This window comes from Chenopodium album, chromosome 24, assembly GCF_948465745.1.
Source record: "Chenopodium album chromosome 24, dcCheAlbu1.1, whole genome shotgun sequence".
NCBI lineage: Eukaryota > Viridiplantae > Streptophyta > Magnoliopsida > Caryophyllales > Amaranthaceae > Chenopodium > Chenopodium album.
In genome coordinates this window covers 4,215,870-4,287,958 of record NC_137857.1, presented here as the reverse complement: position 1 = coordinate 4,287,958, position 72,089 = coordinate 4,215,870, and the positions used below count along the sequence as shown (strand labels likewise).

General features: G+C 36.3%; 4 protein-coding genes and 1 long non-coding RNA gene across 6 annotated transcripts; 3 read left to right on the top strand and 2 right to left on the bottom strand.

Moving 5' to 3' along the window:
* Positions 1 to 17,296: 17,296 nt before the first annotated feature.
* Positions 17,297 to 23,130, top strand: LOC145611325 (uncharacterized). Of its 2 annotated transcripts, XR_014106350.1 has the most exons (4): positions 17,297 to 18,990; positions 20,000 to 20,186; positions 20,398 to 20,574; positions 22,885 to 23,130. It is a non-coding gene; the product is annotated as an uncharacterized LOC145611325 (long non-coding RNA). The 2 variants fall into 2 exon arrangements; XR_014106349.1 differs by having other exon boundaries at positions 17,297 to 20,186.
* A 2,034-nt stretch (positions 23,131 to 25,164) lies between these two features.
* LOC145610298 (histone H2B-like) lies at positions 25,165 to 25,786 on the top strand. The gene has a single exon (XM_081665620.1). It carries the CDS (start codon positions 25,244 to 25,246, stop codon positions 25,667 to 25,669), a length of 426 nt encoding a protein of 141 aa, XP_081521746.1. The 5' UTR covers positions 25,165 to 25,243; the 3' UTR covers positions 25,670 to 25,786.
* Positions 25,787 to 29,690: 3,904 nt separating this feature from the next.
* On the top strand, positions 29,691 to 36,492 carry LOC145611086 (26S proteasome regulatory subunit 10B homolog A-like). Its single transcript, XM_081666325.1, has 10 exons — positions 29,691 to 29,919; positions 32,314 to 32,433; positions 32,961 to 33,097; positions 34,750 to 34,911; positions 35,041 to 35,127; positions 35,222 to 35,308; positions 35,391 to 35,528; positions 35,646 to 35,837; positions 35,935 to 36,033; positions 36,296 to 36,492. Exons 1-10 carry the CDS (start codon positions 29,823 to 29,825, stop codon positions 36,368 to 36,370), a joined length of 1,194 nt encoding a protein of 397 aa, XP_081522451.1. The 5' UTR covers positions 29,691 to 29,822; the 3' UTR covers positions 36,371 to 36,492.
* A 1,696-nt stretch (positions 36,493 to 38,188) lies between these two features.
* LOC145611569 (uncharacterized) lies at positions 38,189 to 39,821 on the bottom strand. The gene is made up of 3 exons (XM_081666909.1): positions 39,218 to 39,821; positions 38,754 to 38,926; positions 38,189 to 38,607 (listed from the first exon to the last, which is right to left on the bottom strand). The coding sequence occupies exons 1-3, from the start codon at positions 39,734 to 39,736 to the stop codon at positions 38,460 to 38,462; spliced, it is 840 nt and encodes a 279-aa protein (XP_081523035.1). The 5' UTR covers positions 39,737 to 39,821; the 3' UTR covers positions 38,189 to 38,459.
* A 10,115-nt stretch (positions 39,822 to 49,936) lies between these two features.
* Positions 49,937 to 70,388, bottom strand: LOC145610370 (protein transport protein SEC24 C-like). The gene is made up of 25 exons (XM_081665714.1): positions 70,240 to 70,388; positions 68,307 to 69,254; positions 67,054 to 67,266; positions 66,338 to 66,412; positions 66,145 to 66,243; positions 65,451 to 65,562; positions 64,330 to 64,457; positions 62,283 to 62,402; positions 59,461 to 59,541; positions 58,772 to 58,849; positions 58,585 to 58,677; positions 58,225 to 58,279; positions 57,037 to 57,113; positions 55,438 to 55,509; positions 55,242 to 55,325; positions 54,229 to 54,348; positions 54,001 to 54,069; positions 52,681 to 52,758; positions 52,429 to 52,567; positions 51,953 to 52,123; positions 51,658 to 51,803; positions 51,325 to 51,504; positions 50,947 to 51,035; positions 50,811 to 50,842; positions 49,937 to 50,324 (listed from the first exon to the last, which is right to left on the bottom strand). Exons 2-25 carry the CDS (start codon positions 69,180 to 69,182, stop codon positions 50,218 to 50,220), a joined length of 3,294 nt encoding a protein of 1,097 aa, XP_081521840.1. The 5' UTR covers positions 69,183 to 69,254; positions 70,240 to 70,388; the 3' UTR covers positions 49,937 to 50,217.
* Between the last annotated feature and the right edge of the window lie 1,701 nt (positions 70,389 to 72,089).

Below are 72,089 nucleotides of genomic sequence, written 5' to 3'. Positions count from 1 at the left end.
AGGTATTTTATGCCTTGGGATGTCATTGTTTGTTCTGGAAGCCTTATTCGTGTCCCTAATGGAGTGCTTGATAAGTGATAACTCACAATTATTAGGAAGCTCGTACCATCGTACGTTGGTGTAGTAGGGTATCATGTGGCATGATACCCCTGCTAATCTCTTATGTCGATACCCCTACTAATCTCTTATGTAGTTATGTCGTCTTAAGAGCTTTTTATGTTTTGTATGTCAACAATCTAGTTACCTTAAAAGTCTATGGCTAATAATCGCTTGTGTTAGTTGTTTTAAGAACTCTCTATTATTATTATTATTATTATTATTATTATTATTACCACTATGTATTTTTTTTTATGGTGATTATCTTGTTCTTGGTATGCGAGTCTTTGCTAATTGCTTATTTTGTCTAAGAACTCGTATTTTGTATTCTGAAATCTTGTTCTTGCCTTATGAAGTTATGAGTTATATTATAAAAAGTAATATTGTAGAGTACCACCTTGTGTATATTTTAAGAATCGTCTTTGTAATAAGTGTTATGCTAAATTCGGGTGATCGGATTAAATTCGATAAGATCGAGTTGAATCGGGTTAATTTTTAAAATTGAGTCATGTTAAATGACGGAGTAATGTGTTCACGCAATTTAAACTCTAAATTAGATATTTTTCAAGTTAATTTTAAATCGGATCCAATTGGATGTGGTTTTTAGTTTTGTACCCTCATATTAATCCTGAATATCTGGCAAGCAAAGATTATCATCTCTGAAAAAGTTTATACAACAAGTCAATCTTTTTTACTAAGCAAGCAAACAACCGAAGGCCGTAATAAACCATTCCATCCAATTTCTCTCCCAGATCAAAGAATTCTCTAATCTCAAATCCAACCCATGAATTCACCATTCATAATTTTAACAATTCAATCCTCCAAAACAACAACAACAGCAACCCAATTGCCATCTTCAATGACAACTCGGCTCTCGAAGCAATAGAGTTCAATTCCAACAAATTCTCAAATGTTATTAGCAAGTTCAATCTTTCAACCCTTTCTGAATATCCTGATGATTATTATAGTGCTCAAATTGTTGGTTGTTGTAATGGAATTGTTGCAGTTGCTAGATGTTATAGTGTCGTTATTGATCAAGATTATAATTCTTTTTACGACTTGTATTTGTGGAACCCCTTTGTTAAAACCCATTTATGTATCCCACCTGTTGAGTTGCCCTCTGAATTTACCATTCAATCTGTTTTCGGGTTTGGTCGAAATGACAATGATTATGACTACAAGATCGTCCGACTCACTGACTTTTGTATCCGAGGTAAAAACAAGAGGGAAGTTATAGTTTATAGCTCTAAAAAGAATTGTTGGGGTTTACCTTGTGTTGATGATAATGTCAATGATAGTTTCAGAATGGAAATACCTGGTGTTGTTATCAATAACAATGTTGTTCATTGGATGTTTTATAAACACAATCAGCATTGGCTTCGTGGGTTTAATCTTTGCTCCGAGAAATGGAGTGATCTGCCCTTACCCGATGTGTCGAATATTGGTTTTATCCATGATTTGCATGCTTTGGATGGATGTTTATGTGTTATGGTTACCTGGAATGATGGTGAATCCGATGTGTGGGTTATGAAGGAGTATGGTGTTCAAAAATCATGGGTTCCGCTATTTACCATGTCTGATAAAAGTATTTTCAAGCCTTTGCTTTCGCCACCAATTGCTTATTCCAGGGATGGTCATGGACATGAATTTCTAGTGAGACAAAATCATCGAGGTGTAAGCTCTCCATGTAGATTTCTCTGGCTTAATTTGAGGGACAAAACCGTTAGACAAGTTCGAGATCTAATGCCTTGGGATGTCATTGTTTGTGCTGGAAGCCTTATTCGTGTTCCTAATGTAGTACCTGATGACTCACAATGATTATGTCTTAGACGAGGTAATATATTTCAGAATATATTGAGCAAGCTGTTAGATTGGAAGCTCTTACGTTGGTGTAGCCGTGTAGCTTGTGGCATGATACCCCTGCTATCCTGCTGATCTCTTATGCTGTCTTAAGAGCTTTCCATGTTTTGTATGTCGACAATTTAGTTACCTTAAGAGTCTACTGCTAGTCACTTGTGTTAGTTGTCTTAAGAAGTCTCCATGTTTTGTATGGTGACTACCTTGTTCTTGCTATGAGAGTCTTTGCTAATTGCTTATTTTGTCTTAAGAACTCGTCACATTTTGTATGCTGAAATCTTGTTATTGCCTTGTGAGTTATGACTCTATTGAGCTTATTTATCTAGTTCACATCACTGTCCTTATGTCTGATCTATTATCTTTTGATATGAAAATTTACATATGAAACTAGCATTTGTGAATGGTGTATACTGTATAGTATTTTCAGAGTAGCAACAAAGATAAAAGTTGAATAGCTCGTTTGATATATACACCGGAATATGGGATTTGGTTCAATTTGCATTTGTTGTCAGAGTCAACACCCTTAAGCTTATGTTAACTTGCATTGGTTGTTTTCTTGTTGCGTTTCTGATGTTCAATATGAGTATAGTTCTTGAGGCATTAGTTATTTCATTTATAGTGTGCAGTTTCCAGAACCTAGATTTTTTTTTCAAAGATAACTGATTCTATGAGGGATCGAGGGGTTTCGTATTTATTTTGTTGACTACCATTTACGTGCTGGTAAAGTTTTCAAAACCTAGTCGTTCTGTATAGTAGCTGTTTCGGGTGAAAACAATGGGACCTTGCCGAAGGTCCAGTGAAATGGTGAAGACTAGGCTCGGTCCAAATGATGTTGGGCCGAGGATTTCCTGCACAGCAAACACACGTAAACTAGCCTCGGGGGTGTTGCCGAGGAAGGCCCCTCCGATGCTAAAGTCAGTACAAAGTGTAGAGAGAAAGCTATGCAAGAGAATTAATTGCTTGAGGCTTTGTGTGTATGTGAATGAATGTACAAATGTAATATTGATGGCTTTTATACCTTGGCATATATGGGAGAAGTGGGCCTTGGCCCAATTGACTTGCCTTGTGGACTGATCTTGACTTTAGCATAATTGGAGAGTTGAACCTTGACCTTAGGCTTTTAATTGGATCATTTAATGACTAGGCCCAATTGGACTAAATTGGACCCAAACAACTTGCCCCCACACCCGATTTGGAAGGATGACGGGTCGGGTTTAATTAACCAGAAAAAGGAGGGAAGTAAATGATTTAATTAATCCAAAAATTTGAATTTAAACCGCAATTAATGAAATAACGGCGGCTGGATGGATAATTTGTGGAAGTTGGACGGATAATGGGCGGTTAATCAAGAGGAAATGTGTTTAACGGTTACTTAGTGAGGTATTTAAGAGAAATTAAAGACGCGGACTCCCAGAATTCCCATTTCTGGAAATATAAGCAAGAGAACCGCTCTCTCTCTCCTCACTTCTTCACAAACACGAACTCCGACTTGTGCAAAACCCTTGAATCCGCATCAAAACTTCCTTGAATCCCCGAGAGTTAAGCTTAGAATCTGAAATTCGTCATTCCGAACTCATAGATCGGCAAATTCCGCTTCAAAATAAGGTAATTTCCTTTGATTTTTGTTTAATTTTCTTCGAATTCGAACTCTTTCCCCTTTTTCGACTTTTTCTTCGAAACTTAACAATGGTGAGAGGAGTTAGAGGTAGGGCCCGTGCTCCAAGAAGGGCAAGGCAATTCCCCGATCCCGGGAACAGGACTGGGACCTGGAACGGACAAAGAGTGGGGTCTGACCCTGCTGAAGGAATTAGGGCGACCCCAATTTCATCGGCGCCTCCTAAAGGAACGGAGGAGCCGAGCGCTTCTGGTCAGGACGAAGAAGTTCCCGCCTATCTTTGGGATGTTCTTCCTGGATTTCAGGAGTGGGAAGACGCTGAAGTAGCCTCAGCCATGATAAAGAACTGCCCCTACCCTTGGTGGGTAAAGCATGCCGATGTGTATCGGTTTGTTGAACAAATAGAGCTGCACTATGGCATAATGGAAGCCGATGGATATTGGTGTAGAATGCCCGTTGCATCTGATAGAATCCATCGTCCACCCCCGGGGTACGTGGGGGTGTACACAAGACAGCTTCAGTATGGGCTGAGGTTTCCTCTGGACATATTCGTCCGAGACTTGCTGATCCACTACAGGGTCTCCCTGTGCCAGCTAACTCCTGTCAGCATCCGAAGGGTGATGACGTATTTGTGGGTCTGCAAGTTTTTCAGATATGTGCCGAACCTCCATTGCTTCAAAAAGCTTCATCGGCTAGCGCCAAACACTCAAAGTGGGCACGGAGATCACGGTCCTGGGTGGTACCGAATTGAGTCTCGGCCCCAGTACTTAACAATGTGGTCGAATGACTCCTCAGACAAGGAATGGAGGGGTCAATGGATCTGGGTTAGGGCGCCCACAGGTCCTAACCACCCTTACGTCTTCAGCGCTCCCAGGTATCTATCTGAGCCTGACCCTGAAATGGGAAGCCTGGGCCCTCCCGAAGATAGAGGCCCAGATCTGCACCTTAACCAGCAAAATATTTTCGGCCGAAAGCCGAACCCTGGGGGCGCTGGGGGCCGAATGAAGTATATCCCGGAGACTTGGCTCCCGGATAACCACTATATTTTCCAAGAGCACATGCTAGCAGCTGTCGGCCTCAGCCGAAAGTTCAGGGATGGTAAGTTTCTTCGGCTGGGGTCGAGGCCTTTATTATTTATTCTTAGCAAGAATTTTTGTTTTGCACTTTCCTGCTGAGCCGATCCAGCATTTTTTATTTTGCTGAACTGATCTTTGCTCCTCTTTTCTTATACTCAGAGCGAGACGAGACTAACGTTGGCATCGACTACAACCGTCTCGGCGTCACCCAAGAGAGAGTTATCATCGATCGGGCCCCCTCTATCACCGATTCGAAGCACAGGGAGGTCCATCTAGATCACTCCCATCTCCAAATCGAGGCTGTTGCCCTGTATCAGAGGTAGAAGCCTTGGTGGAAGAAGAGAGATCCTTGGCTTCAACTGCTAGCTGAGGAACTTGAAGCTGCCCGTACAGCCGAGGAGGTTGCACGGGCTATTGAAGCTTGTGAAGGAGGAGAAGGGTCCTCCAGGGCTGCTGAAGAAGAAGCAGCAGCAAGGGCAGCTGAAGAAGAAGACGAGGCTTTGTTGAAGACCTCGGTGAGTTATACTTAGCTTTTCAGCTTCAAAATTTTTCTTTCTTCTTTTTTTTTTTTTTTTTTTTTACTCACGTTCTTCCTGCCCCCCTGTCTTTTGCAGTCTGAAGAGACCAAAAGATGAAGAGAAGGGAAAGCTCCTGTTCGTCCCGAAGATCAAGTCCAGGAGGAATCCGAAGACTCAGAAACGGACGAACAGCCCCTTCGAAAAAGGAGAAGACGGATGGCCATCATCGGCCCTCACGACTTCCAGACGAGGCCGATGTCTGTCGGCATAAGCATAAGGGAGCCTGAGGAAGGCGGTGGATCGCCGAGGGCTCCTCAGCCACCACCCCAATCTCCGCCGAAGACCCCTCCACCACCTCCTGAGATGGAGGTAGATCAGAAAACTCCCGATCCCAAGGGAGGGGTCCCAGCAGAAGAGATTCAAGAAAGTGCCGGAGGGCACAATGCTGAGAGTGCTTAGAAGCCCGCTGCTGAGGGTTTCTCAGCTGATATTGCCCGGGAGGTTGAGGCTTTCGTCCTCAGCCTTGAAGAAGAAGCAGAGGTCATAATCATTGACTCTGCTGAGAAGGAAGAGAAGGCTCCTGAAAAAGAAGATGCTAAGCCCTCTAAGGTTCAAGGAGCTCCTGAGTCTTCCTTCCCTTCATTCCAGACGCTGCATTCTGGAGAGATGGGTTTCTCGGCCCCCCGAATTCCAATTCCAGATCATATTTGGGACCTCATTTGGGGCCAGAACCGAGAAGGTGCTGCAGCCTACTTCGGCAATTTCTCTGGCTTAACCGAAGTAGATAGGGAAAGGATCTGGTCGCTGAAGGCCACTGCTGGGATGGGCGAATCCATCAGATCAGTTCCAGACCCTGCAAGGTCGAATCAACTGCTGATGATGCAGGTAAATCCTTATCCTTGTTTTTATTTTTCAATTCAGCTCTTCAGTTCAGTTTGCTTCTTTTTTTTATTTTTTATTTTTTACTGAGTTGTGCCTCTGTTCCTAGTTTGTGCACAATCAGACTCTCACTGTAGAGCTGATAGACTCCCTGCAAGACAGGGTCGACGCCGCCGAACATGCAAGAAAGGTGGCAGTCGAGGAGCTGAAGCTTGCTCGGCTGAAGCAAGCAGCAGCTGAGGAGAAGCAGAAGGAGGGGGAAGAATATGAGAAAAAGGCTGCTGAAGCCCTCCAAACCTTCTGCGCTGCAATGGAGAAGGAGGTTTTTCCCCCATTGATAGAAGGGGAAAACTTCCTTCGGGATCATCTGGGAGTGGACATCTCCAAGTTCAAGGCTGCCATTGAGAGCCGAATTCGAGAAGGAGCTGTTGCACAGGCTGAGGTGCAACTCAAATTAGAAGCTTTGGAAGCCAGTAGAATGGCTGCTGAAGAAAAGCTCCAAGCTCAAAATGTCCAACTCTCAGAGGCTGCTACTGCTGCTGAAGCTGAGAAAACCAAGCTTCAAGAGGCTGAGGATCAGTTAAGGGTCAAAGATGATGAGCTGACCCAAGTGAAGACTGAAGCTTCAAAGGTTCAGCAAGTGCTGAACGAGCAGAAGGATGCCTCCTCCAAGCTCGCTGAAGAGCTGAACCTATCCAAGAATGACTTGGAGGAGGTACAGAAGAAGCTAGCAGACGCTGAAGCCCTGCTCAAGGTCCGTATCTATACTCAAGAGGAGTATGATATGGGTTTCAAGAATGGGTTCAGAGTGTGCCGAAGACTCTGTCTTCATGCTGAGCCGAAGCTGGACTGGTCCTAGTGTGCTGAATGGGTCCAGGATCCAGAAGATCCCCATATGAAGTTCCCCACTCCTGTTGAAGCTGAGATCCTTGCGGCTGAAGAAGCCGAAGAAGAAGAAGAGAGGAGGGAACTTGAAGCCGAACAGCGGGAAAGGGAGGCTCAGCAGGGTGCACAGCCTGCTTCATCTGCTGCTGGAGCTGAAGCCACCATGGGACCCAGCACTGCTGATCAGTCTGATCCTCGGGCTGAAGCATAGGAACTCGGGCAGTCGTCTTCAGAATCTTGCGGTTCATCATGCGCTCAACTTTAGACTTGCCGCTTCTGAAATTTTTTGCCTTGTTTTTTGCTTCAGCTTGCCTTGATGTACAAACTGCTTTATCTGTTTTTGCATGTACTTCGGCAGCTGTGTTTTTCCGCTTGTGGGCGGCTGCCGATATTTCATTATGTCCTTTGAACAGTCTGAACTTTGTAGCTCGTTTTCCGAGCATTTGAGCTTTATCTGATGCATTTTTCTTCAATTACTTTGTCTTATTTTGAATGCTTTACTGTTTCTGAACTTGAGAAATTTCACAAAAATTTCGCAACATTTTGCTAAGTACAAAGCTTTCAGTTCGAAGAATTCTGCTGAAGATAAACTTGCACTGATAGTGCTTCTTGCCCCCCTTAGTAATCTGAAGACTCGGGTCTTTGGATTACTGAGTTGGGTGTCTGTCTGTCTTTAAAAATGGATATCTGAAACACAAGGCCAACTGAAGGCAATGTTTCAGATAATGGCTTTCTGGGATACAGGGCTCAGCTAAGGCAATATCCCAGACTTGTCCATATATTCATGTCTTTGGAAAACAAGCCTTACTGAAGTTTGACTCCAGCTGAAAGACCATAGTTCTTTAAAAAGACAAGCTCGTCAGCAATCTGGAACCCAGTTACCCGAAGGCGAAGGTTTCAGACGAGGCTGAATAAAAAATTTCTAATAATTGCCGTTATCCTTGGTTTTCTGTCTATCTTTAAAAATGGATATCTGAAACACAAGGTCAACTGAAGGCAATGTTTCAGATAATGGTTCTCTGGGATACGAGGCTCAGCTAAGGCAATATCCCAGACTTGTCCATGGACTCATGTCTTTGGAGAACAAGTCTTACCGAAGTTTAACTTCAGCTGAAAGACCAGAGTTCTTTAAAAAGACGAGTTTGTCAGCAATCTGAAACCCAGTTACCTGAAGGCGAAGGTTTCAAACGAGGCTGAATGAAAACCCTTAAAGAGTAGATAGAATGAAGAAAACTTGAAAGAATAAAAAGTTGCAAAAATAATAGGAATGGTGGCTCTGAAGCCTTTCATTAATAACTCAGAATGTACTTACAAAGATTGCTATGCCCCGAAGGGTTTACACATGATATTTCTTAAGTACATCAGCATTCCAGTGATTTTTCAGCTCAGTTCCATCTAACTGACGAAGTCTGTATGTCCCTGGCTGAAGCTCATCATAAATTTCATAAGGTCCCTCCCATGCAGCTAAGAGTTTCCCATGGATTCGGCCTTTCTGAACTGCAGCAGCATTCCGAAGGACAAGGTCTCCAATTTTGAGAGGCCTTGCATGGACCCTTCAGTTGTAAAATTTGCTGATTCTCTGCTTGTAAGCAGCCATTCTGTCTCGGGCTGAGTCTCTCACTTCGTCAAGGAAATCAAGGAATTCCTTCATAAGTTGCTCGTTCTCAGCCGAGAAGTGGTGCACTCTTAAACTTTCAGAACCGATTTCCACTGGAAGAACGGCTTCGGCACCATACACCAGCTCAAAGGGTGAATAGCCCGTTGCCTCTTTTTAGTTGTCCGAAGTGACCAGAGGGTTCCTGGAAGTTCCTCTATCCACTTAGACTTTTGATCTTCCACCCTTTTCTTCAAAGCACTGAGGATCTGTTTATTTGCAGCTTCGGCTTGACCATTACTTTGTGGATGACAAACTGCTGAATATGCCAATTTGATGCCGAACTGGTCTGTGTACCGCCTCAGCGGTAAATTATCAAATTGCCTCCCATGATCGAAGACAAAGACCTTCGGAATACCGAAGCGAGTGACAATGTTCTGCCAGATAAATTTCCTGACAGTTTGCTCTGTGATGTTCGAAGCTGCTTCAGCCTCAATCCATTTGCTGAAATAGTCTATGCCGACTATTAACCATCTTTTTTGGTAAGGTGCATCTGGAAAGGGCCCCAAAATATCCAGCCCCCATTGGGCAAATGGAAGCGGATTTAGGATCGGCTGAAGGTCTCTAGCCGGCTGATGGATGACTGGTGCGAATTTTTGGCATTTTTCGCATTTTCGGACCAACTCCTTAGCGTCTGAGATCATGGTGGGCCAGTAATATCCGACCCTCAATGCCTTGTGGGCTAGGGTCCTTCCCCCAATGTGGTTTCCACAGATGCCGAGGTGAATTTCCCGAAGGATGTAATCTGCATCTGTTGGTCCCACGCATTTCAGCAATGGGGCTGAGAAGGACTTTTTCAGAAGCTCTCCTCTGAAGACGATGAACCTTGAGCTAGTTCTCTTCAGCTTGGAGGCCAAAATTCTGTCTTCGGGAATTTCTCCCCGAAGCTTGAAAGCTAGGATGGGGTCCATCCAGCTGGGCTCTGGGTCGGCGCAGCACACTTCAGGTGCTTCGTCGACACTTCTTTCCCGGCGCACTTCCACATATACAGATCTGTTCAGCTCGGTGAGGGTTGAACTGGCAAGTTTGGAGAGTGCGTCGGCTTGAGCATTCTGACCCCTTGGGATCAGCTGCACTTTAAAGGTTCTCAGCTTTGCAATAACTGATTTGATCTTGGCAAGATAAGTTATCATGGAAGGCTCTTTGGCCTCGTAGCTGCCACCGATCTGATATGCAACTAGCTGAGAGTCTGTTTTCAGACAGACATGCTCGGCTTCCAGAGAGATGCACAGTTCTAGGCCCGCGATTGCTGCCTCATATTCAGCTTCGTTATTCGAAGTCTTGAAAGAAAATTTGAGTGCATACTCGAAGGATTTGCCTTCGGGAGAGGTTATCACTACCCCAGCCCCCGAACCATTTATGGTGGAGGATCCATCCGTAAACACGGTCCAGATTTTCTTTTCATCGTCTAACGTCTCTTGGTACGAGCATTCGGCCAAGAAGTCCGCTAGAGCTTGAGCCTTGATGGCTTCTCTCGGCTAGTAGCTGATGCTGAACTCAGTGAGCTCGAAAGCCCACTTGGCCAGCCTACCAGATTTTTCAACTTTGCCGAGAACTTTTTCCAGCGGCTGATCAGTTAAGACCACTATCTGATGGAAATCAAAGTAGGGCCTCAACTTCCGAGCAGCTACCACTACTGCAAAGGCAACTTTTTCGAGTAGAGGGTAACGAGTCTCGGCATCCGTCAGAGTGTGACTGACGAAGTAGATCAGTTGCTGAATTTTATTTTCTTCCCTCAGCAACATTGCACTGATGGTAGCCGGGCTAACAGCTACGTACAGATACAAAGTTTCCCCCTCCACTGGACTAGCCAGAGTTGGGAGTTGAGCTAGATGCTCCCGAAGCTGCTTGAAGGCCTCTTTTTGCTCTTCTTCCCAAACGAGCTCTTTTGTTTTTGGGAGTTTCAAGGCTTTGAAGAAAGGTAGTCCCTTGTCCGAAGCTCTGGAGATGAACCTCGAGAGGGCTGCCATTCTTCCGGTGAGCCGCTGAACGTCCCTCTTTGTTTTCGGCTCAGGAAGATCAAGAGTTGCTTTGACTTTGGAGGGATTGGCGTCAATCCCCCTCTTGCTGACCATGAATCCAAGGAATTTCCCTGACTTCACGCCGAAGACACACTTCTTCGGATTCAGCTTCATTTGATGTTTTCTTAGGGTGGCGAAGGTTTCAGCTAGGTCCTTAACATGGTCTTCAGATTTTTTGCTTTTGACGATTGAATCGTCAACATAAACTTCCATGTTTCGGCCTTTTTGATCGGCGAAAACCTGATCCACCAGCCTTTGATAAGTCGCCCCCGCATTTTTCAATCCGAAGGGCATCATTTTGTAATTGTACACCCCGGCGTTCGTGACGAATGCCGTCTTTGCTCGGTCGTCGGGGTGCATGAAGATCTGATGATACCCCGAGAATGCGTCCATGAAACTAAGCAAGGCGTGGCCACTCGTCGAGTCGACTAGCTGATCGATTCTCGGCAAGGGATAGAAATCCTTCGGACAAGCCTTATTTAGGTCCGTGAAGTCAACGCACATTCTCCAGGTACCATTGGCCTTCTGAACCATCACCACATTTGCCAGCCATTCTGGATATTGACAAGGCTCGATGAAGCCTGCGTCCAGCAATTTTTTGACCTCGGCTACGATGTCTCGGTTCTTATTTGCGGAGTAATTCCGCTTCTTTTGCTTGACTGGCCGACACGTTGGGTCGACGTTAAGTTTATGGGAGATGAGGTCTGGACTTATCCCAGGCATATCGGCTACCGAGAAAGCAAACACATCTCTGTTGTCCCGAAGGAGTTGAATAAGTTCACAACGGGTGCTCGGATCGAGGTCCATCCCGATTGTTACACATTTCTCAGCATCTCCTTCGGTCAACTCGACCGTTTCAGTCTGCTGGTCCAGGTCCATTGTTGATGGACTGGACTCTTCACAATCTGGCCTGTTGTCTATATCAGCAGGCGTCCCAGACTTTTTCTTCTTTGGCTGGCTCTCTGAGTCTTTCGGCTCAGATGAAGAGCTAGCCTTTTCTTTTTCTGACCCTTTTTCTTTGGGTACAGAACCTTGGGCCGAAGCACTTAGACCTTTCGGCTTCTTTGTGCTCGGCTCTCTTTCTTTTTCTTTCTCCTCCTCATCCTCGTCGTCGTCGTCTGGGCGACTAGTGGATGGCCTGAGGTAGTTGCACCTTCGGGCTTCCTTTTGGCTGCCCTGGATCCTTTCAGGGAAGCCGGCGTCTGAAACGTAAATCATCAGCTGATGATAAGTTGAGACGACCCCTTGGATCTCGTGAATTATGGGTCTCCCCAAAATCACGTTGTACACTGAAGGAGCGTCGATGACCAAAAATTCGGTCATGACATTCCTAGCTGCTTCGTCGCAGCCGATGGTGACAGGAAGTAGAACCTTCACATCAGGATAAGTTGAAGCCCCATTGAATCCGGATACTGGGTAGGATACCGGCGTAAGGTGCTTGGGCTTCAGCTTGATTTGATCATAGGCCTTTCGGAACAAAATGTTTGCTCCGCTACCACCGTCAACTAGAACTTTGCTGACGTCGTGGTTGGCCACCGTGGCGATGATCACCAACGGGTCCTCGTGAGGGTATGTCACCCCCCGGCAGTCAGCGGCTGTGAACGTCATGTTTGACATCGGTGACTGGGGTGGCCGGATATCAGCATGATTCACCTGGTGGGTTAGAGCCCTGAGGTGACGCTTGTGCTCCCTCCGAGAGCATGTTCCTCCCGAGATAACATGGATTGGAGGGAATTTTCCTTCCGCAGTTTTGCTGTTCTTTCGGGGGAAGTCGATTTCTTGCCGAGAGTCTTTTTCGGACTTCTCAGCCTCTTTTTTCTCGCGGTGATCCGCGATATATTTTTTCAAGTATCCCTTTCGGACCATGTCCTTGATTTGGTCCTTCAGCTGGATACACTCCTCAGTGTTGTGTCCCGGCGATTCATGGAACTCACACCACTAATTCTTATTTTTTCGCTGATACCACTCGGGGAGTGGTCTCGGCTTTCTGTAACTCTGCTCCTCCTTCGTCACACTGTAGATCTTAGCGCGCGGAAGAGAGAGCGGAGTGTATGATTCATATCTGCCCGCGAAAGGAGCGGATTTTTCTTTCTTCGACTCGTTGGCCGAAGGTTGTTCCGAGGCTTTCGCCTTTCCCTTTGCCTTCTGGCCTTGGCCTTCAGACGAGGGTGCTTGTTTTTGTTTCCCTCCCCCAGATTGAGGTTGGGTTTTTGCTTTGTTCCACTCTTCAGCTCGGATGAATTTATTCGAAGCATTCAATGCTTCCTCCAAGGTCCTGGGTGAATTCATGACCATGAAGTCGGAGAACGGCCCAGTTCTGAGACCGTGCTGAAGGGTGAAAACTTCCAGCCCTTGGTCCAGCTGAGAAATGCTGGATGACTCGTTGCTGAAGCGAGTCAGATAGTCTCGGAGGCTCTCGGCCTCACCTTGCTGCAGTCCCATGAGCTCTGCAGTAGTCTTCTCTCGGCGATTTGTCGTGGAAAACTTGCTCTTGAACTTGGAGGACAGGTCATCCCACCCAGTAATTGAGCCTTCTTTAACTCCCTTGGAGATCCACGCTTGCGCGACCCCCTTGAGAGTGGTTGGAAAATACTTGCACCAAGTCGCCTCGGACCTGGGGCAGAGATGCATGTGAGCCTCATATGAGGCAATATGGTCCTTCGGATCCGAAGTTCCATCATAAGTAATGTGCGACGGGGTTTTAACCGTCGGCACATGAGATTCCAGTATCCATTGCTCGAATGGAGAACTGGAGGGCAGCATTACGGCCTTGCCCTTATTCCCAGCCGAAGGGACCGCGCTCCGCCCTCTCAGAGAGGTAGAAGTGGTTTTCGTCCCTGGCTGGGAGGTCTGGGCCTCGGCTACAGGGTAGGAAAGGCGGCTGTGCACGCTCCGTTCCCTATCGCCGAGACGGTCGTGAACGCTTCGGCGAGCAGTTTCTGGCCGAGAGGCAGAACTGCTGTTTTTATGGGTTCTGCTCGTAGTGAGCTGAATGGAAGACTCCCTGAAGAAGTGAGAGTTCATGTTTCTCTCCCTCTCGGTTCTCCAGGTATCCTCCTCCCATTCGTCAAGCTCCTTGAAAGAGGAGAGTTTCCCCCCCTCCTGGCCGAGGCACCTCCGCTGGTTTCTGGTTTGCGGAGGGGTTCGGTCGCGTGGAGGTGGCATGTTCTGGGCCTTCATGGCTTCCATGAGGACCGCTAAGGCTCTCGCTACCTCCTCCGAGTTAGGCCCTGTCAAGGTTGTCCTCGGCTGAGAGCGAGAGTAGGTGCGAATGCTCCGGGATTGGCTCCGGGCATGAGATTGGGTCCTTTGACTGGACCGGTTGTCCTCATTTGACCGAGGCGGGCTCGGCGGATGATTGGACTGGATGATAGGAGATTCGGATCTCTCCCTAGGCTCCTCATGAGAGTCGGGTCCCGCGGAGGGGCTCCTATCCCGAGGAGGAGACAGGCTAGAAGTGGGGCGTTTCGAGGGACCCCCTCCTAGTGACTTTCGGCGCTTTCTCAGAGTAGAAGCACCGTCGTTTTTGTTCTTGCGATTCTTAGCCATTGGAACTAATATTGAGGTAGAACGATTGAAATTGGCTTAAAGATTTTTTGAAAGTCTTCCCCACAGACGGCGCCAAATTGTTTTGGGTGAAAACAATGGGACCTTGCCGAAGGTCCAGTGAAATGGTGAAGACTGGGCTCGGTCCAAATGATGTTGGGCCGAGGATTTCCTGCACAGCAAACACACGTAAACTAGCCTCGGGGGTGTTGCCGAGGAAGGCCCCTCCGATGCTAAAGTCAGTACAATGTGTAGAGAGAAAGCTATGCAAGAGAATTAATTGCTTGAGGCTTTGTGTGTATGTGAATGAATGTACAAATGTAATATTGATGGCTTTTATACCTTGGCATATATGGGAGAAGTGGGCCTTGGCCCAATTGACTTGCCTTGTGGACTGATCTTGACTTTAGCATAATTGGAGAGTTGAACCTTGACCTTGGGCTTTTAATTGGATCATTTAATGACTAGGCCCAATTGGACTAAATTGGACCCAAACAGTAGCTAGTCTAGCCTGTAGCTACAACACTTGAAGACCTCTTTGATCACGAAAGTGGCAAACCAGAACTTCTGTTAGTTCTAACTTATACATCTAAACTAGATTGCTAGCAGGCAACTTAGCTTGAGTATTTGATCAAATTATGTGATGAGTCTGATGATACAACTATGGTTGTGATTGAAGCAAACTAAGCTAGATTACACTCGAGCTGCAGCCTCAAGTAGAACCAAACAGCCACAGTGCCAAAGAATGGGTATTTAAACTTTTGGTAACAGTTTTAAGATAGATCATCCCAAGTCCTTTTTGCTGAAGCTAAGGGACTAATTAGACGATTTTTTAAAGGAGATAATTGTTGCAAGTTTCATGTATGTGTGCTACTTGAACTACTTGGCTCATACATGACCTCGTTATTGATCCCACCCTCATCATGCATCTCTTCCTCAAATACATCTCTTTTTGCCTCGAAGTCGTACACTATGATATCCCAGACAATTACCTCTAGTCCCTTTTGCAAAAATTTATCTCCTATACTATTTTTTTATTTATTTGCATCAAGAGGTTCATAATTGGCATAAGGGTCATACTGATCTAGCTTTCCCCAGTGTGTCTAGGATTCGTTCTAAGGATGAATTGCATGCTTTAGATGGATGTTTATGCTTAATGATATATACCAAAGATAATGAATCGGATGTGTGGGTTATGAAGGAGTATGGTTTTAAGGAATCACGGGCTCAGTATTTTTAAGCCTTTGCATTCACCTTTACTTGATTTTTACAAGGATGGTCATAAACATATAAATTTCTAGTAAGACATATTGATTGTCCATTTGAGTTAAATAAATGTAGACATCTCTGGTTCAATTTAAGGGACAATACCGCCAAGTCAGTTCCGGATTCTATGCTTTGGGGTCTCATTCTTTGTGTTGGTAGCCTTGTTCCGGTTCCTAATGGTGTAGCCGTGTAACCTGTGGCATGATACTCCTTCATTTGTTACAACTCTAGTTGATCAGATCACTTATTTTTTCCTTATAACTCGTTGTATTGTACGCTGAAAATCTAGTTCTTGCATTGTGAAGATGTGGGTGACTCTGTTGAGCACTTGAGCTTATTTTATCCAATATACTCTCTCCGTTCCTAAAAGTTCAACTCACTTTGCATTAGTGCGGTTTCCAATGAACATCTTTGACCATGAATATCTTCAGCTATGTATAAGTGAAAATCATAAAAAGTTGATATTTGAAAACTTTATAATATGGGGATCGGAATCTAATAAGATTCCTCATGCTAATTTATTTGTATTACGTAAATCATAACATGCGGTCAAAGTTATTTTATTTTGACCACATGAATAGTGAGTCGGACTTTCAGAAACGGAGGTAGTACATTATTGCAATTATGTTTGATCGATTGTCTTTTATTTAATTGAAACTAGGTTTAGTTTAAATGTGTCCAAAGCGTGTTTTTTTTAAAAAAAAAAAAATTATATTAAACATTTTATATACTTATTTGTGTGATTTTATTTAGCTTATATCTTGAATTAATTTATCATAAAGTAAATAATGGATTTATTGTTCATTCATAATATATATAGATAAAATTATAGTGTCAAAAACTAGATTTTTTTACTTAGGGTTCTTTTGGCATTGCTGTGGTTTTCTATTTTTTGGTTTTTTGGTTTTCAAACTTATATGATATAAGTCATATAATTAAACAAAAATTAGTCAAAATTATTTAAATCATGATAATTTTGAAAACTGACAACAGAAAAGTGAAAACACCTTTTTCTTGTTTCCTTTTTTGGTTTTTTGTTTTCAAAAAAACAGAAAACTAAAAACAGAAAACGATGCCAAACAAGCCCTTAGTAATTGGTTCTTCTAAAATTTCATTCGTTTATTTTGCTTATATGACAGTTAAATTATTAAATTATATAAAAAATACAATTGGGGTTGATAGGAGTGAAAGTTAGAAAAATACTTTTATAGAAAAATAGAAAATAGCTATATAGTGAAATTAAAATTGCATGATTGATTTGAACTGATATTAAATTGAAACTAAATTAATTTGAATTGAGATTTAACCGAATTCGAAATGACCTGATTTAAAGTCTATTGAATCCATTTTTACCCAAATAAACCCAATTAAATCTAAATCCGAATCCGAGCTTACTTGAACTCAATATGACTCGACCCGAATTTGACTTGACCCGAATTTGATTTGTACCTGACCATACCTTGACCTACCCTCGAATATAATTAAGCTTGACCTGACTTGATTTGGTTTGTTATGATAAAATGACCCGTCATTACCCGACCCATCGTGTGTCAACCCAAACTCCATTTGGGTACCCGATTTGACACTTCTATCGAGTATTCTGTATTATTTCTTGCACTTCGCTAACTCTTCCACTTTAATTGTAAAATTCAATTTGTTTCTATTTCAAAAAAAAATTTCAATTTGTTTCTTTGGTTGTTCAATTAAAAATGTGGCGCCTCATCCTTACCGCTTATAAAAATCTTTAAAAAGAGAGAAGACCATCGGAACTGTTCATTATGAACAGTAGGCCAGTGTGCTGACGGTTTTACCCTCGGCTTGGGAGATTATTTGCGGCTCTGCCATTGTATAGTTTTCTCATTTCCTTTCCACCTCATATTGCATTCCCGAATTCCCTCTCCATCACTCATCCATTTCCGTTCTCTCTCTTCCTACTCTCTTTCTCTTTCCTCTTCTATTTTCCTTCCACTTGTAGTCTTCCATTGAAGCTTATTCCGAGTTTTCCATTGAAGCGTGCTCTGAGCTTTCTATCTGCGTAGGTATGATTGATTAAGTGTGAATTCGTAATGGGAATCCTGATTTTTTTTTTTTAATTTTTTTTTTTTATGAATTCGTAAAAGAGGTTCTGATTTTTGTTAAATTTGGGAAATGGGGTTTTTAATGTTGTTGAAATTGGGTTTTATTTTTGTTGTTTTCTTTGATAGTACGAGCTTTGTTGATGCTAAATAATGGTTTTAAATGTGATTTCTAGGTTGGATGTTTCTGTTGATTTGGGATATGTGGGTTTTATTTTGCTGAATTTGGGAATTAGGGTTTTGATTTTTTTTCACAATGAGAATGGGGGATTTCTGGGTGATTGGTTGAGCGTTTTCGGTGCTAGATTATAATTCTTGATGTGATTTCTGCTTTCTGGGATGGGATTTTGGTTTATGTGTAGATTTTTGGATCTGAATATTCAATCTGACCACCTTTAACATGGCCCGTTGTGTCTCTATGAGCTTTGTTGTTCTCTCCGTACCAAACCCAATGAAGAGCAGTTGTTTTTTTTTCCTTTTTTAAATGATTGTTATTTTCTGGAATTTCTGCGAACAGATATTAAGCTTAAAGCTTTTTACTTTGTTTTCTTTGATGGGGCTGCTTTAATTTTTGTTAAGTAAATGGTATTCGTCAATCTCACTACTTTCATGTTTTTTCAGGCTCAGGCAAGTAAAATTACCCATTCATGCCAAGAAAATTCATCTAACTTCTAAATATTTTCCTTGTGAAACCGTGAGAGAAATCACTCCCATTTATGCTCAATTTATCTTGTTTATTTTCTTTTATCAAAGGTGATTCTTGGGATCAGTTTGTTTTTTTAAGGGGTTTTTTTTCTTGTTAATATAAGAGATATTTCATAGTCTTGAAATGAAAGAAGCACATCTTTGGCACACTTTCCAGTTTCCACATAGAATAACATTAATGCGTCTATTTGGCATGGTGTCTAAGTAAGTGGGTACAGGCCTGAAAGCCTGGCCTTGTTTAGAAATTGGCACTTGAAAAGGCCTGGAATTCTATAACTGTGTGTTTTCCTGTTTAGTAGCTTTTTCACCCCTTGATGTTATCAATTGCTCGGCACAATTAGGTGTTTGCTCCCATCCTTTCATGATTATAAGTAATGCGTTGCATTGGATGAGACATTAGATTAGGCTCTCTTGCTCTGCTTAACCCTCCAAAATTACTAGAAAAAAAGAATAAATAAAATTGTGGCATTTTTGTAGATTAAATTGGACTCGAGTTTTGATATGTTTTCTTTCTCCAAAGCCTATTTGACATTGTAATTTTGATGCGCCAATGTTATCTCTTAATGTGTTGATTTTAGATCTGCAATAGAATTACTTTCTGAATAAACCAACCATTCATATCTGTTATAAGTGGCATTGTACTTCTTGGTGTTCTTGTTGTATGATAGTGAAGATGAAAAGTTAAGGTGTGGATATTCAAGTTTCTGGGAAAAAGAGAGCTAGCATACAAGATTTATTTTTATGTCAAAATATCTAATATAATTGGAAGACTGTGTGCCTCTTCAAAATATTTGATGGTAAGACATTCTATACTTGACTTACAACTCGCTTATTAGCATTCTGTTTTTGAAGAATTTGAACTATATTAATGTCCATGTTTGTATGCATCTTGCAAATCTCTATTACATTTTAGCTTTTATTACTTTAAAATGTCTCTGACATTGAAGCTGTATTATTTTTGGCTTGTTAGTAATCTTAGTATAGAGCATATCTTTATTTAAGAAATGCTCAATTCAACTGTACTAGCTATAGCATGAAATTTTAGGTTGATTAATACAATCTAAGATAATATTCGAAACACCCTTCATTTTCTTATAGAGTTTTTACCTATGTGAAATTTTCTAAGGAGATTGTATTTATCATTTTCTTATACAACCCCAACTCCTAAACAATACTATCTATACCATGAAATTTTAATTAGGAGACATTATTAATCATAACACAGCTACTCATGAAGGAAAAATAGTCACTGTTAGGTAACAAACAATAGTGTGAAGGCTATCTAGCTCACTAGATAATTATCATAATTTATAGCATGGTGATACATTATATAGTTTTGCCTCACTTTAGATAGTCGTTGTTGCTGTGTACTCTGATCATTCATCTTTCCCATGACCATAATTTGAGCACTATGGCCCACTTTTTTTTTATCTTCTTTTTTTTCCAAGGGAAATAGTTATAATTAGTGGAGTTTTGGTAGATTATATGAGTGATTTTTATCGATATTTTATAGTGAGTCATTTTATGCGATATTTGGAGTCTAATGATAATTACATCAATTTAGAGAGACTAAAATCGCCATTTTACCTTCTAAAGATCAAGAAACATTGAATATTAATTTATTCACAAATTTATCATAGCTTATGAAGGCTTGTGTGTATAAACACTACCCTTTTTCTTGTTCAAGAATATGTGAATTTTCTTTTTTTGGCGGTATGTGGTTGGTTAATACTTAAGATTTTATTATAATCATTCTGCATAAGATTCAAGTACTAATTTGTTCAGTTTTTTATTTGGAGTTTAAAGCTGTTATTGGTCCTGCTACTGTTGGAGTTATGAGAGCAGGAGCCTTCAAGATTGGTGACATCGCTGGGACTATTGACAACATTGTCCAGTGCAAGCTTTACAGGCCTGGATCAGTTGGATTTGTTTCTAAATCATTAAGTGGCTTAAAAAGTTCTGTCCGTGCAGTTTCAAGCTTCTCGATAATGAGGTAGGCGTTTTTTTTTTTAATTTTATAATCTGGCCTTAATTTGAAGTTCCATGATCGGTTTTCGCTGTTGTATGGTGGCATGTCTAATTGATAGTATAACGTAATTGCACGTGTAACCCACGGACTATATAAGGGTATTTGATTCTTCAACATTTTCCATGTTCATTTCGTAGCTTAGACTTCAACTAAGTGTCTTTAAACTCTTTCTTAGGTATTGCAATTGGAGGAGATGTGTTTCCTGGATCAACTTTCTCATATCATATCTTTAGGTTTAACAGAATCTCACAGTTACAACTATTTTAGAGTGTCTTGCACTGACTTAGAGGCAACAACACAAAAGGAGGAATACAAACAAAGATAGTGAAAATCAAGGCCACAAAATCTCAAGGTAATGCAGATGATATAATCATTATACAATCTTTAAAGTCAACTGAACTACCATATAATAATTGATTTTTTAATGCAAAAAAGTATAGTTTAACAAAAATGAAGACCTTCAATTTTCACCTTTGCTTCCTTTTTGAATCTGCTTGAAAAGAAATTTGGTGGCAGGTTGTTTTTTTTCCTTCTGCTTTTCTACAATTAGGGGGTTTGCTAATTAGGTTTAATGAGTAAGTAATCTTTTTCATTTTGATCTTGGTGGGATTTGATTATTGATTATTTTGCTAGCTTGGATTCATTGTGTCTTACGTGTTTTTTGGGTGGGTTGGATGTAATATTTAGCTCTTCAATTGACTAGATTATTAATTTAGATTGTATATTATTAATTAATTTATGTGTTCTAAAGCTGAATCGATGATTGCTTCTTCCTTAAATTTTTAGAAATAGGTTGTTGTTTGGGATTTGTTCAATTCAATGTGTCCAATTGATTAAATAATACAATTAGTAATTTGGGATGTATTTTACCTTACTTTTATTCAATTTCTCACTTAATGCAAACCTAAAACTTTGATTCAATGAAAAGTATGTGCACATCTCTTCATAAAAAAAAATAAAAAATAAATAAAAAATAAATAAATAAATAAATAAAAAAATTGGGGGGATTTGCAGATATTGAGAATTAGTTCAATCTATGATGTATATCTATAAGTGTTGTTTCCTGATGAATACTCTTCTTAACCTCTAACCTCATAATGCTACTTAAAATAATTTTATCCAACTCCACCAGTATCAAATGGATGATCAAGCTAATTTTATTTGATAGGATCAAAAGACAGATGTTTAGCGTTGAGCTATATTCCATAATTACCTAATTTAAAATATTGATTGGCATATATATTACACAACGTGATGCTATGATGAATGTTCATTGGTTCATTTCACCTAAAGACTGTTTGTTAGATAATAGTCCAGCCAGCAAATTGTACATAGTATGTAGATTTGTAAATAATGGCTTCAATACGGTGATTTGTGTTGTGATTTCACAATGTGTTCACAACTTGATTTCATAAGTTAAATTTTACTTGGGTGTGCTCATTGATGAGGTTGATGGTGGGGTAAATAAAAATCAAGAGAAATATATACGTAGTATTTGATTTTGGGAGAGAGACCACTTAAAGATCACTTAAGGAAAATAGGGCAATCAGCTTAGGAAAATAGAAGGTACACAACAACAATGAGATGAGGGAAGAAGAGGTAGAAAAAACTTTAAGACAAGTGATAAAAGGATATGGGAAAGCTAACATGAATTGACTTTATAATATCAACAAAACCATAAAAATTAATAATTTATACTTTTGATATCAGCAAAACTACAAAAAAAAATTAAACTAAATAGAGTAGAAAATTTTGAATCTTTTTAAGAGAGCATTATTAGAGCAATAATCTAAGGTATACTATGGTATTCGGCAAACATAGGAAATTTTTCTAAATTTCGCCAAAGGCATTGAATAAAAGAAAATTATTAGATGCTAGATTTTTTTCTTAGGATTGTTAGATACTAGAATTTATTAAATTGGGGTTCTAAGCACTAATTTCTAGCTTGAATGCTTGATGTATTAGTTTTCGGTTAGTAGGTGCACAACCCCTAATTTACTAAACTAATAACGTAGTAGTGTTCTCTAGAAAGTAATACAGCTTTTGGGTTTATTTACACTAATGCACTACAAGAACCTTTATCGGAATAAATGCATGTCATGAAAGTCCAATATTTTAAAATTTCCTTCAACTTAGATTTGGAAAGTACTAACCCCTACCTCCCTTCATTGTAGGTTTTCTTGTTAATTGTGATTGTACTAGAAATCGTTAGATTTTTTCATTTTTTTTTAATGTCTTTATATATATATATATATATATATATATATATATATATATATATATTATTTTTTTGTTTTTTTTATCAGGGCTCCATTAGGTAAGTCATTATTATCTTTTTCATTGCATGTACTTGGATTAGTGAATGAAAATGAGAGATGTTTTGACTTTCGTGTTGATTACTATGCTTATGGAGTGTTTTTTTTTCTTCTTTTTTTCTTTGCTAATATGGGGTTCAGTTTTGGACTTTTGGTTTAATTTTAGATGAATTTCTGAGTTGTAGGGAGTATCTTCAACTTTAGTTAATAAGAAGCATGGGTGATTTTAATCGCTGTTGTTGTTGATGTGTTGTGTTGCTACTTTAAATTGTTGTTGTTGAAATGTTATGTTGTTTGGTTGCTGCTTGTTGCTTGCTGCTTTCCTTATTCTTGCTTTAAATTGCCAGTGTTGTTGTTCTTGTTGTATATTGCTGTTGATGTCCTTGCTGTATATTGCTGCTGATGTTCTTGCTGTGGAGTGTTATTGATGCTAAATTGAAGACTATGGCAGCTCTCTCTAGCTTTAAAAACTTTGTATATTTTTTTTTTGGGTGATATTCAAATTTGTAATTTTGCCTAAGGGCTACAATGTACCCTCAATTTATATTAATGAAATTTCAATTTATATTGATGACATTTACATTAATGATGCACATTATGCATTGCGTAAGCTACTCAAATTGTTGCAAATATAAGTATTACAACCATCAAGGTATTGATTGGTTGGCTTATATTCATATGGATATTTAAAATTCCCATGAATTTATTTTGGACTTCTTTGGTTGGCACAAATGAAAATGAGAGTAATGACAATTTAGTTCAACTTTGACCTTCCTCAAAACATGAAAATTTACTTGCTTTAAGTTAAATCTATTTTCTCCATTATCAACCAAACAAGTTTGATAAACTCTCATGATTTTGATGGAGGCATTTAATTCCTACAAATTGAAACTTCATATGAATTTTCATTTCCATAATAAACCAAACGACAACTAAAATGAAGGAATATGGAGAAGACCCACAGAGAAAATGAGAGTGTGGGAAATTTAAAAGGTGTGAGAATACTTTTTAGGGTGTAATTGTGTAAGGAGATGAGAGTACTTTTTAGAAACTTTTTAAATGTTACGTAGTACAATTTTCTGTAACCAAATGTTATTACTTTTATTTTTTTTAGTTGCAACAGAGAGGAATTATTTGTGAAACATTAAAAAAAATCATTTGTTGCAAATAAAAAGTAACGAAGATAGTATTAATTAATCAACGTTATTCCTAACCGTTATCAGAATATCAAATTGATAAATAACACCTTTAGAATTAAATTTTCAACTTAAGTGTTTTTTTTTAATATATAAATTTTTGTATGCTTAATCATAATCGATAGTTTGAGAGAGAGAAAATGAGAGTACAACCATAATAAAATGAGATAGATATGTGAAACTAAATGGAGGAAGTATATATATATTTTTTTTGAAAGAAGTCCCAAAGGACACTAAATTTCATTAATATAAGCCATACGACATCTACAATTGACAATGAACGATAATGAAAACGAATTTAACAAAATCAAACAAGAATTAATCGGGGAAGGGCTAAGAATCCAAATACATAAATATAACAATTCGGCATATTCTCGATTCGTTGTCTCATACAACTTTTTGAGTGGATTCGTCGTCGCTTCACAATTTTGTAAGAAAGTTAATTCTTGTGCTGATTCCGTAACCCGAATCCGAGCCCTAATCAATAGTAGCCCCGCACAACCGGAGACCAAATTAAGCACAAATAAAACCTTGTATTTCGAAGGAGTACGAAAAACCTTGTCTTTCGAAGGAGATCGAAAAAACCTTGTCTTTCGAAGGAGATAAACCCTTTCTTTCGAGGGAGACATTATTGTAACCTAAAACAAAAGGCTTAAAAGAAAATAAAGATTGGGGCTTTCCACCGGTGAAATCCGATGGAAGCCCCTTGAAAATTGACAATGGAGACTAGGTTTAGGAGAGAGAAGAGAGAAAAGGAGGCTAGGGTTTATAGGAAGTATATATATATAAGTAGAAGTTAATTATAAAAGTTGCATTTTTTTGTTAAAAAAAAAAAAGAAAGAAAGAGGATGAATTTTAACACTTATAATTATCATAAACTTATTAATTAAATCGTAAAAAATACTCCATCCGTTTTTAAATACTTGCTCCATTTCTATTTTTTTACACTATTCATTTGTCCTACTTTGATTAATGTTTGTGATTTATACATAAAAAAAAATATAATCTTGTGAGTACTTGTTGAAATCGTCTTAATGAATAGATTATTAATTTTTAATTGTTAGAATTTATACTTATTAACAATTAAAGATATAATTGATCAAAGATTAGCATCGAAAATATGTGTCAAAAGCTTTTTGCGTTATAATTTTTACAAAATTGGGGGGCGCGCGCGTACCCACAACTAGTAAAAATTTAACATCCCAAATCTGTCTTACATCCATGTCATCAATCCTAAGAAAGACTAAAAAACCAATCAAACATCGCCACGTCCTTAAAACTCCTTCTAATTTTATCCGTCAGATCAAAATTCATAATCAACGCATTTCCAAACGCCACATCATCAATCCGTGCCTTCCCACCTCCTCCAATTAAATCAAAGCATTCTTCCTTATAAATAAAAATCACATCTCAATCCATTTCCTCATAACACCACAAATACCTCTCTTTCTCTCTCTAAAACTCTAACAAACAATCCAGAAACTTCGAAGCTTTCTCTCTCATCTCATCAATGGCGCCCAAAGCAGAGAAGAAGCCCGCCGAGAAAGCCGCCGCCGCCGAGAAAGCTCCGGCGGAGAAGAAGCCAAAAGCCGGGAAGAAGCTTCCAAAGGAGGCCGGAGCAGCCGCCGGAGACAAGAAGAAGAAGCGACACAAGAAGAGCGTCGAAACTTACAAGATCTACATCTTCAAGGTTCTCAAGCAAGTTCATCCTGATATCGGAATTTCCAGCAAAGCGATGAGTATCATGAACAGTTTCATCAATGATATCTTCGAGAAGCTTGCTCAGGAATCTGCTAGGCTTGCGAGGTACAATAAGAAGCCGACGATTACTTCTCGCGAGATTCAGACTGCTGTGAGACTTGTTCTTCCTGGTGAATTGGCTAAGCATGCTGTTTCTGAGGGTACTAAGGCTGTTACTAAGTTTACTAGCTCTTAATTTTAGGTTTTGATTGTGAGTTTTAGGAATTAGGGTTTGGTTGTTGAAATTTGGAATCGAATTATGGTGGTTATTATGTAACTAATTTTACAAATTAATGGAAATGCTTTTGCGAAATTTCTGTGTTATTTGATTTTATTGTTTTTGATGTTTCAATTTCTAATAATTTGGATTTGAATTGTCTGATATTGTTTCGACATTATTCTGCAATTTCTCTGTGAATCATTCTTTTTGGTGAATTATTTAAGTGATTGTTTTTATCTGAATTTAACATTGAAGTGTTAATTCAGTGTTGATAATGATTGTTAAAAAAAATTTGTACTTTGAATGTTTTTGGAACTGGTGAATTATCATTTACCAATTTCTAGGGAGACATTATAATTGTTGTTGATTTCAAGTATGAATGAAATCAGTATTATCAAGCCTTTGCATTTGACCTTAATTGCAGCTCTGTTGCAAGGATGTAATTCTAGTGATACATTATGATTGATTGTTGATTTCTCTGGTTCAATTCGAGGAACTGAATCGTTCGAAGTAGATATCTCTGGTTGAATTTGAGGAATTAAGCCGTTCGAAGTAGATTTCTCTGGTTCAATTTGAGGAATTAAACCGTTCGAAGTAGATTTCTCTGGTTCAATTTGAGGAATTAAACCGTTCGAAGTGGATTGCTCTGGTTCAATATGATGGACAAATGTTAAATTAGTTTGGATTTTTATGCTGCAGATTTCGATGTTATTGTTTGTGTTGGTAGCCTTGTTCCTGTTCCTAATGGTGTAGTCTGTGGGCATGATAATCACTCTGTCGTTTTGGCACTCAGAGGGGGACAAGCAATGAAGTGGTGAGTTTGGATGGAAAGGATCTGACCATGAGTGAATGTTTTAAGTACCTAGGGTCGATCATCCAGAAGAATGGTGACATTGATCAAGACGTGACCCACAGGATTAAGTCAGGGTGGCTTAAATGGAGAGCGGCCACGGGAGTGTTATGCGACCGCAGCATTCCCTTAAAGTTGAAGGGAAAATTCTACAGGACTGCCATAAGACCAGTGTTGCTCTATGGTACAGAATGTTGGGCTTCTAAGAAAGAGCATATTAAAAAGATGGAGGTTACGGAAATGCGCATGTTAAGGTGGATGTGTGGAAACACTTTAAGAGATAGAATCAGAAATGAGGTTATTCGCAAGAAAGTAGGTGTGGCGGGCATTGTAGATAAATTAAGGGAAAATCGTCTGCGTTGGTTTGGACATGTAAGACGGAGACCCGAGGGTGCACCGGTGCGAAGAGTGGAAGAGTGGGACCATGGAGGGATTAAACGAGGAAGAGGGAGACCAAAGATGACTTGGTTGGAAGGAGTGAGGAAGGATATGAAGTGCATGGATTTACGTGAGGATGAAGTTTTGGATCGTAAGGGATGGAGGAGAAAGATTTATGTTGATGACTACACGGAATAATCAAATTTGGTTCATGTTAGCCGACCCCACTTTTGGGATTAAGGCTTTGATTGATTGATTGATTGATCTGATGTTGTCTTAAGTTATGAATGTACTCTCCATGATTCATTGATTTGTATGTTGATTGGATTTATCGAGTTAATGGCTTGCTTACATTCTAAGAAATCGGTTTATTATCTCTGAAAATCTAGTACTTAGGCCTATTTATCTAAAATGCATCATTGTTCTTATGTCTGATCTACTATCTTTTGTTTGATAGAAAATTTACATGTGAAACTAGCATTTGGGAGTTTGTGTAGTGTAATTTTCAGAGTAGCAACTGAGATAAAAGTCGAATAGATTGTATCATGTACATACAGTGATACAGTGAAGATAAGATGTAGTTCAATTTACAGTTGCAACGTATGTTCTGATAGTTGATATGATTGGGCATCACTAATCCTCTCTGCTGATAGTTGAGCAATGATGCATTTTTCAAAATCATTGTTTTTTTTTTTGTTTTTTTTTTGTTTGTTCTTTTGGCTATAAATTCATTCGCTTTTCATGATCAATGCATACTGATCTTACTAGAAATAGTACAAGAAAAAGAAGTTATTGAAGCGGCATGTACAATTTATGAACTTGTTCGGATTGAAGATAATGATATCAAAGCATACACATTCCATTATGGAGCCTCTTAAGTCTTGGAGCGAAGGGCTTCATGTTCACCTTAGGCTTTTAGTCCCCTCAAGGTAATAGCGACTAGCGAGCAAAAACAATCCGTGTAAGTGGCAATTACAATACTAACATGATGTTTTGCCTCTTACTAAGCTAATAAGTGCTCAAGGCAATTGTGACCAGCGGGCAAAAACTTCATTGAATTGAGAAGAAAAAAAAAATCATGATGTCGAGTGTATATTCTAAGTATTTTTTAAAGCAAAAAGTTGTGTTCAAGAAACTTGTAAAGATATTTGCGTAGGAAATGTGAAAGTAGACCCGATTAAAGTTGGCCCAGCTCGAAAAGTGGCGGATTTAGGCAAAATTTTGGGCCCGACCCACAACCCAATTATATATTTTTTTAATTTGGGTTTGGGCAACGTGAAATTATAGTTTTAGTTATAAATAAGGCCCATATTGATTTTCGTTTGAAAACCAGTTATTTTTTGCACGGATCTTAGCCCGAAGTTAAGCCCAAAGTGGCCCTTTTGTTTTTTGGTTAAAGCGCGGCTCAACATGTGACCACATCTATGTGAAAAGCTTATTTTGTTTTTTCACTCTTCAATTTTAAAGGATAGCGTTTTGTCCCATGTTTATAGGATTTACAAATTTCAACTTGTTTAAATATGAGGATTTAAGTTAAAAAAAGGCCTAAAGTTTTGGGCTAGAAGGAGCATCTCTATGCAAATAACGATTTGGGGATATATTATTTTGAAAACAAAACAAAAAAAAAAAGTCTTTTTTAATACTGTATTAGATAATTTTTCAAATAATATGACCGAATCCCATCACTCCATTAGTAACATTTACCCCAACTGGAAGAAAGAGCGTGCGATTTATCCTCTTTAACCACTGTTCTTCTACCCTCTCTCTCCTCTTTAACAGATTATCTTTCACACGCATGGTCGTTCTTCCCTCTCCCTCTAAAATTACTCGGATAATTTTTCTCTCATCTCAAATAATTTTGGGGATTTTTCCTCTCTCTTCTCAATATTTTATCAGTACAATCAGTTTTACAACACAATCATTTTGATATAATATAATCACTTTTTATTTCTTATAATACATTTAGTTTGATATAATCACTAATCATTTTTTAAAATGACATTTTGTTTAATACAATCACTTTTTATTTCTTAAAATCACATTTAGCTTGATATAATCACTTTTTATTTATTATAATCACATTTGGTTTAATATATTCACTTTTCATTTAGTTTAATATGATCGTAAAACTCTTCGTTTACTCCAATTTGATGAAATTTCAACTCTAGTTCTGATCGCCATTGTTGATTTTGATGACCTTCCTCCTCTCATCTTCACATTGTTAAAGTGTAATACAGAGCACATCAAAGGAGGACAGAGGAAAAAAAAAAAAGAAAGAGAAAATAATCTGTTAAAGAGGAGAGAGAAAATCAAAAGGAACAGAAAGAAAAAGCATGTGATTTAAGCTTACAAAAAAAAAAAAAAATAATCTGATAAATCACGTGACTTTATTCGATTCACACAAATGTTAATGTAGACCGAGTTTATTATAGTCTTTATCTTTGTCAAAACTCTAAAAAATTTATATTCATACTTTTGTAAGAAGCAAAAACCAACAAATACCTAGATAAGATAATATTTTGACGGGATAAACATTAATTACACCGATCGACATATAATTTTAACACGTTTTTCCAAATTTTTACCATATTAGGAAATATTATAAAGAGTTATCTAATACCTCGAGACGTTAGTTAGCAAGATCCTTAAATAAATCGTGCATAAACCCACTCTTTTTTTTTTTTTGTTTTTTGAACAATGCATAAACCTAATTAATTTGTAACTTGTGATCTATTAACTTTGGTTTCTTTTGGTCAAAAAAAAAACTTTGGTTTCTCAATTTAAAGCTCTCAATATTTACTCTTCCATTTTGGAGGTTTTCAATTTCTTTCTCTGCAAGTCTAAAAAAATCCATCTCGTTCACTTTCTCTCTCATCGGAAATCTCCGGCAGACTCTCTCTAATGTCGACCGAAGAAGAGGTTAAACGTAAGGCCGCCATTGCCGAGTACAATAAGAAGCTCCTTCAACATCGGGAGCTTGAATCTCGCAGCAGAAAAGGTTTTACATTCTAAATCCCTAATTTTGCTCAATTCATTTCTAGTTTTTATCAATTTTAGGGTTTTCAATTTGCTCCTAGTTTTTCTGTCTTTTATCTGTGTTTGTTTTGCATTTACAACAGCGAAATTGTATGGATATATATCTACTTTGGCCTCAAAGCAGTGTAATTGGATGAATTTGTAGTCGTATTAGTTAGATTATGCGGCGAGGATGCATTATCTAGTCAAATCGAAGTGGCATTTGACAAATTTGAGTTCAATTTTCGATTTTATGTTTGAATTTGTGGAATTGTTTTTAAGTTTTGTGATTCCTGGCAATTATTTCCGTACTTAATCATAAGATTCTAGTGGATGTGACACAGATAGTTCGTTTTCGGAGAAATTTAAGTGAATTTCTGTAGTTTATTAGTTTATATAAGGCTTACTTCTGGCTAAAATTAAAAATTAGCTTATGCTAGGACTGTCCATTGCAATGTTCATTGCAAGGTATGGGACTGAAGTCCCACATCGGTCATATGGGGGGCTGATGTGGGATTTATATAGGACAATGGGCTCTCCTCCCCTTGAGCTAGCTTTTGGGGTGACTCTCCGATTGTCCTATATCAAATCTTCAATAGATGTAATATGAATTTGTGCTGCGAATCTGCAATAGGGGTGAAAGTTCGGTTTTCGGTTTGGTTTTTTGCCCAAACCAAAACCGAACCACCATATTTCGGTTTCTTAATTTTGCATTCTGCAATAAGAACCTGCCTAGCAAGAAGGCTGCTTTTTTTTTTTGTTTTTGTTTTTGCTAAGTCTAAGTCTTAGTTAAGCTGTTTACATTAATGCCTGATCAGCACTTTAACTAGCATCTAGAGAACAATCTTGGTGCTACTTGAAGCACTTTATCTCCATCCATATGAGTGAAGCTGTTTATAATGTGATTGTGTATACGGAAAAGTTTCAGAATTTTCAGCACTAGGGGATGCACATAGGGGTCATAAAAGGTTGTATGGAACCATATAAGTCCACTAGTTAGTCACATAAAGGGTTAGGATGTCCTTGAGTCAATGATGGGAGATGTGTTCGAAAACCGATTAAATTGATGGTTTAACCACCCAAGTGGCCTCCTTTGGTGTCATGGGGTCCATGGGAAACTATTTGACCTCTAACCTTTTTGAGTCTGAAAAGCCCAAAATTCTCTGAGATTAAAGGTTATAATACACGCTTTCTGAGCAATTTTGAGAAATTTTTCCGAAATTGAGGCGGAGGTCTCTTGTGGTCATAAATGTTGGTTTGGAAGAATTGGAACAATACACAACCTGTTAGTTCGGTTTAAAGTCTTGAGAATGAGTTTTGTTCTAATGGTGTGGCTATTTCAGTAATTTCACTAACTGGTTTCATTGGAAGTCAAGAATTCATTGGAAGTAAAGAATTGAGTTCAATCACCATCAAGGGACTCACGAAGGTGTTGAGAATCCTTCTGTGGCTTTATTATACCTTGCCTTGTTCTTGGTTGATACTAATTTACATTGGTGTTTTTACTCCACTTTCTTCATTGGGTACTTATTTGAAGTTGTAGTAAATCCTTGGGATGCCATGGACTAATGGTCACTTAACCTTGTTAAGTCAATTGGCAAATCAAAATCGCTTCATAAATTGTATTAAACTAGTCTTTTGGTCAAGCTACATAAATTCATGAATGGGGGCCTCAGTAAGCATTAAGTGAACAACCAATTTGTGCTCGATGCTTTGTGTTTTTTTCTTTTTCTTTTTTTTTTTGGTTCTTGTTTTTGTGGGAGTTTGTTTAGTGTAAACTGCATGCCTTTGACATTCTAATAAAATTTCCCTTCAGTGTTTTTTTTTTTTTTTTTTTTTTTTTTTTTTTTTTTTTAAATTTTTTATTTGTTGAAAACTGAAATTCAAATCAGTGATTACTCCGTATTAAAGTAATTTAGTGAGGGCATTAAAAAAAGAAAAAAAAACGTTATCTGAGGTGGCAATAGTGCTGGTTTTATAGAATAGCCCTTAAGGTTTTTTGCTGGAAAATTAAAATTTTAACCCGTGCTATTTAAAATAACTGAACAAGGGTAATGTGGAAAAACCACAAGTTTCAATTTTTTTGACAGTCATTTATAATATGTAAGATGCCTGGTGACCTGGTTTAAAACTTCAAATAGTGGCTTTGAGTCTTAGTTATCTTCATATACCAGTAATTACCATGACCCAGTGAAGAGGTTTAAAAGAGCTCAGAGGAGGTTGAGTTGTGTGTACCTTTTCATCTTATGGAAAGTTTGCTTGGTATTTATGTTAGTACTTTATTGTATCCTACTGCAGATCAATTGTGATGTCATTTTGTTATATTATGTTCCTGGAATTTTTGCTGTTGCTAACATATTAAAATCTATATTCTCAGTGAAGGAGGAGCTGCGAAGTTCGAAAAAGGAGTACACGAAAACAGAGGATGATCTAAAGTCACTTCAGAGTGTTGGACAGATCATTGGAGAAGTCCTCAGACCTCTTGACAATGAGAGATGTAATTGATCTCTTTATCTCTTTTTTTCCTGTTTTACTGCTAAATCTGATTGTGTTTAATGTTTTTTTTTTTTTTTTTTTTTTTTTTGGTTTATTGCTTTATGGCACCTAGGGTGTGTTGTATTTCTGCCAACTTGATGCGTGAGATTCTCTTCCATTATTAGCAGGATTAGAGTTGTGTTAATTCCACTGAGGTGTCCATGTGTTTTCTATGCTTAGTAGCAGTCTTTTTTATATTTTTATTTAGTTGTTATTGTTATTATTATTATTGTTATTGTTATTGTTATTGTTATTGTTATTGTTATTGTTATTATTTCCCCAAGAATCGTTAGTGAAGAAAATGCTTTTGTTCTATCCAGTGTCCTTTTGCATCATATTGCTCTATTTACCCAACTGTTGTAACTTGTAAGTGTACGTATAATGTCAAATTGTCAACAACCTTTTTTGCCATCTCACTTTTTCTTTCGACACCTAGTACTGACAGATTCAATCTTATATGTGACTGAGCAATGTGTTTATGTGTGCCAGTAATTGTGAAAGCTAGCAGTGGACCAAGGTATGTGGTTGGTTGTCGTAGCAAAGTGGACAAGGAAAAGCTAACTTCCGGAACACGAGTGGTACTTGACATGACTACCCTCACCATTATGCGTGCTCTTCCACGTGAAGTAAGTTTCGCTTCTCTTATACTGTCTGTTTTGTTCTGCTCACATCTGAGTTAGTGTTGTTTTTTTTAAATTGTGCTTAAGGCTATGCATTAGAGAACAAATTTTAATATCTTTGCCAGCTAAGTTAGGCAGGAATGTGCATTTATCACTATTGGAGTTGGTTTATTATATTTTTATGGTAAGTCAAACCATAAATCAACAATAGTGAAAGATTTCAGCTTATCAGAAGGTAAATGATTCCTTCAGGAAGGTTTTGCCCAATTCAATAAATTGAGTGCCTGTTGTGAACCTGTGAAGTGTTGCCGACATCTTAAGTAAGTTATTAGTCTGAGCATCCTCAACGAGTTTCTGCAAAGGTCTCTTATCACTGGCCTTGCCTCTTGGTGTGAGCACTGAGTAGCATCCTCTGCAGATGTACATATATCATTGATTGGTTGGGTATTAGGTAGGATGTATGCGCTGGCTTCACCTATTTATTTTATTAGTATTATGTATAATAGCAGTTATTGTATAAGCACAAATCCACAATGTCAAAGAAAGAGGAACCTATATGAATATACTCACATGCCTATTTGTGACTCTATGCTTGGCTTTATATCAGTGAGAATTTGCTGGTGAATCTGTTGGAGCTACTGAAGGAAAATATTTGAATTCTTCTCTGCCTTAGAAGCCTATCTTCTATGGTGATTCTAAACCAGCATCACTAATATTAGGCTAAAGCATCCATTCCTTCAAAATGCTTTTCTGAAGCTTGCTTATTACAGCAAGATTCTTCCTTTGGGATGCTTCTTTAATGTCTTTCAGTCTTTGTCTGCATTAGGGCATTTTCCTTATTAATCTATCACCTATGTCTTACATGGAGTTGAACACATAAGTAGCTTAGTTCAGTATATACTATATTTTACTCAGATTTAACCAGAGAACACTGAATCTTTCCCAAATTATATGACACAGTAGCTTTATCAAAATTCCTCTTTGTCCTCTACCAATAATTGCCATGTTTCAATGTGTACATGTATAGACTTAAATGTGGCTATCCCAACAGTTAAATTTTAATTGGATCCAAAGAATAGGTGCTCAAGTTTACAAGGTACTATTTAGTTGTGTAATGCTTGTACGCTGTTTTAGCAACTGTGCTTTGGTTGATTTGGCAACTGTACTTTGGTTGATAAGTCCTGACACTGATTCGGGTACAAAATCCTGATTAAATACATCAGCTGGCAACATGAAAAGAAAAGTATTTTGGGCATTTAGTCGTTGGGCGTTGTATTCTTCATTTCCACCTTTTCCTTACTTTCTCTCATCACATGGCTTTTTCTTTCCTTTTAACCTGTTTGGGCTTTAGGCCCGGCCCCACTGTAGCCTGCTTATTGAACCCAGTAGAATTTACTAAAGCAAACTTTAAATAATTTAACAACACACAACTTTTATAAAAATAAAGAATGATAACACAAAGATCACAAAGTCTAGGAGGACTAGGACGGTGTCCTTGTATCCTTAAGTTTCAGAACTGCTGTACCGGACACTTGGATTCGCACTCATAATCGATACTCTTACCCTTGTCCATGTAACTTAGCCTACAAAATACTATAGTTCTGCTTGCCACGTCACTTTGTGGAACTGTATTATTTTCTCACGCATTTCATCTACAGGTTGATCCGGTTGTATATAATATGCTTCATGAGGATCCTGGGAATATTAGCTATTCTGCTGTAGGAGGATTGTCTGATCAAATCCGGGAACTGAGGGAATCCATTGAGCTCCCACTAATGAATCCTGAGCTTTTCATTCGGGTGGGAATTAAACCTCCAAAGGTATGGACTTTTGTGTGGGACTCTACTTTGTTGATTTGTGTCCTTTTTAGGTGTTTTTCATGTTTTGGTTCATTTTGTTGCTCTTTGTTGGGTTGAAACAAAGTTTTGTGTTTATGTTCTCCTTTACAGGGTGTTCTTCTCTATGGGCCTCCAGGAACTGGCAAGACATTGTTAGCTCGAGCTATAGCTAGTAATATAGATGCAAATTTCCTAAAGGTATCAAGGCATTTGGCTTTTAACCTCAAAAACCTTATTTCATTTGTAAGATACTGACGTGTTAATAAATGTTATTTCTTCTCTATTTTTAAAGGTGGTATCGAGTGCTATCATAGATAAGTACATCGGTGAAAGTGCAAGACTGATCCGTGAAATGTTTAATTATGCTAGAGAACACCAGGTGAGATAACAGCATTTAATGTATTTATCACTACATAGGATACTGGTTTAAATGGTCTCTTATAGTTTGTTTCTGTTATCAGCCCTGCATCATCTTTATGGACGAGATTGATGCCATAGGAGGTCGTCGATTCAGTGAGGGCACAAGTGCTGACCGTGAAATTCAGAGAACCCTCATGGAATTGCTGAATCAACTTGATGGATTTGATCAACTGGGCAAGGTATTCTGACTGAAATAATATTGTGTGGAGAAATCTTGTTATGTTGGTGCATTGCAATTGAACGATGTATTCGGGAGTTAGGGACCCCTCTGACCTCATTGTAATTTGTAATTGCAGGTGAAGATGATCATGGCTACAAACAGGCCAGATGTGCTGGACCCAGCACTTCTCCGTCCAGGGCGTCTGGATAGGAAGATAGAGATTCCATTGCCAAATGAACAGTCGAGAATGGAAATTCTCAAAATTCATGCTGCTGGCATTGCCAAACATGGTGAGATCGACTATGAAGCAGTTGTCAAGCTAGCAGAGGTGATCTTCTAATTCGTAGAGACTTGCATATCTTTCTTTGATACCACACCTGAATGGCTGAATCTAATTGTTAAATATGCTCGGTTTTTTTTTCCAGGGATTTAATGGGGCTGATCTACGGAATGTTTGTACTGAAGCTGGCATGTCAGCTATACGTGCTGAGAGAGATTATGTGATTCATGAAGACTTCATGAAGGTAAAGTTTTTACCATTGGAACATTAATATCAAAGCTCACCTTTGGAGTATATACACCCTAGTACAAAAGAGAGGAGCAATAAGCCTAAGCACAATAAATTAACTTTCACTTTCGTTATGCACTCTCCACTAAGCTGTCAATCTCATTATGTGGCTAAAATGATGAAATCAGTAACATGACGTCGCAATTTGACCATTAACGTGGAATTGTGAAGGTATATTGATGTGATTGAATTACTTATGTTGTTTATTTGTTCTGCAGGCCGTGAGAAAGCTAAATGAAGCAAAAAAACTAGAGTCAAGTGCTACCTATTCTGCAGATTTTGGAAAGGATTAGGACTGAAATCTCTTATAGTTCTTTGTTGTATAATGGATTATTCAAGTTGCAACTACGGGTTTTTTTTTCAATGAACATTCGTTAGCTATACAACAAATCAACAATCGCTTGATTTGCTTCTACTCAAGTTCCTTTGTCCTTTCCAACAAAAAAAAAAGTTCCTTTGTTTTTTTTTTTTTTTTTTTTTTTTTTTTTTTTTTTTTTTTTTTTAGGTTCAGATTAATTTTAAATATTTTTTTGTCTTCAATTATTAATCTTATAAAATTATATTCCTTTCTATCTTAGATTCCATCATTTTCCTTGGCGAACATTCAAATTACTAGAGCCACTAAAAAGCCTGGTTGTATTGTAAAAGCTTCCATTACTACAATATTTTCTAATGTTACATTTAACTATGTAATGATATGTCACATACTCACATATAGTCAAAATGTACATTAATATTAATACCAACAAATATTCCAATATTATGAAAAACTTGCATAATGATACACCAAAAACACCAATCTTATATTCCTACAGATTTCAGATTCACTCCCTGTAAATACTTCTGCTTACTTGCAGTGGTTTTTTTTTTGACTCATCTTACTTGCAATGGTTGATTGTGAAAGTTGAAGGTGCTTTTTGTTATGTCTAATTGTCTATGACGTTCAATGTAATATTTGAGGCAGGACTGACGGGAATTTCGTATATTGTAATACTTTCGTATAAATTCGTGATAGGATTCCTGGTCCTCAAACAGCATAATGCTGCTGTAATACACCGACAGTCTCACAAATTTTTGGTATTATTTGATAATCGTAGTATGATTCTTGGTCCTCAAATGCAATGTCTACTATTTTTCGTTATTTTAATTAATAGAATAGGATTCTTGGTCTTTAGTTGCAATGCTTAAAACCGAAGACTGTTTATGAAGTCTTTTCTTTTGCGTGCCCAGTTGGCCAGTTTCCAAATGATTGTTAATTCAATTGGCTTTCATTGAGAATTTCTCCAACTTGCTTAGCTTAGAGTATCTGATCAAATCAAGTGATTAACTAGGGCAGTGACTGAGGTAAATTGGATAGTCTGCTCGACAACGCTCAAGCTGGAGCTTCAAGTGGAACCGATCAACCGAACGAGCCTTAGTCTGAATCTCACAGTGCCAACATAATAGATAGACCTTGTTAAACAGTTGCTCCGAAGCTGGTGTGGTCTCTGTATAATCCCCTACTTGTTAACGTCTCTGGAATCCTGTTGTTTTATTTGTTTTAAGATCATTGTACTGATGCCACTCTCAGCGCTTCACCCTCATGAAAGAGCTACTCTTTATCAGTAATTGTTTTTGGTACGTGCTCACTTAAGTGTATCATATGCATCAGTCTTGTGGCTGAGCCATTGTACGAATTCTACCAAATAGCTTTGTTAGTTCTGTTCCTTATTGGGTATAATTTAGGAAGATTGTTGTACTCATCCCTGAAGGTCTGTTCGCCGCTACTGACGGCCCACCCTGCCAGCAACATAGTAACGTTCATGATTGATCAAATTTGGTTCAGTTTGTCCATTCCTGAGGGCCAAAATATCATTTCCTAGCAGCTCAGGTAAGTAAGGTCCGTGATGGTACAAGTCTAGGTAGTGGTGCCGTGGTGGCAATCCTCGAAGATTCATCCGCTACTAGAGTTCCCGAGCAACATAGTGAAGGTCCATAATGGTATAGAATTAGGTAATGGTGGCGATTCGCGAGGATTCATCCGCTCCCACTGAAGAGCACTAATTACATGAGAACAGAAGTGAAACAACATTACAATGTACACAATAACACAAATTAGAGAGAGTTACAAGTGACACTTGAACGCGTTTTTATTACTAATCATACCATCATATAATCATATGATATAGAATATCACAAGAAATTACATAAAATTTAGTTAGGACCAAGTAAGGAGCAGCTAAAAACTATGGGTTATAAATCTTATGATACTCTAGAAATGGTAATTATTTTATGTTAGCAAAAAAAGGGTTATTGAAAAAACGGCTTAAACTAGAGTTACATTAGGTCATTAGTACTATAATTATACAAGAGAAGTTGAGGAAGGAAAGTTCAAATCTTTCTTTAAGAAGCAGCAGCTAAAGGTGGTGGTAAAGGAGGAACTCCTTGGAAATGCGTCAATGGCATCGATGTGCTCGACTCGTTCGATTCCTCCTCGTCTTCCTCTTCCTCAGCATCCCAAAGGAAGTGCGCGTACGATGCTAGAACGTAACTGCAAGACATAACAAATTCAATGACATAATGTTAGGTCCAAACAAACAAATAAATACTTTCTCAATATACGAAACCAAAAACTTCTTTGGTTCGGGATTAATAGTCACGTTGATAGTGTAATTTAAACGCGCAAAGATCACTCACCAGTCATCGGGGGCTGCTTTGACTGCTTGATCAAAGTAACTCTCGGCCCTTGAAGAGTCTTTGTGAGTTTGCCAAATTAAATCAGCATAAAGTGATAGAACACTCCCATCACTTGGATTTGCTAGTATTGCTCTTCCACAATATTCTTCTGCTTTTGCATAATCACCTTTTACCTGTTTTCAATCACAATTTCACAAATTAGAAAACATCACCATAAACAAACTTATAAAAGGCTGATTTCGGGTTTTGTTACATTACTAAGTCGATAATAATTCTTGTATGAGACGATCTCACAATAACACAACGACTCTCAAACAGTCAAACTAGATCTACATATTAGTACTACCATTTTTCATTTTTTACTTAAACACAACACTTTATGAGACGGTTTTACAATAATTTAATCTATCGACTCTAAAGCTAGATCTCTTTTAGATAAAAATAAATTACATAAAACAAATTACCTCTTTTAGAAATCTAGCATAATTCCCCAAAATGAGTGAATTTCCAGGATTAGCCTGAATCATAGTCTGATAATACAAATCAGTATTCTCTCCACTACCATGATTCGAATCCCAATTCCCAAACCCAAACCCGAACCCGAACCCATTTCCACGGTCGGATCCTCCACCATTTCCCAACCCACTTCCATCACAATCTCTCTCCTCCACGTCATCATCTTCTTCTTCCTCAACCACTCTCTCTCTTAAACCCAACCCACTATTCATCAACAACCTCGAACCAGAACCCGAACCAGAATCCGACCCAATACCCGGCCCAAACGGGCTAGGCTTGGGTGAAACAGCAGTGAGATGACGTAGATCGGATTCGGAAGAAGCTCGGATCATTCTAGAAGAACAAGACGACGTCGTAATGGAGAGGCAAGATTTGGGTTCGGGTGAAGAAGAAGTGGATGACCCGGATGAAGTATGGGTCGGGCCCCATGAATTTAGAAGTGGTGTTGATGAACTTCGTAGTAGCATTTTATTTTTTTTATTTTTTTTTTTGGGAGAGAAAAATAGAAAGTTGATTTTTTTTTTTTTTTTTTTTTTTGAGTGTGAATTATTTTTTGGTTTGGCGATGATAATAAGAAGAGAGAGAAGGAGTGAATATATAAGGAAAGTAGAAAAAATCTTGTGCGTTGATATTATAGGAACGCGGTAGGAAAGAATGGACGGTGGTGAGTGTGATGAGTTCTGACTCGTACTCCTTCGGTCTCATTTTACTTGTCCATTTTTATTTTCGCTTTGGAAAAAACTAATGTTACGGAACACCTCTTTAAATTTAGTGTATAGATTTAATCTCTCTTTTCTTTCTATTTAAAGTAAGGTAAATCTTACACGATGGATAGAGAGTAATGTAGTAATTTATGATGGATGAAGTTTTTTTAGTTCCGCTTCTTAATTTTTATTTTGTCGTTTCTTCAAAATCTCTAAGCATGAGAGAGGATTCGTAGTAATTAACGATGGAAGGAGTTTTAATTTTATAGGTACATTTTGAGGTCTAAGAGAAATGATTTTATGATCAAAGAGCTCTTCTTTTCAATATTGAGTAATCTTTCTATCTTTGGGAATTCCTTAAATAATTATGTAAAAAAATTATCCACAGTGTGTTATTTACCTTTTCCTTTAGACATTACTCTTGTCACTTGATAAAAGATCAACAAAATTTGTTAAAGAGCATTTAAATTTCTCATGACAATTATATAAACAAGTAGGTCTTGGTAAAGAACGCCTAAGTTTAAGAGCGTTTAATGTTAATACTCCCCCCCCCCCCCCCCCCCCCCCTTTTTTTTTTTTTTTTGAATTTGAGTTATTTTGGTGCAATTCATGTGAATTATATAGTTTATTGTCTAAGTACAAATTAACATTATTTTTAATCATCATTAACTACAAAATATAACAAATATATTAAAAGTATAGTCCGAGACAAATTCTGAAAGATAATACTATACTACATACATGAGAACAAGACACTGTTTTTCTTTGATTTCAAATTGCAATAACAATACAGAGTAAAAAGAAAGTCAAGTGCATAAACAATATTAAAATGAAAATGTTTTAACTGCGTTATTAAAAAAAAGGGCGAAAATAGCATTAGAAAACCCTCCTCACGAGAGACAATGCGTTTGTACAGTAAAAGCACGTTTGTGGTATGGAATGAAGTAAGAAAGTAGATCACCATATTTGCCTTTTTCTTAGGTAGGCTTGTCTCTTTTCGTTGATGAATTAATCATTATGAATGAAGTATGGCCTAGTACAACAATACATATTCATAATTCAGTGTAGTACAGCATTTTATTATGACCAGAAGCCCAACACCGCAGAAATTTATACACGGCCTTAGTTGACGCATCACAAGTGACGACATTATTGTATGTAGCTCTTTCATTTTGCTAATTTCTCATTTTTTACCTTTTCCTCTATTTCTTAATTATTTTATTTATGAATAAAATGATTGTTTATAGCCTAGAATTTGTACATGGGGTCTTAGGTGGTCAAAGACCTTATGGCCTCGCTATAGAGGTAGGGCCGCTGAGGGCGCTAACACAATATAACAAATTAAAGTCAGTAATTTACGCTCTTAACTAATTTGTACAAATGAAAGTTTTCGAGGTTATCAAATCAATTAGAAACACACTACACATAATTAGTACAAATTAACCTTTTTAGGTTATCAAATCGATTAGAATTATGATGTCAAATTTCTACATTCCAGTCGTGAAATAAATCTTTTCAATATCAAGCAATTTTAGTTGAAACTACTTGAGAGGACATAAGATGTCATTGATAATGTTTCGCAATCTCCATAAAATATGAAAGATTGCTAACAACTATATTTATATCTTGTATTAGTGAAAACTATAGAGTATAAAAGTTAATATTGTGATTTGTGAGTTCGTGACTAATTTAATAGCATTTTACATCATAAAAATTACATTTATACATTATTAATAAAACTTAGTTAAAATTAATCAATTATATACCGTAAATAGTGCAAAAGTCAAAATTCAGAATGAGTATATAAGTAAAATAATCTCTCAATAGTGAAGTCAATATCAAATTCCTTACAATAATTGGCACATTTAAGTGTTGCAAGTGTCAAAGACGAAATGACAAAAGTTATGGAATGGTCTATACTTTCTAGGTCATGGAGTCATGGCCCTCCATTATTTATGAACTTTTTTCTTCACGTGAAATTAAAATCTTGACCGTACGATAAGCTTTATTGTTGCTCTTTAACGTGCAAGATTTCACATACTATGTAAAAAAATCCTATCAAACGGCCCATATCTAATTATATCATGTGATTTGTATCTTTCCCAAATTAAATTCACCAAACTAAAAATAAATTATGAAAGCTGCTTTCAATCTTCCTTCATAAGTTCATAGCAACTTCTCTCATTTCTTTGGTCCCCATATTCACAAGTATTTTTTCTAGACATGTTTTTTTTTTTTTCTTTTAATTTTTATTTTACATTTATCAATTCATAATTTTAACAATTAACACATTTAATTATCAATAAGTTATCAACAAGTAAATTTACATATTTTTTAAAAAAAAAACATATACATTTAGCCGAATCTAATAAAATTTCACGCAGAATTTTTTTTATAATACTTATAAATCACAAAAACTAATCATTATAGAGTTTGTGTTTATTTTGTCTATAGTTGTTGTGAAATTTCAAATGGATGAAATTCTATCAAACTCGTTTATGAAATGTTGCATGACCTAGTTTAATACGGACTATGAAATTTTGTCAAGAACTACCAATTAAAGCACATGTTTTGGAAACATTGATCTACCTATTAATTTTTTTAAAGAACTACCACAAGTTTAACTAGCATTACCACTCTAACAATTTTGGCTAGAATATTTGGCATGTGGGTTCTACGTTACTATTTACCTTTATCTCATAAAATCACCATCTAAATTAACTTAACCCTTCATAAAGGTAAAATGTGAGGGTATGTTCTCTTCAGCTTAATTTCATTTCAGTTTAGCTTAGCTCCAATCAGATTCAGTTTAGTTCAGCTCTTAATTTTCTTATAAACAATTTTTTCACCTCAGTTCAGTTCCAATTTGTTTAATTAAAATCAGCTCAGTTTGGTAAATGTGAACATGCCTTGAGACCCAAATACCGAAGATTTTAGCCGAAATCGTTAGAATGGTAGTGCTTGTTAAAGTTTGTACAACTTTATGGTAGTTTTTTTTAAAAAAAAAAATAAAATAAAATAGGTAGTTGTTTTCAAAACACGTACTTTGGGTCCGTTTGGCATCGTTGTGGTTTTCTGTTTTTTTGTTTTTTGTTTTTTAAAAGTATATTACATATGTTACATAATGGATCAAAAAATATTTAGACTTATTAAAATCATGATAATTTTGAAAACTGACCATAAAAAAGTGAAAACACCTTTTTCTTGTTTGCTGTTTTTGGTTTTTAGTTTTCAAAAAAACAGGAAACTGAAAACCAAAAATGATGCCAAACAAGCCCTTAATTAGTAGTTGTTGACAAAATTTTCTAAGGATTACTTAGATCTCATCACAATCACTACTTTGAATCAAGGTATTGTTGAATTATGTGCATTTCTACTAATTCACATCATTCACCCATATAAATAACTATGTTCATTCTATAATCCTCATTATGACAATAATTTTGTAATTCTATAAATTGAAAATTTTAATATTCAAATTTTGTTTTTTTGACATTCCACCCGATTCACCCTTTTGGCTAATACAGATTCGGGATCAATTATGAATGGTTAGGTTCCAGTCCCATCTCAATTGTTGTTGCGGGAGATCGAAGACGAGTCATTCCTATCAAATGTAGTCCTAATTACCACTACACCAACAATCAATTGATAATATTCAAATTTATCGTTATATATATTATTAATGCATCATGCATGCTCCCAAACATATAAGCTCAATCAATCCCCCAACCTAAACTAAGGGTCTGTTCTCATTGACTGAACTGAGCTGAACTGAACTGAACTGAGCTGAATTGAAATGAATATTTTATAAGAGAAGGAAATCATGAGCTAAACTGAATTGAATTTCAACGTACGAGAACAGGCCCTAAGGGAGTATATATCAACATTTCTATACCACACAAAGATCTACCGTAAATAGAGGGGAAATTTATTTTTTGACATTTAGTAAGATTTTAATTGGACGGTTAGATATTGATTATTATCATGATTAAAAGACAAATCAATATTTCAATCACTTTCACTTTACATTAACTTTGCTGGCGAGTTGTATTTAGGTGCAAGAAAAAGATGGGCGATTTTCTCAAAATGTCAAAGTACTAAAATACCCTTCTTATTTGTCATATATTACGAATCTTACCAATGATTCTGTTTCAGTGGCTCTCTATAACCGTTGATTTTTCACTATTTTAAGATTTTTCAATAATTTTTTTTAGTTTGTTGGGCCCACATAGCATTACAGCTGGAATCACATAATGGGGGCCCACAGTGATATCAGTTGCACGGTTATCATCAGCCCAAAATCAAATGACAGGTTTCAATTTATTATAAATTTATAATATTCGGTTTTATTCAGTCCGTATTATACGAAAGTATTATTGTGTATTCATCACTTTTTGTACGGACAAATATATTTCTTATACAATACGGAGTACTTCGTATTAGTAAACCATAGTACTATATTTGGATGCTTATGAGTGTTCTGAGTTCTAAGGAAGAGCATTACAATGGTTGTGCATAATGACCCGCTAGCAATTTTTAAGTAATTGCTAACTACTTGTACATGCTAGCCATTGTGGAGTTTACAACCACTTGTAGCTAAGCCAAACTACATACCTCTATCGCTCCACCCAATACCATAATATTTATTGTTTAATATAATTTATGTATTTAATGTCATCACGTGGGACATTATAAAATAACAAAACAAGTAGCTTTTCATTATAGAGGTTGTAGCTTCAATTATGTAATTTGAGAAATAATGATGTGGCAACCTTTAGCTACATGTACATGTAGCTAGCCATTGTAAATGCTCTAATGTTGTCATAAGCTAGCCTTAGGATATATCTCGGGGTCATACAATGCCGTTTGAAACCATATATGATCATTATATGTTGTCATAAACATTTGTGGTAGGCTTGAGCCTTGAGATTACGAAATCGGTGCAAGTTGCAAAAGGGTAAAATGACTGTTTCAGGACATATTGGATGGTTCCACCAACCCAATTGAACTTCCAGAGGGTATTAGGGACAATGGTAGACATCTTGGTAATTTTTATTTTCGGACGAAAAAAGATCAAAAAATTACAAAATTAAAGGCTAGAATCCACGTTTTTTTACAAAATTTTGAGGTTTAGGGGCCTCTGGCGAAAAGCCTTGAGAACCTAAGGGATACATCACGGGGTCATACAATGCCTTTTGAAACCATATATGATCATTATATGTTGTCATATACGTCCGTGGTAGAATTGAGTTTATAAAATCAGTGCAAGTTGCGAACAGGTAAATTAACCGTTTAAGGGCATATTGGTTAGTTCCACCGACCCAATTGGACTCTTTAAGGGTATTAGGGACAATGATAAACATCTCAACAATTTTTATTTCCAGGCGAAAAAAGGTCAAAAAATTACAATATTGAAGGCTATAATCTACACTTTTTAAGGAAATTTTGAGGTTTTGGGGTCTGATAGCGAAAAGTATTGAGACCTTAGGAAATATATCTCGTGTGTCATATAATGCGGTTTGAAACATATAAGATCATTTTATGTTGTCATAAACGTACGTGATACGCTTGAGTTTACGAAATTACTTCAAGTTGTGAACGGGTAAAATGACCGTTTAAGGGCATATTGGACGGTTCAACCGACCCTATTTGATTCCCGGAGGATATTAGGGACCATGGTAAACATTTCGGCAAATTTTATTTTCGGGCGAAAAAAGGTAAAAAAATTACAAAACTGAAGGTTATAATCCACGTTTTTTTAGGAAATTTTGAGGTTTCGGGGCCCGGTGGCGAAAAGCCTTGTAACCCTAAGGGATACATCTCGAGGTTATATAATGCCGTTTGAAACCATATATAATCATCATATGTTGTCATAAACGTCCGTGGTAGGCTTGAGTTTACGAAATCACTACAAGTTGTGAACGGGTACAATGACCGTTTAAGGGCATATTGGACATTTCCACCGACCCAATTGGACTGCTAGAGGGTATTAGAGATCATGGTAAATATCTCAACAATTTTTATTTTCGGACGAAAAATGGTCAAAAAATTACAAAATTGAAGGCTATATAATAATCCACGCTTTTTGAGGAAATTTTGAGGTTTCAAGGCCCGGTGGTGAAAAGTGTTAAGACCTTAAGGTATAAATCTCGGGGTCAAATAATTCCGTTTGAAACCATATATGATCATTTTATGTTGTCATAAACATCCGTGGTAAGCTTGAGTTTACGAAATCACTTAATGTTGTGAACGGGTAAAATGACCGTTTAAGGGCATATTGGACGGTTCCACCGACCCAATTTAACTCCCAGAGGATATTAGGGACCATGGTAAACATCTCGGCAATTTTTATTTCCGGGTGAAAAAAGGTCAAAAAATTACAGCTATAATCCACGCTTCAATTTTGTGGCAAATTAACCAGATTGGTAAATAAAAAAGTCCCTTAGTGACAAATTGGTAAAAAAAAAATTACTCCGGCAACAATTTGGTAAAAAAATTAACCCTAATCGATAATTTGGTAAATAAAATAATCTCAGGCGACAATTAATCCAAAAAATACAAAAATTTCCGTCAAATTACTCGCGATTGTTAATTTAGTTCGTTTTTCGTGGTTTATTTTTTACCAACCCTTTTTTTGATGAAAATAACAATTTCACGAAAAAAAAAATGTTGAAGTATCAATTTCACTTAATTTTCATACCCTTATTAATGATATTCTTTTAAAAAGGGGTTGGAAATAAATTTGGTGTTGGGATTTAGCAAAATAAAAAGGGGATGGTATATTAATTCAAAATCTTAAATTGGAAAAATAAATTTTAAAACACAAAAAACAAATTAAATTTCGATTTTTAGAGAGTTTGTCTACAAAAATAAGATTTTTTGGGCTAAATGTCACCGGAGTTTATTGTTTTTACCAAATTGTCGCATATAGTTAGCTTGTTTTATCAAATTGTCGCCGGAGTAATATTTTTTACCAATTTGTCACTAAGGGTCTTTTTTATTTACCAATCTGGTCAATTGACCAAATAATATTTTATACTATAAAAGTAAACTAGGTTAGGTCCCGTACTATGCACGGTAACTTTTAGTAATTATTTCATATTAACAATACGTTTAATTATACAATTTAAATTTGTCTAGAATATTCTGATTTATTAAAGAGTATGTTAGCCAATATATTTTTTAATTTTTATTTTTTTAACTCTTAAATGAAAAGAAAAAAAAATATTAAATAAGCAAAAAAAAAAAAAAAAAAAAAAAAAAAACTACCTTGGGTACACCCGTACACCTACCTCTATGTGACCCCGGGTATATATAAAAGGTGATCGATGATTGGAGCATTTGAAACTACACGTTTGTAAATGTGCATTTTTTTATATACTCGATTTCGCTAACAAATTGTATTGGTATCGTTGGACATTACATCATGTATATCTCAAATTATGGGAAGAATGTGACTTTTTTTTTTTTTTTTTTTTTTTTTTTTTTTTTTTTTTGTTGCTTAAATTTATAGTAGTTATATTTTTAATTTTTTGTGGAAGGATACCTCAAATCTTTTATTTTAAATAATTTTTAATATTTGATATTCGAACTACTGAGCTTCTAATATGTAATTAAATAAAATTAATAAAAGAATAGAATTCTTATAATATATGACACAAATTCTTATAATATATATATATATATAAAATTTACTGTATCTACTTATGTTTATATAGTTGACAATAGATTATAGAAATATACATCAAATCTTTTATAATCTTTTATATGTGTATAATTTTCTACTCAGTATCTTTTTTTTTTTATTTTTTTTTTTATGTAATGTATAAGATTATTTTCCATAATAAATTTTCTTAAAAAAAAAAAAAAAAAACTAAGGACACACCAGAACATGACATGTGTCATTGCTGGTGTGTCTTTTAGTATATAGTTATTGAATAGTCGATTATGATTTTAATGTTATATACTACTACACACAATTAAATGCTATTAAGAAATTAGTAGTTGCACAACTATAGAAGTAGTATCCCGAGACAACGGTCGGGCTACTCGCTAGTTATTTTTGATAAGTAGTTGTATTGTAATTAGTGTCAATTAACATCAAAACGTAATAAACTTTTAGATACAAAGAGAGTAACTATAATTAAGTAGATATAGATTATAGCACACCTGTCAGCCGCTTAAAATTGCCAAGTGTGTAAGTGTGTTTTCCTATAAAGTATAGTACTCGGAGTATAATTCAGTGCAAGTGTGCAATATATCAATTCGATAAATCAAATCATCACGTGATTCACGTCGTAGTCACATGCTTTGCATTCAACAGTGACAATACCAAAAGTGGAATATTATTAACAAACTAATTAATTATTCGATTGGCCCTTGAAACTTGAAAGTATATGGACCGTATGTCACTAATCATAAGGAGCCAAGGCTTAAGGTAATAATGACCAGATTTTAGAATCCATAGAAGAATTGATTCCCTCACATTTAATAGGAATAAGAAAAGATGTAATGAATTTTTATTGTGTCGAATTTGAAGGGATAAAAATCACATGGTTAACAAGTATTCCATAGTTATTTTTCACACTATAAGGATTAAAGATGTTACTAATTGCTGGTAAAATATTAAAATTAGTTGAATGATAAGTGTTATAATTAATTAAAACATGGAAATGGGGCTGCTGAGATAAAGAATGAGGCTTGTGATGAAAATTATTATTCGTAAAAGATTACCTAAGATAGGAAATTACGAGAACTAATATTAAAATAATGTCTAGTGCCAAGAAGCCTCCCCTTTCTTGCCTTGTTAATAGATTAAGGATGTGATGCAATTCAAGAATTTTGTGTATTTTCCTAACAAACTTGGAGTGAGAGTTTTGTATAGCAAACATCTTCTAAAGTGTAAAGTATCCACGGAGTACTTCGTACTTCTTAGCTCTTAAGCATAAACAGAGTTACATATTTATCTTAAAAAGTTGAACCATTGAACTATATTTACCTAAAGCTATTTCAAGTTTCAAAATTATGACTATTTTTATTTAAAATGCATAAAATAAATTATGACTATTAATTTCGATAAGAATATTACTCAAGAACCAGTAACGACCCTTTCAATCCATCATCCTATGAAGAAATAGTGAAATAATAGCCAATAATGTCAAGCTCTATACTCATATTAAAGATGATACCAAGTAGATAATCAATCATGCATAACAAAGAAGGGTTGAATTAGATTGCTTTGCCAAAATAAATATTTGAGGCTGATATCAAACATAAAATGATTTTAACATTTAGGGCTGTCCTATTCACACAATTGTCAAAATGTATATTTGGGCCCTGGTGTAACACTAAAGTTTTAAAGTGAAGAATATTATTTGCAAAGTAGCCCAAAACAAATTGTATACTTCATCCCCAAATAATATTCCTCGTCATGAGACTATTTCATACTAACTTATTACTCCGTATGAGTTTATGACGCATAAAAAACTTACCCTCACTTTAGAATAAAAAGAAGGAATAGCCTCAATATCATAATTAGTCTCACATTGATTTCAGAAAATCATAATTGGCAACATTAGAGTACAAAATTTGAATACTGGGGAATTTGAGAGTAACTGAAAAGATATATGGAAAACCTACTCCTAAAGCACACAAAATTATAAATAAATACTTTCCCCGTTAACTATTATTTCATTATTTGTAACAAATGGAGAGAAAAAAAGTTGGGTGCAAGTGATGAGGAGAGAGATAGAGAGAAATGATAACCTAAAAAGGAAATAAAACATTTGTTGCACATAATAGTTAGCATCCATTTATAGTATATGTTGCAAATAATAGTTAACGGAGGAAGTAATATAAAGCAAAAATTAAAATTAGTACTTGAATTAAGATACAACCAAATAATTTTGCTCAACTACATTATATAAATTTATTATATGTTACAGTATAAAAAATTAAGAATAGTTCTAGATAACAAGTATAAAATTTATATCATGAAAAATGAAGTGTAGGGATTGAAAAACAAATCGATCTAATAATAAAACTACACTATATTAATAAAAGGATCACTTGTAAATTCTGATCTCAAAAATTTTTTCAATTCAAAATCCTCATAAAGAGGAAGAAAGAAAAGGTATAGCCGTATAGGCCGCTTGATTCAAAGCCATAATTTACTCTCTATAATCAATTATATCCACGGTGACTAGCTACATCTCTATGTTCGAGAAACGAAGAATGTGTTGAACTTAAGCCATTTTACCTTGGATCTGTCGATGAATATGCACCAGAAACTCCACATAAGAGAGACCAGTTGGAGTTTTATCTTCTACCATACATGAGAAGAATAACATTCCTGGATGATAAAGAAAGCAACTCATCAAACTTCGAAAAATTGACCTCTAAAGTCCTCAGTTTATACAAATTTCTTTTAGGGACCATTTGTACAACAATGATGCAAAAACCATGGTAAGAAAAACATAAATTCATAAACCAAGGCAATGTTCTCTTTATCACACTTTCACAGAATCACAGCTAGGATTGCCCTGTGCAGCAGCCGTGATATTTTAACCTGTTCTATGCTCCACAAATTAAGTTTCCTTACCCTCCTCAACGAAACTTTAGCTACAAACAAGGGCAAATTGATACCTTAACTCTGCCTCCCCTCACTTTCTCTCCAAATCCATTCATCCAAACAAGTTGTAAAGCTTTAATAAGTTATATAATGAACAACAGCAAATTGATGAAATGAAATTTCTTCCAATGCAAACAGTAATAGGAAATTTCCCAAAAATAAAATAAAATCATAAAATAAAGTTTCAAAATGAATTAATGAGTTTACCTAAAGCATCCCCTTTCTTGCACAACTTGAAGCTGCACAAACAGAAGGATAAAAAATAAATCTTCACAACATACACATCAATCTTAAAGATTACATATAATATTCGAAATGATTACTAAATTTCAAAAAGACATACCGGAGGTAGGAACACCTCTGCCGTCTTATCTCATTGACAACCTCATTAAACTTCTTAGACAGTGGATTGTCATATTGCTGCAACACAAACTAATAGATAGGAGAAGCATAAGTTCAAAGAGATACACTGGTAATAGGTATTACATTTATTTAAAGATAAATATAAATCACCATAACTCATAAAAAGGTCCAATCATTTGAGAAAAATTAGATTGTTACTATAGCTAAACAAGTATACACGCACGAAGAAGTTTTAAGGATGGCACAATCTTTTTTCCATTTACTCTTATGCTCGCATCAGTGGCAGAGTTCCAAGTAGACAATAAATGGAAAAGATACAGCAAATCAATTATCATGTTAAAGGATAAAGTAAAACTACCTGAGTTGGAACTTCATCAACTGAGGCTGTACCAAACAGAGATTGTATAATACTGGGATCCACAGAGGTTCCCACATAGACCAAGGCATCCTCCCCATTCTCAAGAAGATAAATTCCTTCATCACTCACATGCTCACTAGAAAGTGGGATAACTGGAGGAATTGCGGATCCGTCCATCTCCTACAGACAAATTTATAGGAGAATGAGTTTGATCGCATAAAAAATGTCACTTGAGAATGAGTTTGATAGCATAAAAATTGTCACTAACAATGAGTTTGATTGCATAAAAAATGTCATCAAAAACAAAAATCTATCTGAAGAAATCATTCGTACCTTGGTTTCAAGGTCATGGACAGAAAACATCCTAGGATACACCAGTGGAACTGCCAATGGAGTAGACAAAGAAGAGACATACGTTGTCCAGAAGGAGCGATCATCTGTTCGCCCATCAGTCCGCAGTCCAATGCTTTTTATTAATGCTGCAAAAGAAATTTTTTGGATACAACATCATACGCACTGATTTCACTCCTAAAATTATTTTCATTTACAAGTTGATGGTGTAGGCACCAAAAAAGTGGAGGGGAATTTTTAATTTACGGCAGACACAGCTCAAAGCAGTAATTTTTACCAAGGGTGTACAGAGGCAATAGCTTGAGGGCCTCAGGAAGAATGAGCTGTCCAGCTGATGATACAGATAAATTTGCGCAAAATTTTCGGTAGGAATGCAGAATGTTGATGCAGTGGTTTGTCACCTGTTCCCTGACTTGCAAGAGTGGAGTAGTGGGAACACCAATGGCAGCTTAAAGGAACATTCAAAATAAAAGGTAAAATTAGCATTCTTGACAAAGAATTAAGTTAAAATTATGAGCACTGAGCAGGGAACTTGTCAATAAAAAATGAGTTCTATGATGAAGCAACATGAGGTGTAATGTGTATAGTATTCATATTATCAGGAAAATCAATGAGATTCCAGCAGATTTTAAGCCATAAAAACCGATTTCAAATAATAGTGCAGGGACAGCCATCATTAAGAAGTTCTAGGTATATTAGCACAACGTTCAACCATTATTAAGAATTTCATTATGTTTAACCTTAGTAATATACCTTGCTTCATAAAACAAGCAAATTGAGTATCCAAGTCAGCTGAGCGGAACAAGTTACTCAGAACACTTGTGCATGTAAGAGAAAGGGTGCTAACACGAATTCTTCGTTGTCCATAAACAGTAGTGTATAGAAGCGCACACTGCATTGTCAAGGAGACAAATGTTAAGCATTGGTATACACATTAGGTGATTAGACTAATGAGAAAAACTCATATTGGGACTTAATCAACGATATTCTCTGTCACGATCTGACCTGGAAAGAGCATTCAGCACCATCTTGTAGTTTATCATCATGTTTCAGAGAGACCATGAGAGCCTTGTCACAATCAATCTGCATCAAGAAAGATGCTCAGGTGAAGAACTGAACATTCTAACAGTGACTTAGAGAGAAATAATAGCCAAAGTTAATTCACAGAAAATGTTACCATCTTTCTTCTTTTGCCGCACATATTTATGATTTTTATTCACTCTCTCTTACTTTATACACCTTTATTCTTAAACACACCCATCTATTTCCTTCTCTCTTCATTTATCCTCTTTTTTTCTAAAACCCACAAACTCACCTAGAAACAACCACCTACTGTGAGTAGAACAAAAAACAGAGGAAGTACGTAACACAAAATAGACAACATTCCTGTTGATAATGTAACACTGCCAGAATTTGAAGAACGGATCTTTATTCGACCTATCATCAGTTAGGAAGGAGTATAAAAGCCCCAGTTGTACAAATTTGGAACATAAAGGAATATAATCATGGAAAATCAATATTTTATTGTCACAAAGGACAAGTGTAACCTACAGCATTCTGCAACATAAGAAAATGTTGTTCTTGTTAAAGAATTAGCCGATAGCATATTATATTGATTGATACTCTCAATATAGCAATATGACAGTTAGCATATTGTATTGATTAGATACACTCAATCTATAAAGGTGTTAGGTAAGTCATAACGATTAGCAGTTTAGAATTGTACTAATAAGATAAATAAGCACATGAGTTCATTTTGCTCTTACTAGTGTCAAAAGAAAATTAATTGATAATTTAAAGGGTAAGTGGGTAATATAGTATTTAAACCAATATACTCTTCAAGGAACTCCTATTAGGATATTGAGTATAGTGGATTGAACCAGTTTACTACCTACCAATCTACCATACACCAGCAGTTGACTGACTAGTCAAAGCAGTTAGTTGAGGACCAATCGACTCTTTATCCAACTACTCCAAACACCCTCAACGTCTTGTACTGTAATACATATTTGTTCATGCCTAGACTGAGAACATAGCTATATAGGTTAGCAGAATTAAGTACAAAGATTTCCCACTATGTTCTCCCTAAATAGATTAGAGCAATAATATCATTAACTGTGCTAGTATGTCTAGCACTCTAGCAGTTCTAATATAAGGAATCATGGTCACAGGGATTAATCTTCCACATCTTTAGATCTACATCATCCATGATATAATTAATACTAATTTCCTAAAGAGAACCACATTGTGCTCCATGTCTATATTCAATGTAAGAATTTATTCACATTATCTCTATCTTTAAAAAAAAAGTTCAAGAAGACATACCGCAGGGAGATCAACATCAGTTGGAATACGTTTGCAAAAGTTTCCTGAGTATTCTTGGACTTGAAGACCCTACAAGAGTTTTAATATTAGAGAAAGAAATAGTCAACGAATGCTAAAACTAGTAAGTTTGTAACATAAACCTCAAGGTGGATATGAAAGAAGACTTCGAGAACAGCCCAAGTAGAAAGAAGTGTAGAACAGGCACTAAATGAAAACAAGTGTACATACCTGGCTGCACCTTACTCGCATAACTGCTTCAAAACCTTGTGGTCTAGTCACATTCCAGCGAAGATCATTGTAAAGCTTGGCAGTATCAGAGACAGCTGAGAAGGGGTAATAGTAATAAACCTGAAAATGGAGTATCGTAGGGAGAAAATTATCATCATCAGTGAGAAAGTGACAAAAATCTGTCAAAACACCACTAAAAAAGCATACAAATATACAATAGTTCGCTGTGCACAAATGATACTTGGGAAAAAAAATTACAAATAAGTATGTGCTAAATAAAAATTGTTAAAAATTCTAAATTACAAATATCACAATTGTGCGAATGGATGATCAATGACATGCGGACAAACCAAGTAAATTTATCTTGAATCTAGTTAAAGTCAAGACGTGCCATTTTGCAATATAGAAGTTTGGAAATTTCATGGGAGAAACTAGGGAAAGAATAAACATGACAAGGTACTGACACTGCTATAGTCCATTCACACAGAATAAAACCAAAGTGGCAAAGTTTTCCTGTTATAGTCAAGTGCTATATGGCCAAGCCACCAGAGAATAAACATGACAAGGCACTGACACTGCTTTATCCTCTCAAAACCAGCACATCAAGTTGCAGATACTCCAAAAGAACAAGGGCAAACATGTCTTCTCATTAAAAACATACTCAAATCCAATGTATATATTGGAAGATTTGGAACCTAAGATACAGGAAGACATGATCCCTGTTTCCATAATGTGAGAGCACATACAAACTGCAATATTAAGAATGGGCGAGATATGAAAAAGGTAACATGAAACAAACTACAATCACAACACCTGATGCAGCTATCAAATTATTTTTACCAAAGAACATATAACCATCAAATGCTTGGTATCTGAAGTAAAAAGGTAGAAATGAACAGCATCACTAAGAGGGTTGGCAACAGTATAAAGTAGAGTACTTGGAAGAACATCCAATTAAAACAAATGAAAGTTGAACAAGAAAAAAAAAAAGAAGAGAGTCAATCGAAAGCTACCTGTCCTCCAGTAGTCTTTGGGATGACTGATGTGGAAGCAATGTCTACATAGGACTGGGTGGTGATGAAAAAATCCACACAAACCTGACAACAGTTAATTTAAGAGTCAAACAGTGAGTAAACGTAAGTTACATAAGAGCTCTAGCAATCGTAAATATAATCTCACACAATTTATAAGTCTAAAATTGAGACGAACCTGGAACTCGGCAAATTCAATAGCCATTTCTTTCAATGTCTTATCAGCAGGCTGGAACAATCTATGGGCTTCCTGGAATCAAAGAACCAGAGAAATATTTTGTTCAGTTCTCCCACGAGACGTCACATACATAATAGATCCAAAAAAGAAATGAATCCAATGGACCAAAAGTTAAAAAGATGACTACACAATCTGACGAAAAGACAAAAGTGCAAACGTAGGGCCATAAAATTTTGAAGGAGATTTCACTAACTCATGCATTAGCTCAGCAGACAAAACATGCTACAATAAAATAAAATACAATGACTGCATTCTATTAGCATACCCAGTAAATGACCAAGAAAAACCAACAATTTCGTGAATCGTCAACACCAAGATTTGGAGAGCTACCAACTAGAGGTACAGGAGCCTACAGCTACACTAGTCTAAACTCATTGAACAAGGACAAACCCTAGCCCAAAATTCCTATTCTTAATCTGCTACATCCAAAATTCCTATTATAACTGTTATGCACCTTAAAGCAGTGGAGTTGATGATATTACCGAACATATGAGCCTCTAATTGTGCTATACAGTTTGCTAAAATGTTCCATACAATACTACAGCTACCACTGCCGAGCATGAATTCCAGTATTGACGCAGATCCGGGAAGGAATCAAGAGAGTAGAGGGCCTGTTCCTAGATGAAACACTGGGTCTTATACTACACTTACTTGACTTTAACATATAGTCTAGCTTATCATCTCTCCCAACAACCTATTCCCACCATATGATAGACTGCCCGATATAGATGTGTCAATAGAAGCTCAAGCAAATACACGAAAGGCAAATTTTTTTTTTTTTGACTAATAAAGGATGATATCGGAGAGACGCCAAGGGTGTTCCCCGCTATACCCCACTAAGACATATACAAAAGGAGGTCTAAGGATAAAAAGGTGCATGCCCCTTGAGTTGTAGTGAGTTGTGACTTATATAAAAAGGCTTTAACTTCCAGTGTATAATTGGAAGGTTTCAAAGCAGGATTTAAGAGAGTGGGTTTCCCGGATCCTACGGACATTTAAAAGGATCCCACAACTTCCTTATAATCCCCTATATACAAGATCAGCTTTTTCATTATCAAAATATTACTCCCTCCTTTTCAGAATGATGTTCCTGTTTCGTAACTCGATGCAAATTTTTACCCAACTTTGACCGCAAATATCTTTAATCTCACACTAGCAAAAATTATAAAAGTTAGATATTAATAATCTACTCACCAAGACGAATCAAACCAGATCCCACATGACTATATTTATTCTTATAGATTAAGAGAAATTCAGAAGATTATCTCTTTCTTAATAAAGTCAAAGATTCCAAACAAGAACATCATTGTGGAACGGAGGGAGTAAATCACTATTCTATTCATCACAAGTTAGATGAACCCATGTGTGTGCGGACAATGATGCTATAGAGTATATATTTAACACAAATACAACAGTAACACTTAAAGAGGAGAAAAAACTTTTATTTTTTGGTGTGGGGGGTTGGGGATTCAGTTTTTACCCCGCAAAAACTTTTATTAACATCAAAGTTGCTATCAAAACAGCCCACTTAGAAATTACCTTCTCACCCGCAGACGTATTAGTCCGGCCTTCTGCCTCCCTAGCAGAAAGTGCACCAATGCCAACTGATGGCAACACTGCACAGACATTCTAGAAACATTAACATGGTAATAAAAATAAAGTTATCAATGAAAACTTGTAACAAGATTATGCACAAAAAAGAAATCCTATAGACAGCATATATAATCATCAATATAGACGACTAAGGCCATGCTTAGTTCATCAGGAAAAATAAGTTCATATAAAATTTAATTCAGGTCGGATATGAAAAAAAAAAAGTTCTGAACTTGCTTTACCGTTTTATGTGCGATTTTGTATCGCTAAATATCTTTAATTTCGTAATGAAAAAAATAATGAAAATTACATATTAATATATATACACATAATTACAAATCTAACAAACCACACTTGATATGTATTATCTTTATAGATTAGCATACATATAAGGTCAAAGTTTGGTCAAATCAGACAATTAGATTAGATTAGAAAAAATAAGCTCAGATCAAAAAATAAGTTTAGATCAGATCTAATAAGCAAAAGTAGATTTTAGATCATATTAGATAAGCAAAGATAAGGCCCTGTCAAAAAAAATAAAAATAAAAATAAAATAAAAAAGATAAGGGGTGAACTAAACAGGGCCTAATTATGGGATATGGTGTAGCTAGGATTGTTCGAAGAAAGCTATGTGAGCAGGGCCACATTCAAGTTTAATGCTCATGATTGCATCGATTGTCAGGTGATCAATTAATTTCAGACAGTCCTGGCCAGCCCTAAAATAGAATTTTTAGAGTAGTCTCAAACTAGTTGAAGGACAAACAGAGTATGAAGCATAACTACTAGCCATTAGAAGATAACTAGTACTTTAAAGTCTAGCCATAATAGAATTAGGGCCTGTTCACATTTACTGAACTGAGCTGAACTGAACTGATTGGAACTGAACTGAATTGAACTGATTGGAACTGAACTGAACTGAATTGAGCTGAAATGAATATTTTATGTGAGAGGGAAATTAAGAGCTGAACTGAACTGAACTGAACTGATTGGAGCTGAACCGAACTGAAATTAAGTAAATATGAACAGGCCCTTAATCAACATTCAAAATATGCCTAGGGACAAAACAACTACATAATGCTTGCATGGACAAAAGCAAAACTTAATCTAAATGCATGAATGTGACTGGAGACTTGCCTGATTGAAAGACCAAAAGTTTTCCTCCTGTGCTCTTCATTGCCAAAAATGCAGCCTGAAACAAAGAAGAGATGTAACTAAGTGAGCTTACAATTTCTTTGTCCCAGATAAGAGCTACTTATAACTTATAGTTGATCATATTGAAGGCTAACATAGATGTAAATTATAAAGATAAAACAAAGCTCCAGCCTGGATTGAAGAAACATGCGCCAATAAACTTAAACTATTTGATAATGCTAATAAAACAAAGGCAAAAAAAAAAGGGATATACATATATAAGCATTGAATCCTCCCATGAGTAAGAAAATTTTCTAACTCCAACACACCAATCATACATAACTGGTTGACATGACATCCTACCTTAATCGCTGCACCAAGAGCCGAATCTGCAGTCATGTTACTCTGAAACATAGTTGGGATGCTTTCCAGCAACAACTCTATGTGCTGACGGCACTGATATCAACAAGGCAATGCAAGGTTTAGGTTCAAAAAGTTATATAGAAAGAAAAGTTACCCTAAAATTCACTTAATTATACTTAAAGCCTACCTCTGAAAGCCGGACTATCACATCAGATTCAAGAGGAGTATAAACATCTTGTACATCAGGAACTATGAGCATCAATGGCTGCACAAGTTTTTAAATGAGGCAGTGTTCAAAATATATAAAGATTTACAGACTAAAAATTTGCATTTCAAGTAAGAGAACCACAAACTTTGAATATATACATCTCTTCTCTTTTCTGATTGAAGCTTTACAACTTACAAGGTAAGCAAACGATACAAATAAAAATTTCATGGCAACTTTACAGTCTATGTCTTCCTACAATTATAAAATCACCTTATGCCTATGCCTCCCCAATATAACCCCTGCCCCTGGCTTCAAGCACCAAGGAAAGAAAAAAATAACAAGGCAGGAAGAAATGGGGGAAGAGGAGGGGGAGGGGATAAAAAGATAAAGATGGTCTAATCAAGAAGCTGAAGTTTTCAGTGATCAACAAGGACACAAGTCACACAGCCCTACACCATTTTATGTACTTCGGCTCTCTATTGTATGAATATAATCGACACAAGATAAAAGCCCTGAAAAGAAAGTTCCTTAATAAATTATTTTACCAAGACCAAAAGCAACTAAGCACTTAGCAGAAAAACCAAGTGAGATAAAAATTAGCAAACTTCAAATTGGAAGACACCTTTATTGTCACACAGCATTAGAAGATATAACAGTGGTAAGCAAACCTGCTGTGATGCACGCTTCAGATTGTAAAAATGTATTGTTGAATCAAATGTTGCAATACCCACCATAGTCCTTGGACCTTCCTGTAACAATAATCAATATATATAATCACCTTAAACAGAAGTCACGATGCACTTGTGTTAGTGAGGCTAAGCACAAGCATGGGAACAAATAAACCTGAACAGAATCAAATACAACACATAAATTCCATAATCAGTTAAGATGTCTAAAAATTCTAAAAGTTCTGACCATGTGATCCTTTACAAAAGGATGATGAAGCTAAATCAGAGCACAAAGAAACATATGAAGAAAGAGGAAAATATGTTTTTTTTTTTGACAATGAGAACTTCATAAATAAAGAACAAATTACAACCTAAGAGAGCTAAAAGTAACTAACAAAAACCTATTACACCAAACTAAACACCTAAAAAAACAACCAACATTTATACGTAACGCGGCGGAGACAACATACCCAACTAAACCCGCATACATGGCTTGCCACTTATAATCAGAGGAAGAATGAAGTGAGTAATTTAACCAAATGAACCGTGCATCATACCAAATACCTTGGAGCCTGGATAACCAAAACCATCTCACCAAAACCTTTACCCGGACCAAGAGTTGCCAAATGAACCAAACCTCTCGAGATGGATAGTGAGTGCCAGACGATACTAGTGAAGGGAATCGAACCTTGCAATGCCTCCTTATCAAAGTAATGAAGTAGAGACAAACCGACCAAAAGTTGAAAGCACCCTGTTGCTGATAAAAAACACCACGACATGACTCTACTCTTAGGGATGTAAAAGCATAGCTACCTCCTAAGAGTCCGAGAGCCAAACTAAGAGAGCCGTATGCTTTAACGACTCTGCCATAAGAAACCTTGCACCATAATGCAGGTTCCATTCCTGCAATTCTACCAAGAGAGAATGCAAGAAAATGGAGGACTTTGCTTACCCCAAACATTGAACATAGAGAGCCTCCTTCAAGATTGAATTTAATAGCGATGACTGACTTTGTCATCACCAACACCATCAATGGGATGATAACGGATACCTAAATCATCCCACAACAAAAAAAGAACAGGAAAAGCAAACCAACCTCCCCCCTCAAAGCCAACTTCACCCCGCAATCTCCAAAATGCAGAGTAACCCTTTCGTCCGCAAATAAAACGCCACCCTATGAACACTAAAACAGAGGAAATTACTCAAACTACCAACAAGGGGAGCCACACAGCCAAATTGAAAACTTCCCTTAACATAGTCCCACCCCGATAACAGGACCACTAATAGGACCACCAACCCAATAAGCCAACCTCTAAAGATTATGACCCCTAAGTTCAAGGCCAAAACCGACCAACCAGACTCCAAACGCAAAGACACCACTTCGAAACCCTCCATACGTAAAACTTCATTAAAAAACTCCAACTCATAGACACATAGAGTAAGAGTATAAAGGAGGACTAGAACAAACAGTAAGTCAAACAAAAATTACAAAGAAAACATAATTAACCAGCTAGGCAAAACAAGAAACTATCAGGCCATAACAAAACAAAACAACCGCAACAAAGCTCACAAAGAGACGCGTGAGACCAGGAAGACGCAAAGGAACCCAAAACAACTACGTCACCGGCAGAAACGAACCACAACCAGCCGCCAAAGCCAACGCTAGAAGACCGCCTCACCCAAATCAAACCTTGGATTAAGGGAGGAAAACCCTAGTCTTAACTTCACCTTTACCGTCGGGAAAACAATTAACACTATTCCTTTCGACGGCGGCGTTAAGAATAGCCTTGCTCTTCAATTTGTTGGTTAAATTGAAACTAAACCACTTGACGACACCCCGAAACCCCGGCGATCGTTAAGAACAAACCCCTCTGCAAATTCCCTTATTTCTATACCAAGGAAAACGAAAAAAAGAAAAAAAAACAAGACGTTGAAGAACAAGGCTCGCCGTCGATGGCTAAGAGACAAGCGCCGATCGCCGGCGAGCAGGGAGTTAAAAGATGGGAAGCGGTGGAAGGATAAGAATTGGAGTTCTAGAGAGAGAAAGAGAAGCGTCTCAACGAATTAGAGGAAAATATGTTGTAGTAAAAGGGACATCAATATTCAAGGAGATGAGTACAAACTCTCAGCCAAAAGTTCTACACTACTGGAAACAGAATGATGTTGTAAAAAGCAATGGCAATTTGATCAAGTTTGAGAGCATTTTACAGAAATAGACAGTCTTGTAATTATATTATCAAAGTCTGGAGATATTCAGTATCCATTTTATTCTGGAGATTGAAATAATGCAACAGAGTCATCATATGAGAGCATTTTGAAGGTTCTACAGGTGAAGAATGACAATGTTCACAAATTTCTGATCCAAAGGCAGAGAACCTCTTTCTCTAGCTGCTCCTTAACAAAAGCTTTGTTGGTGTTTAGGTGACTTCAACAGCGAAAGGTTTCTCACAGTGGACAGGCAGCAGGGTATGGTAGACCTTACAAAATGCTGACACACAAAAGTTATAGCTTGCTCCATTAGCTTATTATCAGCATAACAGCAGTAAGACATGCTATTTAAGCAAGGAGCAACTACAAATCATGGCAAAAAAAAATAAAAGGCTGCTAAATCATCAAACATGCCTTAAATATTTAATAATCCCCCTCAGTAATCTGTGTTACAAGTCTTACAGCCAATTTCTGATGTATTGTGGCACAAATTAAAGAAAAGGTTACTAATGAGGTCTAATAAAAATGCAAATCCTCATAGGGGATTCCAAGAAAGATGAAAGCCATTAATTGTTAAGATAAGCGTAAATATTAAAATTCAAGAAAGAACTTACAGGGAGGTCAGCAATAACTTGATTGATAGCACTACAAGTTGCTGCAGTTGCACCAGTCTGTAATGCATTCATTGACACATCAATGAGAAAGAAAAAGACTGCAGGCATTGGCTCACGCACCTGAACAAACAAGGAAAGATAAAAAATATTTGTCAGTTAGAACTCTTGGAAGTTGAATGAAAAGGCAAGTAACCAAAACATATATCGACAAAGTAGAAGGTAAATCAAGACATTGGGATTCCACTATAGCATGACCAACTTAATGGAGTCATTCTTTCTGCAGCAGCAATAATCAATCAACTTCCAATTTTTCAACAATAAATCTCTACTCTAGTGCTTACAGGATATACTTCTCAAAATATTTGAATTTTAAAATCATCTTTCAAGCACACTAAATATTTTATTTATAAGATCTACGCCAATCACCCAAGTACGCTACTTGATTATCTATAATTTGAAATTTGGAATCTCAAACAGTAACCTGTATCGACAGTCAAACTATATCAATCACCCATTATAGAAACAAAATCCTGACAAATTCCAATGTAGTAATAGACATATGCTTTAGAGCTGGAAAGCGGGGTTTTTTTCCCCCTCTCTACAGAACCAAAGGCAACCAGGGATCTACACCATCTATTTATGACCCCCATTAGTAATACGCAAGAACAAGTAGTCTTTGTAGGCAACTGCTACTGACTACAGCCTAATATCTTATTCTCTACAGGTGAGATTGGAGAACAGGAGTTTTAAGTTAAATACTGCTATGGTGCTTACTTGCTCTTTGCTCTTCAACAAGATTTTTATATATAAGGAAATACAATCTTATAAACAAGAATAAATACACAATAAAAAATATATATATATATAAAAAAAAAAAGAGGGCCAGAACTCCAGGAGTCTAGTAAAGAAGTAACCAAAGTGCTGAGCAGTAGAGTACACCATTCGCACAGCAAAATAATAAAAGAGTATTTCTTAACAGTCCCCAGAAAAAAGATTCAAAGGATGCTAATAGGACACTCCTATGGCCCAAAAAAATCTATCTTAGAACTTAAAAAGCAAAATATTCTCATCGCACCATTCACAGGATCCAGCGAATTTCTAAGAATGCGATTCTAAGAACAATCAAATCGCAGATCCCTTCCTAAGGATGAACATTCTTTAGATGTAGTGATCCACAATGATAATCATTGGTCAAAGTTCAGGCAGTCCAAAGCTTACATTTCACCTCAAGAAAACTTGTATTAGAGAAAGGCTGCTAACACGAAATGCAATAAAATATTTTTCCTTGTTTAACCACCACTATAACACATAACACAAACATCTGACAAGATTATATATATTTTTTAAATCTGCACTACATCATATTATCACGAGTGTTGTGAGTACTCAAAACTGCATACCAACAGGCAGTTACCCTCTTACAATAGTTTTCAAATCAAACAAGAAACTGTAAAAATGTATGAGAAAAAGAATGTTCTTGTATAAAATGGAACTACATAATAAGACTCCTCTACATTCCAGCATAACCATCCGTCAGGATTATGGAAGAACACACCCAAGTCATACAAGCTATGCTGCTATGCATGACCAAATGAGAGCAACTTAGCAACTCTATTCCCCTACCAAGAAAGCTTGCCTCTTTCATCAAACTAACATATATTGAACAGTAAGAACCCCAACCGGTCTCACTCCATGCTTTTATTAATTTGTCCATTAAATTTCCTTTAACTTCTACAACAACTGTCTATGCTAAGAAAACACATAAACCACATCCTAATAGAGTTCATAGAGTATGAATGAGGTAGAACTCCATGAAATGTAACTAAGAAAAGAGGAGGGTGAGCTCCATATCGATCATGGACACAAAATCCTAGGTTTAGCCTTGAATTTCCAAAAGATGGATCTACACTCCCAAGGTGTTGGGCAAATGTAAGAAACCTTTCAGCATAATCCTAGCATAAGAATCACCAAATGATAACCTATATAAAAAATGAGAAAGGCTGAGGGAACTATTAATAAATTAGCATCAGATAATATGGTAACTAACCATATACTCTTTAGTAGCAATAAACTCAACAGTCCCTCTACACAACTCAGGCCTATCATCAGCATCTCTACGCCTCCCATCAGGCCCCAAATTGCAATGGTAATCACGAGGAGTTTCATCAGTAACACCTGAACAATGAACCAAAAAAAGTCAAACATTTTGAACAATTATAAAGTTCTTCATGCCAAATTCAACCTGTCTGTTTCAATTTAATCATTTTGACTTTTCACACTTGCCAACGTGAAACTTTGCATATATGTAACTATTAATGAGTGAAAATTATAAAAAGTTGGTGTTTGGAAACCAAAAATAGAGACAATTCAAACAGGACTCCACATGACTATGTTGTTTCTTATGAATGAATCACCAACATTGGTCAAATTGAAATGTAAGTAAATAGTAAGCCAAAAATGGGTAAACTGAGGGAGAATTAAACAGGACTCATGCAAGAAATAAATAAACTAAATAAACCATTCCTAAATCAATCTTTTTTAAAAAAAAAATATTATCCCTACCCAACCACATTAAACTTATGCACTCAACTACTTAAGACCCAACTTTTATGAGGCAAAATACCCGCAAGTCAAATTCATAATTTTAGTATTTCTTAAAAGTGAAATTTTTAAGAGAAAGCTCTTAGAGATAGATAAAATATAATTTGACTTTCCAGGCCTAGAAGATCAAACATGAGAGACAATGAGTATTCCAGCTTCCTATCATACTAAATAAAGTTAATACATGAGTGAGACATGGATAATTGGATGTGGATGCCAAATAGCTTAATTAATTTAAGTATTGGTGGTGGTACCCAACACTTGGGATAAAATCCTCTACATCATAGCCCTTCGACACTCTTCACATCAAAAACAAGATTTAAAAAAAAGAATAATAAGTTCCAAACAGAACAGGAATGAAATAAAAACAATAAATATGTGCTTCAAGCCTAATTCATAATACCACATACTACTATCCTAGAATACAAATGCTGAGAAAGCAACATGCTGCAATAGCCAAGGTTTTTTTATTTTTTATTTTTTATTTTTTAATAATTAATTGAACCTTGGAGCTGTTTTTCTTTCCATTGAAATTCAAATAAAAGAACATGATCATCTCTGACTCACCACATAAATTACATATAAATTTCCTTCCTTGATCAATAAATTTAACAAAGGGATTTATATAGGCTTTGCAGCGAGAACACCGGACAGGACCACCTTCTCCAAAATCAACCACCTGCAACTCCAGTAAATATGAATATGAAGAGGACAAATAAAAGTTTGCAGCCCTAGAACTTCTGTCAGCACACATTTGCATGTGATTGTGCGCATGAGAGAGTAAAAGAGAGAATATGATGCAGTGGTAGTAAGAAAAGTTGGAAAAGAGATTAGGGATTAGGGACATGTCCAATCATGTATTTTCACTATAAGCACAGTTAAAGATTCCTAACTATTCTTGTATCAACAACCAACATGGCACCAAAATGTCATCCATATCCATATCACTGCCTTTACTGTTTCTTTCACCTTCATAATCACACAGAAAACTATTATTATACAGGAGAAAAGCATCCGAACCACCACATTTTTTCAATCAATTTACCATGACGAAGAGGAAAGAAACAAAATACTTGCTATGTCAAAGATACTAAGGTAGTGAAGTAAATGTTAGGAAAAAACATTTCATTATTAGAGAAGGGAATGAGGGAAATTTTATAGAAAGAGGTACAATCAGTTTATATGAAAATCGGTTCTCTTTGGGAAAGTCAACCCAGGTAATCAAATATAATTACTGAACAAGTAAATCATCCCGCATTACCTGAATAGGCTCCTCAGATGGATGAGGAAGTGCGAATGGCTGAACCAACAAAGCTAGTTGCATCCCAGATGTTCCAAGAAGGTCAGCAGTACAAGGGATCTGTGGATACAAGAGAAAGTAACTATATCAAAATTCCAGAACACTTAGCTTAATAACAAGGGCTATCACTATCCCTCTCCAGATAAAGAATCACCTGATTGATGGTACACCTCATGTAGCGAGGACTGCAATTTCCAGTATCCTTGACTATGTACTCACTGGTAGCAGGCTTCAACAAAACAATTTGAGAGAAATGAGCGGGAATCAACCATGTACTCTTAAGATTTAATTTTCATCTTATATAAAACGAACACTAATAGGAAAATTTCACATTAAATAAATATATATGACTTAACCAGATATTTCTAAGAATTTAATCAGCAGAAGAGTACAATGGCAACTCCCTGATTGCAACTGCAGGGCTAAGGTAGATGATCAAACCAAATGGAAAAATGTCTATTTAAAACAAAGTTGGATCTAAGAAGGATTAGCATAAGGAAAAATAAATAAATTAGTGTCACCTAGAATGGATTATATCAAATGACTAAACCCTACTTAATTCCTAAAAATTGCTTGAGCATTGAGTTGCTTTTAAAAGCTGTGAATCCCCAACATAATCTCAGGACAGTTAAAAGAACTCCCAGCTCAAGCTAGAAGGCCTGTCAGAGGCATTGGTTTGGATAATGGACTTTTATATAACAAAACAAAAGGTCTTTAATACACAATTTAATTTAAAAAACAAAATTTAAGGCTGCTAGGAGAGTAAATGGATGAAACGACCAAAGGCACACTAAAGTACATTGATAAATCCAAATAAAGCACCAATGTTTCAAAAAGGGCAGTTCTAGGGAGTAATAGCATAAAGTATACCGGAGGAAGGTTAGCCTGATTGCCAACACGAGTTTCATGCACGACCATTGATGAATTCGGAAGGGGACGTGGAATTTGATTGGGATCAATCTTTGATGGCCCAGTCTGACTCATAGCAGGCATATTGGCCATGGTTTGAGATGGTCCTGATGGTGGCATGCCATAAATCCTAGGTGGCGGCACAGAACCTGACATTGATGGTGGTGGAGTCACCTGAAATTTATGAAGCCAAAGATATAAGAGCATCTCCAATGGCAAGCTACAACATATTGTAGCTTGTCTTGCCATATCTAATTTTTGAACTACAAAGGTTTCAAGCTACAAAGTTCCACATTGGTTGGCTACAACACCTTGTAGCTTGCCTCATCAAACAATTGTTTAATTTTTTTTTTTAATTTTATGTTTATTATTTTATTAAAATTATTGGATAGTATAGTGATTTTTTATTTACTACTTGTATATCATAGATGGTTGTGATTTTTTTTTCTACCTTTTTAGTTTATAATAAAACAAAAAAAAAATTAAAAATCAATTTCTGATTTTTAAAAATTAAAATGTTTGAAAATAGTGTGATTGAGATAATAACCAAAAAAAAAAAAAAAAAAAAAAAAAAAACATATCACATATTTATCATATTAAGTACTGTATCTTTTTTTAATCTCTATCTACTCCGTAGCATTTTGCATGCCAAGTAATTTTACACACATAGTATCCCAATTGGTGGAAATTACTTTGCATTACTACTTTAATTAGAAAAAAAAAAAAAAAAGGTATTTTCTTCAAATTTTCAAGCAGTGTTGCTTGAGTGAGCAGTGTTGCTCATTGAAGCAGGTCTTCCAATGTTGTTCCAATGGTAAAGCTACTACTTTAATACTTTTAAAATTTACAAGCAAGACCCTATAATAAACCATTGGAGATGCTCTATAGGCCAGAAAAGGCTACTAGTAATCTGATATAAAGGCACGGAAAAGTCTCAAAGAGAAACATCTATAATTTATACATGTCAAAGTAGAATACAACACGACAACAACAGCGACAACAAAAACAACAACAACAACAAAGGTAGTAAATAATTTTGACAAAGGCATATCCGCATATGTGTTAAGTAAAAGACAGGTATTCTGTTAGCCATATCAATACCCATATCTAATATTAGGAACATATGAGCAGATGAACAATAAGCATTATGATCTCAAGTGGAGAAATCCCCAAACAAAAAGAAATTTGTAAACAAATGCAATATTAACTCTTACCTGCCGTAATTGAGGAGGCTGCATACCATATGGAGACCCCAAAGGAGGTAGTGCACCCTGTACCTGACGTGGACCTGAGAAAGGAGAAGATGACTGAGATAAAGGAGGTGCATGATCAGTTGACAAACCAGCAGGCCCAGTTCCAGGAAAAGAGTGCATAGGTGGAGCTTGGAATGGGGCCCTAACTGAGGAAGCAGACATTGGAGGAGGACCAACTGGTGGCTGCTGTGGACCTCCAGGAGAAGAAAAACGAGGTCCGCCGGCCAAATTCCCAGTCTGGAACATAGGAGGTCCATTACTAGCTGCACCTGGAGGAGCAACTTGACCGGTAGTCATTGGAGGAGATCCGAAGCCGCTAGGACGAGACATCAAAGGTGGAGCCACTGGTTGAGATATGGCAGGAAGTGCAGTAGGTGCCCCAGATAGGGGGACAGCTGGACCACCAACAGAGAAGGGCCCTTGAGAAGGAGGCCTAGAAACAAAGGGCTGAGGTTGAACACCCGGAGGAGGAATAGAGGGTCTACCAGGTATCATACTTGGTGAGGCCATAGGACCCGCAGGAGCAGCTGCAGCTCTCGGGACTACACCAGGTGGTGGAGGGCCAGGTCTGGAAACAGGTGAGGGCCCTGGAAAGGAAGCGGGAGGACCAGCAGCAGATGGAGGAAAACGGGGAGCCTGCCCAAAAGGTGGAGGCCTGACAGAACCAGCTGAAGATGGTGGTGGAGCATTTGGTGTCTGATTGATATGCAAGTTTTGAAAATTTTGAGATAAGGATGAATCAGGAGTCCGGTTCATATTTGGGATATAATTTGGGGGTGGGGGCTGTGATTGTGAGTTGTTCGGTCTAGTTGCCCCTGGAGGTACAGGAGCAGACATTTTATTAAAATCGTCAAAGCTCAACTCTTAAACTCAATTCCGATCACCACCTTCCAGGGCTCTGGTATCCACCTAATAATTTGCAGAAAACCCGTAAAACTTTATCAAAATCAAGACATATCAGTTAAAATGAAATGTAAGATAGTAAAACGATTATTTTGAGTGTACTCAGAAAACACAAGTACATAAAACTCCATGTTCACACACTTTCTAACACTGACACATTTTCATCAAACTGCCAAAGGATAAACTAAATTTAAGGTCTCACACAGAAATAAAGCAATCTGAAATTCAGTAAATAAACCAAATTTCTCGCTGAATAATATGAGTCACTAACTTAGCAAATCAACAAAATGTGAGGAAAAAAGCTACAACCTTGCTCACATAATCCCGGTAAGAATGTGATACAATGTGTACGAGTGAGTTTTAATCTCCCCCATTCCAAAAACTTGTCAGTAAACAAGCAGCACTTATTTTATTCTTTATGCAGTGACTTCTACCATTAGATAGAAATTACCTAACTGCAAATGTTTTGAAACAGTGAAAGTATATACAATTCTCTTGCAATCATAGTGAACAACATAGTGAAAATTGGATAGCATAGTGGAATAATAACGCAATTGAGACTATGAACCGCAATCTTAATATAAAAAATTATAAACTTTCATAATTAAACTTAATACAATGCTATATAACAATCCAAATTTTCTCATAAAACAAATTACGACTAGAAAGTCACGGAACGATGCTAAATTCAATTGAATTTCATAGAATGCTCAAATCATCAAGTTGTCCAAGAGTTAATCATAATCTAAATAATGCAAACTAAACTCTAATCATCTCAAATTCATTGGATCAAACATCATATATCACAACATTTAAATCAAATCGAAGCTAAATAACACGAAAAATAAACTATACGACAAAAAAATACAATTGAATTGTAGCCAAAAAATTATGAAATCAGAAATTAAGGAAATCAGAGAAAAATCAACATAATTCGTAAATTAAAGAGCGGAAATTGATAATTAGAGAAGGTAAAATCCATGAAATTAACCTGGATTGATGCCGGAGAATTTTCCGATTGAGATCGCCGGCGATTGATGTCGCCGGAAAAAAGGAGAGAGAAAGTAGAGAGAGAATTATAGTTGGGAGAAAGTAAAATTAGTTTTGTTTGTGATGGATTGACCGGTGTGCGACGTAAATGGTACGAACATTGCATTTCCGAGTACGGAATTTTTTAATTTTTTTTTTCGGACATGAATGAAAGCCCATATTGTTTGGGCGTTTAGATAGCCCAATAGTTTCAATAGTCCAATGATTATGAGAGAAATAGTCCATGTTGAGATCATGGGCCTATGGCACATATCTTTTATTTGAATCTTGTTAACGAGCAATCGGTTTTGGCCGAAATTTAGAGAGCCTGTTCGGGACATATAAGACTTCATTTTCAATAGTTGAATTGCTGATAGTTAGTTTTGTTTGGGAGTTACGAATTACGATGGCTTTTTAATGAAATTGGTTTTTGTGAGGATGGATTGAGCGTATCATGAAAAGGTTCATTTACATAACTTGATTTGAAGCTATGTGCCTATGTATTTTTACTCATTACGAAGGTTTTTTTTTTTTATCGGGCTCTTGCTTTTAGAGTAAATTTTATTAGCAAATAGATATTTCTTAATGTTTACATGCTTCTATACTGTTAGATTTACCATGAATTTTGTGTTGAACATGTTTCCGAAGACTAATTACTTTTATTGCATATATGCTGGTATATATATGCTATGTGGAAGCTTTATTTATGCTCAAAATGCTTACATTACATGGTTCTATATGTCTTAAACATGTATAAGTATTATCTATATCTATTTATATCTATATCTATCTATATCTATATCTATATCTATACTCTATACTTTATTAGTATTTAAAAACTCTAACCATGATACACACATGTCTTCATCGTATGTTCACTTCTCTAATCCAATGTGCCAAGTGTTCACTATTCCAATTCAATGTGCCAAGTGTTCACTATTCTAATCAAATGTGCCACATGTTCAATATTCTCTTTTCAATTCATATATTTATTTATATATTCATATTTATATATTCATATTAGTATTAAAAGGAATTTGTAGTTAAGAATTAAATATTTAAAATAAATAATAATAATACTACATTTTTAAAAAAAAAACCAATAATAATAATAATAATACATAATACATAAAATATTAATATCAATATTTTTTTGACAGAATATTAATATTAATTAAAACTTATATATTACATTATAATAATATTACATAATATTATAAAAAATATTAATTGGTTAATTATAACAAGAAATTGTAGGATATATTTTTTTTTATTAGAAGAAGGAATTTGTAAGATCTTTAGTCGATATCATATGCAAGCAATATTTTAAGCATTAGTATTATAAATAAAATTTAAATTACATACGAAGTAAATAATAATACAAATAAATTTGTTAGACACATAATCATCTTGCCGCACTAAAGCTTTGACCTTCCACCTGTTCAATTTACAATCATTTCCTTTTTTTTTTTTTTTACACATAATCATCTTCTACCTTTATTACCTTTTTTATTACACATTAATTTCTAATATGGAGTATATGCAAACCCACAACTCTTCCTCTTCATAATCCCCTAGCTGCTCATCAATGTTCATCGGCAAATTAAACCCACAACTCTTCTTCTTCATCTCCCCTCTTCATTTCCCACAAATTAAATTTCTTAATTTATGTTTTCGGTTACAAATTTCGCCCATAATTATAATAATGATAATGATTTTTGGGTATTTATTCACTCATCTCTCAATGCAATATTAACTCTATATAACATAGTACCTCCATCATCAAATTCATATGCAGATTCACATTCACAT

Bases quoted from the DNA above. Each gene is read 5' to 3' on its own strand.
- LOC145611569 (XM_081666909.1), bottom strand. From the start codon at position 39,736: ATGCTACTACGAAGTTCATCAACACCACTTCTAAATTCATGGGGCCCG. The intron at 38,927-39,217 runs GTAATTTGTTTT...GATTGAAAACAG, and splicing joins ATGCTAGATTTCTAAAAGAG to GTAAAAGGTGATTATGCAAA. The intron at 38,608-38,753 runs GTGAGTGATCTT...TATGTCTTGCAG, and splicing joins AAAGCAGCCCCCGATGACTG to TTACGTTCTAGCATCGTACG.
- LOC145610298 (XM_081665620.1), top strand. From the start codon at position 25,244: ATGGCGCCCAAAGCAGAGAAGAAGCCCGCCGAGAAAGCCGCCGCCGCC.
- LOC145611086 (XM_081666325.1), top strand. From the start codon at position 29,823: ATGTCGACCGAAGAAGAGGTTAAACGTAAGGCCGCCATTGCCGAGTAC. The intron at 29,920-32,313 runs GTTTTACATTCT...CTATATTCTCAG, and splicing joins TGAATCTCGCAGCAGAAAAG to TGAAGGAGGAGCTGCGAAGT. The intron at 36,034-36,295 runs GTAAAGTTTTTA...TTTGTTCTGCAG, and splicing joins TTCATGAAGACTTCATGAAG to GCCGTGAGAAAGCTAAATGA.
- LOC145610370 (XM_081665714.1), bottom strand. From the start codon at position 69,182: ATGTCTGCTCCTGTACCTCCAGGGGCAACTAGACCGAACAACTCACAA. The intron at 65,563-66,144 runs GTAATGCGGGAT...CTGGAGTTGCAG, and splicing joins CATCTGAGGAGCCTATTCAG to GTGGTTGATTTTGGAGAAGG. The intron at 52,568-52,680 runs GTCAGATCGTGA...TTGACAATGCAG, and splicing joins GTGCTGAATGCTCTTTCCAG to TGTGCGCTTCTATACACTAC.